Source organism: Crinia signifera, chromosome 3, assembly GCF_055691185.1.
Source record: "Crinia signifera chromosome 3, ASM5569118v1, whole genome shotgun sequence".
Lineage (NCBI taxonomy): Eukaryota > Metazoa > Chordata > Amphibia > Anura > Myobatrachidae > Crinia > Crinia signifera.
In genome coordinates, this window is record NC_139219.1 from 267,710,555 (window position 1) to 267,782,643 (window position 72,089).

At 41.6% G+C, this 72,089-nt stretch overlaps 1 long non-coding RNA gene across 1 annotated transcript; it reads left to right on the top strand.

The window, feature by feature from the left end:
• Positions 1–14,385: 14,385 nt before the first annotated feature.
• On the top strand, positions 14,386–50,379 carry LOC146062722 (uncharacterized). Its single transcript, XR_014471488.1, has 5 exons — positions 14,386–15,014; positions 15,571–15,631; positions 15,766–15,836; positions 27,740–27,880; positions 50,078–50,379. It is a non-coding gene; the product is annotated as an uncharacterized LOC146062722 (long non-coding RNA).
• The last annotated feature ends 21,710 nt before the right edge of the window (positions 50,380–72,089 follow it).

Here is a 72,089-nt window from a genome sequence, read left to right on the forward strand (position 1 = left end):
TGCAGTGCATCAGACATGACCCATAACTAAAGGAAGTATGATTACCAATTATAACCCTTATTCATTACTGAAGGAGCCTACAATCAGCAATTAGATGTAGGTGCAGGCACCCGAGTCCTCCCGAGCCGCCGTGAACATCCCCCAGCCTGCCGCCGACTTAACTGCTGAATGTGACAGGCCGGCAGCTAAAGCAGCAAGGATAGTGGTGGGGAAGCTCCCACGTACTAACGCTGGAGAAGAGATGAGGGGGGCTTCCAACTGTGGTGGGTTTTGCTGGGGGAGGACAAACCTGCCCTGGTAGGTCTCATAAGAAAAACGGGAGCCCAGATATTACATAAGTACCGGGCCTTCTTATCTGTTCACAATGTGGAAAAAGGTGATTTTTTTTCCTGCTTTGACACAGGATGCAGTGAATGCTGGGAAACTGAAAATAGTTAACCAAATGCCTTTAAATTTAACAGAAGTCATGAAGCAACGTCCAACCATTTATGACTTCTCTGTTAAATGAGTACAATAAGGACAAGGTTTTGAAACCCATGTGCCAAACTGAGTGTCAAAATATGGTATCATATATCATACATCAAGGCATGTTGCCTTGTAAGCATTTAGTAATAAAATGCATTTAGTATTGTACATGTGTATGCATGCATGAGGAATTTTACTAATTTAATTTAATTTAAAGTTCTGTGCAGATTATATTCATTTTGTATATTGACTTTGCTGTATTAAACATTTTTTTTTTAACATTAGTAGACCATTATAGTAAAAGACTGGAATGGAACTGAATTTCTTAAATTCTTGTTCAAAGCACACACACGCGCACACTTCTAGAATCAGGTTAATACTTGAAAGTTCTGTTGCCCTTTAATATTTTCAAAAACTCTTATAAACACTGTGTATGTGCCACAGTCTGTATGTATAATAGTTTATGTGGATATGTTTGTTGTAGATATAGTGTGCACTGAAAGATCACTCTTGAATTGAACTGCAGGAAATCAGCTCTATGTGGCTCCACACCAAAGAAGATTCTCTCTCCCCCTTTAGTCAGACAATTGAAGTTCCTAAAACCTTGCATGGGGCTTCATGAGTATGTAATCATGTGGATATTTGTTACACATTATTAGGAAAAATGTATTATTTTATTGAGGTAGTCTGGCAGCTTGGAAAATGAATCTACACATGCCTCTGGCCATCCTACTAATGCCTCTGGCAATGCGGAGGATGAATCAACTGTAGCCTACAAAAGAGCTGCACAGAGAGAATCTGGACTATTGACTGATGGGCCACCTACGTCAAAATTCAAAGCAAAAATTCCATCTCCTAATGTCCAGGCTTCCAATCTATTGGCAGGTCGCCCACTGAGACAAAACAAGGAGAGAACCTAAACATTGATGTCCATACAACTATACTTATTTATATCACTGTTGTTGCTTTTATAAAAAAAAAAACAGCAACAAAGCTACACTAAAGATCAAAGTGTGTCAGCATGGCAACCATCAGGTGATGATGAGACCTTCTTGTTTGCACAAGTATAATTGCAAATTACTGAATATTTCCTCAAGTTGAGCATTTCATATTGGAAACCATCTGAGTTCTTCTTTTCCTCCACCAAAATATTCACTGTACAAAACACAGTTCTACTACTCAAAACCATCCTCCTCATGGTCTCAATTTCACACTGGGTCAATAAAATTAACTGCTGATAAGTGACCAAGGTAGGGGGGAGCTAGGGGGTCATGCGACCCGGGCCCTGCATGCAGGGGGGGGGGAGCATCCTTGTAAAGTCTCGCTCATTATCAAATATCTGTCACAGCAGGCAGGGGGGGGGAGCTGCAGGCACCCGTCAGTTGTAAATATACCGAGTGCTGTGATCCCGAAGAAAGCCATAAAGCAGCAGCGGCACAGGCAGTGTCCATCGTTACCATGGCGAAAGCAGGGCAGAAGAGCAGAAGCTGCATAGAAGAGAGTGCTGCTGCCCCAGTGGCCCATCTAAATATGCTGCTGCTGTCATTCTGGAGTCTGATGGGCCATCAGGTATGCCTCCAGCTCCATCCTGTCCTCCTCTGGGTGACAAGCACTGCCTGCACAGAACCTCTGTGTGCCGTGGAGTGCCTGCACATTACACCCAGTGCCAAAATGGTCAGTAACGGGGCCCCAGCAAGCGGAAGGGGTGAATTTAACTGTAGTGCAACATGTATTTTCGATATTTTAGTTTTTTTTTTTGTGTGTGTGTGTGTTTAGGGGAGGGGGGCACCAAATTACTTGTTTGCCCCGGGCACCAGAAATCTTAGTTTCAGCCTGACCAAGGAGGTGATTCAGGTTGGTTTACAAAGCACATTTGTTGGATAATCCACTATGAAAAGCAATTCAAGACAAATCACTTTGCAGAATAGTCATTTAGTCCCAATTCCAAGATAAATTACTTAACCACACCATACATTTGTTACCACAAATGCAGGAATATTAGTAAAGCTGAACAAATGTATGTTTAGTAACCTCAGTTTTTTTCTGAAAACAGCAGGGAATACAATCAAGATTGCTACCTACTTGTGCTTTGAGATTATTGATTGAATTCAAATTAAGGAACTGCCTTCTTATGGTTCATGTCATGTTCTCTCCGGTTAAGTGCATGTAAACGGATATCAAAATAAAATTCAACAGAACTATATTCCAATTTCCTCAGTTTTAAAATGTTAGACTCGTGGATAAACAGCCACGGGGAGAGTTCAGCAATGTTATGTACAATAAACCCCTTACATCAAAAAATCATTACTGTAATATGCAACTTACAATATGCTCTTTTATTGTTTATATGCCTTTGCAAATGGGTACCATATGATTTAATGGACGTTTGACTGACGGTCACTATTCCGACACCCAGTGACTGACAATAAAAAATACTGACACTGTCATTATAATGACATTCATTACACTCACATGTTCAATTGACCGAAATGGTCAAAATACAGACATTTAACATGCCAACATGTGTTTCTATGTTTTTTTTGGGGGTGTGTATATCGGTGTAGGTTAACATAGACACTGTCTAAGTGTACCGCGCCACATCTCATAGCTCACTGTGCTCGCCATGCTTCGGGCACTGTGCCTCGCTGCGCTAGACACATTATTATATACCTCCTCCAGGTCCCTTGGGATGGTAAAGTATAAAAAAGTCATCGACATGTTAAATGTCTGTATTTTGACCATGTTGGTTAATTGAACCAGTTGGCATAAGGAGTGTCAGAATATTGATTGTGTTAGTATTTTGACTGTCTGTCAATGCGTATCGGTATAATGACTATTGGTCAAAAGTCCGTCGGTAAATTGACTGCATCCATTGCAAATATTGCGGCCTTTCAAAATCTTGGACTTTTTTGGTAAGCAAAATACTTTAATGACTTAATTGAGTTTGTATATTTCATATATTGTAGGATTATTCCAAAGCTGTTTCTCCACACAATGCTATAGGCATTATCAATAATCTGTTTCTCCAAATGATTGTTATCAGATGTATGATGCTGTATAGCCTGGTGATGGTCCAGTCAGACTGAAACATTGCGTATCTTTTTTCTGCCGATACGTGACAATAAAAGTTGGCCGTTCTTTATGCTTTCAAACAGGTGAGTGCCCCTTACATTTTCAGAATGAATGTAAATGGTAAAATTTACTGCAGCAATTTATCGTGGGCTAATTGATCTCTGGAGACAGTCCAATTAGCTAAGAAAGGGTACCCAATGCAAGCATTTAACTGTGTTTTTCAGGACCCACTAAGGTCCATCCAAGAATCCCCAATGTGTGTCCTGTTTTCCCAATTAGAGAAGCAAAAACACATAGATCCATGAACTTATTTTATTTACTTATTTATTCAGTTTGGGGGGGGTAAAACATGTTCTATTTGTATTGTTCAAAATAAGTTGCTGTAATGTACCTAAAATCTACTGCAGGCAAATGAATTCCCACCTATGTATGAAAATGTAAAATACATTGTTATGTCCAGTATCCAATATGTGTTCAAATGAAAAAGATATTGGGAGAATGTACTAAGATGGGAGCTCTATTTCACATGAGAATCTACTTCTTCTTTATTTAGCACCTTCTAGAAGATAATAGAAAAAATCTGATTAATTGCCCCTGGCAACATCCCATCTGAAATACAACTCCCATCTTAGTAAATTTCCCCCATTGTGTTTGAGCAATGTGTACCCTTATGCTTAATTATAGAATTAAAACGCAGCTTGACAATTTTACGTGCAATCACTAAAGTTACAGTAAATTAGTCTATTTTTACAAAAAGGTGAATTTCACATTTTCTACAAATGTAATTAAATATAAATACCCAGAAATCTATTTGTTTACTCCTTTGAAACTTCAACGGGAATATTCTTTACAAAAACAGTCTAACTGGAAATGGCCAATGAGTAATGCAAACAGACAGCTGCAAATTGATGTACAGTAATATAGTACTGATACTAATGAACTAAGAAATGCTAGCTGTAAGGTCAGCACACATGCAGTCAATGAAAAGCAGCTTGATAGTGCTGCTAATTGTCATCATTGTTGTCACTATTACATGTCTATTCATCTGCACTCTATTACCCGCAAGATATACTGTATACCTACAAGAGAATTTTCTATGTCTCCTTATGTTGATCTTACATGAATCCATCCATGCAGTGTTGTACTGCTATCGCATTGCCTAAACATTTAAGACCCGTTATTTCAAAATGGTATTTAAAACTGGTCTGAGCCACTAAACCCCTTTCACATTGCAGGTTGACGCTTTAAATAGCATTTAAGTACCATTCACATTCAACCTGTTTAGCCCCCAAAGAACACGTTTCAAGCCATAGAAATAGAGCCATTCACACTGCATAAAAAACGGCTCTGCTTTTTAACCGATTAGGAAATACCGGTATTTCTTAAACGGTTAAAGCACCCTGGAGCTTTCACACTGCAGCTCTAACCGTTTTAAAAGGCAAAAAAAGTCAATATACCATTTAAGAGCTGCAGTGTGAAAGGGGTATTAGACTTGTCTGCTTAGGAGGACACAAAATATAGGGGAGAGTAAGGTAAGATGATAGAGTTTGTAAGTTGACTAAACACAGTCAGGGCCGGTGCAAGGCACCAGAGCGCCCCAGGCAAGTCGGGGTTGGGGCGCCCCTGTGTCTGCCGCCCGGGTACCTGTCCTGCTGCGCTGTAAAGCTGGCGGCGGCGGCAGCGTGGGTCCCTGCAGTCAATAAGAAATAACGAGCGATATCCGCCGGGCTATGCAGAAGCACTTCTGTTTTGGAAACACTGGCCGCACGGCACACGCTGATTGGCTGAAACTCAGCCAATCAGCGTGCGGCCAGTGTTTCAAAAAACAGAAGCGCTTCCGCATAGCCCGGCGGATAGCGCTCATTATTTCTTATTGACTGCAGGGACCCCCCGCTGCCGCCGCCGCCAGCTTTTACTCACATATACGCCGCAGGACAGGTACCCGGGCGGCAAGGGGGGGGGCGAAATACCCCCCCTTCAGTGGCCGGCGCCGGCCCTGAACACGGTATCTAAGCACCTGTACACATTTTTTGCCTTGTGACTATAAATTCAGGAAATATATACTGTATCTTGGATGGAGAGAAGCACCTGCTAAAATAGTAAGTATTTTTTTTACAATAACCAGATTTTTGTTTGTCAAAGTATGTTACAGAATGTTATGCCAAAAGTACAAAGCAATAAGTTCCTAACTACCCTTTTTCAAACTCAGCCTTTAAAAATGACAGAAGCTGATTTGTATGAAAATTGTTTCAATGTTGAATGATAAACATTATTTTATTTGGTTGATTTTATCCTTTTTTAAGTTACCCATGAGAAATGGTCATTTTTTTCCCCCCAGATGGCTCAATTTATCCATTGATTCAGATTTATTTACCCCTAATATTGGGTAAGTTGAGCATTAACCATTTGAGTGCCAATATCTCTGTGAGAGATGTACAAAATATCAGCTAAAATTGCCAGTGTCGCTAACATTTGTCATTTATAAAAAAAAATGTTGTGTAAAAAAATTTGATCTTTTCTATATAAGGTAAACAATACAGGTCATGATGTTGAATAAACATGTTTGCTTGGCAATTTTCACACCTATTTTGACAAATTCCTTTGGCACTCAAAGGATTAAGACCACTTGTATTTAGAAGCCAAATTGTCACAGCCCTTTGTCATAGATGGTTCTCATAACTTCCATTGACTGAAATAAATGTAGACATTTGTTCTGTTCTGTAAAATTTTTCCTTTACTTGGAATCAACATTCTTTTTACTAAGATGGGATGTTTCTATGGACAACCAATCAGATGCTATTATCTTCTGGAAGATGCTAAATAATTAAGAAGTAGAATCTGATTGGTTGCCCATAGCAACATTCTATGTGAATAGAACACCCATTTTAGTAAATTTCCCATCATTGTTTATTCTCATGGGTAAAGTGCTTGGCGTTATTCAATTGCAGACCATCAATCAACGTATAAGCTTCCCCGAGGCTTGAATATAATGACTTGCCATAAATCAGGGGCATACTGTATGCTGTCAATGTGGAGTTAGATTTAACTCCACTGATGGGTGATGAATGCTATTTTTGGGTTAATTTTAGTGCTTAATTTGTGAGATGAGCAGGGTTAGGGGGGTGCAGGGAGGCAACGAGGAGACAGCAGAGAGCTCCGTCTGAATGAGGCACGTAAGCGTCTCATGCACGGGTGCACCCTTCCATTGGATAGTTGGGGCTGGCGGCTGGCAATTTTATCGCCAGCCCATGGCTGAATGAGAGAGGCTCTATCTGTACCTTTTAATATTATTTTTTACAATGTATTAACAAATGCTACAAACCGTTAGAATAAGCAGAGCCATCATAGGATTCTAAATCTAAATAAATTAATAGATAATAGCTATGTCATATAGCTAACAATGCAACAAAAGAAAAAAAACTTTAGATTATATAGTTGTAAATTTTGGAATACAGTGCACAAGGCATTTGAAGCTTTATATATACATATACAATATTAATAGTTGGTCAATAACTGGTGGCATTCAAATTTCAACAATCATAGAGGAAGGTGTGTAATTTGTTCAGTACAAGTAACATACAGAAACAACAAGTTGCAGAGTATTGCTTTCACAATGGGGTATGTCCCATTATAAGAAAAGCTGGTTCTACCATATGTTACTGTCCCTGGAGAAAATTATTAAAATGCCATAGCAGTGGAACACACATTGTGAGGTCCCCTTGCCATAAGGTAAAACCTGCCCCCAAAACTGGTCAGTCAAAGCTTGAAATTCCACAGTAAGAGGGGACCCCTCCCCCCTCAAAAAAGATGCCGTCCCATGAGGAACCTTTGACCTGGAGTGAGAACCAAGGGCTATCCCCCACATCCCTTGTTGGTTAATGGTGTAAAACAAGATTTTAACATTGTTATTTAAATTTAGTCTACACATCCATGCTAGCCTGCTTGGAACACCAGTACTTGTGAAAACTTTTTGTTTCAAATAATCAAACACACATACTTACAAAGTTCTGGATGGACTTGGTCCTTTTCTTTCCATGACTGAGTGCAGTCATCTTTAGAAAATAACAAACTTACCATTTTTTGCTATGGACAGTCACAAAATGACAGGTCACTCCCCAGGTACTTCACCTCCAATTTAAAATGCTATGAATTGTGTCTTTTAACAGCAGGGTTTTGGCCAAAAGGGCATGTTCATAACTCTATTCCCCTGCTTATGGGGCAAGGATGCCCACTTTATACTATCCTGGAAAGGGCTAAGAAAAAGTTATGATTTAAAGCTACCACAAACCATCTAGCCTAGACAGGTCTTTCAAAAAGCAGTGGAATCAAGAACAAGGGTTATCCCTGACATTTCCATTCCAGCTCGACTGTCAGCATACAAGTCTGGGTTAGTGTTACTATATCACAGAGAATACAAAGCTTTGGCTCTCCCTCCTTTAGTGCCAAAAGGCCCTAGACATGTCATGATGGGGCAGTACTCACACATAATAGAATCATTTTTTATTGGCATACATTTTGCTGCCATTGTATGACTCCATTTGCATAAATGGCTATTAATTTGGTTAAATTAATCTTTTAGTAAATTCATAAATGTTATATGCATTTTTTGGAGACAGCCAGGGTGCCTTACTTACAGATGTGGATGGATACTATTGTGTTTGTGTAGTTTGCAGTTCTCCATCTTGTGGTTGAGTTTGTGGTAGTGATTGAGCCACATTTACAAACATTATACTCGCTGCTGTAGTACAGTAGCTTCATGAATTACGAAGGTCAGATAGCAGATAATATACACATGTGGTGAACCGCTAAACATAAACACCAGTGTCATTTTTAATACTGCATTTAAAATATCTTGCACAATTTAATTGTTAATATGGCAAAGGATAAATATTTTCGCATGAATTAATTCATTGCACTAATACATTGTTAAGATGATAAGAACACATAATTACCTACTACTGTACATTAAACAAGCATGGCAGAACAACAAAAACACTGTTATATTAATTACAGTATATTAATACACCCACTGTGAATTGCGCTCATTCAAGGCTTTGGTCAGTGTGATTGCACAAATGATTAACAATTTGTATAAGTATAATGTAATTAAAAGTTTGAGCAGCACTTTAAGATGATTTGTAATAAAGTTGTAAATATGTTGTTTATTCACATGCTGTTCATTTGCATTTGTTAAAAATAATGTAAACCTGGTAAGGGGGATCCCATTAGTTCTATAAAAAATATTTCAGGAAAATGGACCAACGGAAGGCCACCGGCCCTCCAGATGTTGATGAACTACACATCCCGGCATGCCTTGCATCAGTTTCAGCATGGCCATATAGCAAAACTATTGCAAAGCATCCTGGGATGTGTAGTTCATCAACATCTGGAGGGCCGGTGTTGCCCTGCCCTAGGCCATGGGTCTTCAAACTGTGGCCCTCCAGATGTTGTGAAACTACAAATCCCAGCATGCCTTGCCACAGTTTTGCTATAAGGGAGTGTTAAAACTGTGTCAAGGCATGCTGGGATTTGTAGTTTCACAACTTCTGGAGGGCCACAGTTTGAAGACCCATGCCCTAGGCAAAGCAATGCACTGACTCATGGAAATTAGTTCAAGAAATCATAATTTATCCCTCCATATGATTCCATAAGACTCCAGCCATGGCCAGTGCAAGGTTTCTCAGCACCCTTGGCAAATCTTCTGTACCCCCCCTTCCCCCACACACACACACACACACTCCGTAGACATTTTTAATACCTCCATATCTGCAGTAACCCCTAACCCTTACCCTCTTCAAAGCACTCCCTTAATGACTCCTTTCACATAACCCTATCACCATTACCCCCTCACATCACTCAGCACCCTTACCCTCCTAACAACACTTGCTTGCTATTACCCTCCTCACAGCAGCCCCGTTACCCTAACCCTCCTTACAGCACTCCCTTGCCATTAACCCCTGCCACTTTCAGTCCTCACAGCGCCCCTTCAATTCGTACCCTCCTCACAGTATCCCCTCACCCTTCTAACAGTACCCCTCCCATTTACACTCCTCAGAGCACCATCTCTCACTTTTACCTTCCTTAGTGTACCAAGCTTAAAATTTTGAGCAAACTCTTTTAATGTTTCTACAGCAGCAAGCATTCTAATCCCAGCAATAGCTGACCTGGTGGCTTGCAGCATATGGTGTGGATTGCTGGTTGGCTGATGTACTGGGGCTGGCCTTGCTGGCGTCGCACCTGGATCACTCCCTGCTGCTTCAATATTTATGTGCCGCAGAGGCAGCTCTGTGTGTGTGGGCAGGTCGAGCCTTCTCTACTTCCGGCTCTCCTCAGTGCCATTGCAGGAGTAGATTCTCTACCCTGCTCTCTTCAGTGTGGCAGTAGGACAGCAGGAGCCCACTCCCCCTCAGGCTCTCCTCCGTGTGGCTGCGGGAGCTCACTCCTCCCCCCCCCCCCGCTCTTCTCAGCACGGCTGCAGGAACTCACTCCCCCTCCAGCTCTCCTCAGCGCAGCTGCAGGAGCTCACTCTGCCCCCGGCTCTCCTCAACATATCTGCGGGAGCTCACTCTCCCCCTCCCACTTTCCTCAGTGTGGCTGCCAGGGCCCATTCTCTTTCTGGCTCTACTCAGTGCGGCTGCCGGAGACCTCACTCCTGGCACACAGCCATGTTGCAGCACACAAGTATTTTTTTTTTCAATCAGTGCCGCCCTTCAAATGCTGGCGCCCATAGGCAGGTGCCTAAACCTGCCTTATGGTAGCTCCGGCCCTGACTCCAGCCATCCACCAATCAGCATTCTGACAGACATTCACTGTCTGTCTGCAAGCTAGAAGGTAGGTAGAGAATGCTGCCAGGCTGCTCTGATTCATAAGTTTATTAAGAACTTCCAGGGGGGTAGACTCCCACATGGCAGTTAGCCCCTGCTCAAAGGCCACTTTCAGCTGCCCAGAACGCCCATACATTAAGATATCCCGGCTTATGTGTGATGTGAGACTTCGGTAGTGTCCAACTCTGCCCACAAGACATCGGCTGTGTCATTAGCATATTTCTGTGATTCCACTGCTGGGGGGTGCAGCTTCTTGAACCTCTGAATAAGGCCCCATAAGATGAGTTGACTTCTTTTCTTTTATTTTTCATATTAATATCAATCTTAAATAAAATGATTTTCCACCCTTTCTTTCCAGCCAGATGTACTTACGCTATTAATAGATTTAGTAATCATACCACTGAAAAAAATATGCAGTAAAAGAACAATCAAGGAAATGTATGACCTTGATGGATGAGATGAAAAACTATAAAAAGACCTTCTAATGAAAGTGATTGGTACAGCAAAATATGCATCTTTAATAATTAACTGCTATCTTTTTTTCTAATACTATGCAGCTGTAGAAAAATCACATTTCAGTTTTATTTGTATGGTATGTATTTTATAAGCATTTCTATTGGTATAATAATGTGCTTGTCATAGAATATCTTTGATTCAATGCACAGTATATGCAGAAAATTTGTGTCAGCACAGCAGGGTTCAAACATAGTCAATTTGTTTATATTATTAATACGAACACTAGTAATGCCATATGTACGTAAAAAATAAAATAGGAGGAAACAAACCAAAAACTCATGTAGAGGATTAGTTAAAACTAATCAAACATAATAGAACATATCAATCAACAATCACCAGCAAGAAAATGAAATCATAACACCTCACAATAGGCTAGCTCAGCTTTTCTGATGGAACCCTCTCCCAGTCAGGATGCAATGAGTTTGAAAAATTCTTTGCAGATAAAGTATAATCAATCCGAGTTGGAATTTGGAAAGTGCCACCAAAAGATTAGCAATCTCTCAAGCCTTTCAATGTAAGCCACCTGCCTGTCAACCCATGATATTTATGATCCATTCCAGTCAGGATTTAGGAGAAGGCATAGTGCTGGTATGTGTGTTGAATGATCTTCTAATGGGAAGAGACTGAGGTAACTGTTCAATCTTACTCCTTCTGGATCTCTCTGCAGCATTTAAGCACCTGAAGAATTTCTGTGAACTGGATGTCACAGTCTTTAGCTGGTTCAACTAATTTCTCATCAGCGGGTCACAGAGAGGTTCCTTATCTATAGTATACTCATCATCACAATGATGCCATATGGTGTACTACAAAGTTCCATACTATTTTCCATGCTTTTTTTGCAGTATGCATACTTCCATGGGGATAAATAATCAGTTGTCATGGCCTGCTCTACCAGTGCTATGCAGATGATACACAACTGTACCCAGGGTTTAAGGTGGTCCAGGAGAGGGGGTGGAACTCATGTGAGTATCAAGAGGGGTGGGCTGCAGATGAAAGAGAACCACGGAGCCACCAGGGACTTAGGAAGGGGAATATTGGATGTGGCTGCATAATCAATTGACATGGGTGGTGTTTTTCTGTTGGAATTACTGTGTAGACCCAAAGTGGAGGTACAATTAGTTCAATATACCATTACAGATGGTAGAACTCAGTTCCACCTCGCCCCCCCTCCCCTCACTTTAACCATTAACTGTACCTGTCCTTGGTTCCAGGTACTGAGAACCCTATAACAACCATAAATGGTTGTCTATCTGAGCTCCAGGAGTCTCATTTGGCTGCAACTGAACCCTTTAAAACAGAGAGAATTCATAGGACAAGCCTTCAGCATAGCCTACCAAAATAACTTAATTCAGTGTTCAAAAATACACAAACCTGAACATTTGAATGACCATGTTGTTGTCCTAGATAGTGGCTTTACAATTAAACATCTGAGGACAATAGTCAGCATCAGCACTTTATCCCCTCAGAAGTTCTGCCTAAAGTCATACATGCATATGTATTATCACACCTAGATTACTGTATTTCCATCTGCCTTGGTCTCCTAGCAAAACAAGTGCATCACTTGCAGATGGTACAAAATGCAGCTGCAATGATATAAACCAACCAGCCCCATTTCAGCCACAAAATACCCAAACTGTACTCCTTTTACTGGTTACATGTAAGATGGCAAATTATTTTCAAAATTGTATTTCTAGCTTTCAATGCTTTTTTAGCTTCCAACCCTCTACCTCAGTGTTTCACAACCTTTTTTCTCTCCCATACCCCTTGATAAAACTTTTAATTTATGAGTATCCTGTCCTCTCAATTTGAAATATCCACAGTACTTATGAGAGTAGTGGAATTGAGTGGCATGCATTTCATTATGCATGTCCTTATACTAATACATATAGCGTAATAGTGTGTGGTCAGGAATCAGGTCTTTCTCTGTCTGGTCTCTAGCTGTGTACTGTCTCTGGGGCTCCCGCTAATGCTTGTAGGAGTACTGCCTCCACCATGTCAGTGCAAGGCAGATGATCCCTGAGGTCTGAGGGCAGTGCAGATAGTTCCTAGGGGATTGCTGGATGGTCAAAAGAACAAGAAGAAGCTAAAGGCACTGCAGACTGAACCAGAAGTGATCTGGTTCATCTCCACGGCAATGGGAGACTTCTTCCACATTCAGGAGATGACTTCTTCGCTAAGTGATGGACTAATAACAGTACTTAGAACTTCAATGTATTCATCTGGGGGTTGAAGATTTAGCTTTGTTGCACTAACTCTATGGAAATCTCTTCCCCACACAGTCCAAGAGGTCCTCACTCTAGAATCCTTCAAAAGTACTCAAGACTTTTCTGCTTACTCCCTAATATCCACTGTTAAGTTTGTTTTGTATTTTGTGCTGTAAAGGTAAATGTAAAGGACTTTGAGTCCTATTAGGAGATGTTGTGGTAGTAGTGGTGGTAATAGTAGTAGATCAGTATTAGTAGTAGTAGTAGTAGTAGTAGTAGTAGTATTAAGATTGTAAAGATCAAGTAGAAGTGTTAGTTACAATGATAAAAGTAACTTGTACTAACTAGAAATGTGCAGTTTGAATCTCCAGAAATCAGAATCCAGACAAATTTTGTGGATCCGAACGGAACGGAACCAAACCCTTGTCCGGATCTCGCAAAAAGATCTAATCTGAACCAACTCAGATAACCCCACAGAAATTCAAATATTAAATCCAAATTTCAAGCTTTGGATTGTGAAAATTACATGATTTTAGCTCATTATATACATTTTTTATAAATTTTTATAAATGATTATCAAATATATATATAAAATATTGCATTTTGCAGTGCCAAACTTTAGTACCAGGCAAAACCAGATAGAAACTCATTAGGGTAGTGCATGTACCCAGTGCATACATTTATTCTTAATTTTTAATGATTTTTATTATATATTGTTAATTTTCTCTTAATTAAAAATACTGCATGTGATAAATTTTACCCAAAAGGCATATGCATTATTTAATAAGTACTGATATGTTTAGCATATTTATTGTTTATTTTTTAATTTATTTTCTTAGGCTTTGAAGCTGACACCCTTCTTATACAGTTTATTCAATCTCTACTCTACATTGCATCATGTTATTGTCTTTCACTCATATTTAATTAGCTTTCCTCATACATGCCTCCTGCATACCAGCTTATTTTCTAGCATGCTCCCATCCCCACCTGTCTTTCCCTCAAATGTCCATGTTTGTCTCTCTTCCCACCATCATTATATTCTCAAACTCTCATCTGCCATCATCTTTTCTCTCAAATGCCCATTGCCCATCAGAATTTATTTAATGTGCCAATCTCCTCACCAGTTTTTTCACCTTCAAATTGTATATAGTCACCTTGGATGATAAGGGTTAGTACATCATAGAGTTATCCTTTTGCAGTCCAATTTTTTTTGCAATTCAAATAGTCTGGTTTAAATGTTTACATTTATTGTAATATTTTTTTTAATTCAAAAATGGTCTACATTGAATGTTGATTGATGTCAATGTTCTTATTTTAAAGTGGCTCACCATTGGATATTCTACTAGCCCTAGTGCTGTTGAGCCTGACTAGACTTTGGATTTGAAAGGGTTAAAAGGTTGAATCCGGCAATGAAATTGTTGTTTGTGCACATGCAAACAATCTCAGAAGATGGTGATAAATTGATGATGATTGTTTTAAATTGAAGCTTTATAAAGCTGTTATTGCGATTTTATATCTGTGCTATGTCAAGAACTTATAAATAGTGGGATAGTGTAATTGATCTTACATCTTTTAGGTCTGATTAGCACTTTTTGCTGGTGGGGGAGGTGTATTGGGAGGGGCAGTTAATTCAGGATGGACATATGTTTCTTTAGACTTATATATTCAGTATAGCTTGGGAAGTCAGGGATCTATTATATGAATGTCTATAAACAGTTAGCTTTAAATTAATAGCAGTGTTATACTGGCATTATACCAAAGGTAACCAGAAGGCAAACAACAAACCAACATTACTTCTGAAGGACTGCATTATAACCACAAAACTCAGGAACATCATGTGGCCTCAACTCACCTTTGCCATGAAACACCTGGACCAGGCCCACCACCCCTACGGCTGAGAACATCAGGACTGCCCCCAGCCCTATTCCTTATGGTGAGCATGAAGCTGTGAGGGGAAGCACCAGGGCCAGCCTATGTAGCAATACTTCCCCCCATACTTGAATGTGCTCCCTACTTTCTCATATCCACCTGTACTGCTCTCATAAGACCCGGTGATGATTCTATGAAAATTAACTAAAAATAATTCCCTTTCATCAGTCCCTTGCAAAGGTGGGTTCATGTCTTCCCCCCCCTCCTGCAGCATACATCTACCCCACCATGTGCTATTTCTTTAATGTGTACCGCCGCAGATTGTACACCCTGCCATTCAGTGCTACAGATGTCATTAGAGGTCAAAATGCCTCCTTAGTCTCCATTATTAACTATTTGAGCTTTGGGGGTTTCAATTGTTCAGAATATGTATTCATGCTATTCATAGACCCTGCATGTTGCGGTTTAGTTGCATAATAAGCAACATTTAGCAGACAAGTTTTTGAGCTCACTAAATATAATCCAGACAACTAGGGGGGTGGCACTATTGGGATGATATAGATGTCCTCAAGTATTATTCTTACTAGAGAATTGATTCAGTATGTGTGATTGTTGGACAGGATGCCAGAGGTCAGAAGAACGACAGTGGCATCTCGCTGAACGGAATTCCAAAGGAGCTGGGTTAGTATACTTACCCTCTCCCCATAATAGTCCCTCCCCAAATCTGGAACGCCAGCATCATACAGTAACAGTATCCCCTATGTGTTTTGTTGTGCTTATTATCCTCTACAATGTGGATTTTCCTATCTCAGCAGAAGTACTATCTACCCAGAAAGACTCTCCAAAATGCAGTTGAAAAAGTGCAGCTCTGCCAGAAAAACAGTTGGTAAGTTGGCAGTTATTTTTTAAATATAGTTTCACAAAAACACAAATAAAATATGGTGGAATGGAAGGTCCCAGTTATCTCCAGTCAAAGAATATGGCCACCAGCCAGCAGTGTTAAACTCCTTGTGTTGCTGTTTTAAATCTGTATTTTTCAATTAGAACCTTCATTTAAGTAAACTTTTTTTTTTAAAGTTGCTCTTTAATCCTTTGCATAGCTACAGTAAGAAAACACATATTATAAACTTCACTAAGAATGCGCACAGTATTATGCTGCTTACTTCAGAGTCTACAAACATCACCATCTGCTCTGAAAATCCTCATGCCTAAAGCTCGATAAACAATAAGAGATATATCTTCAGATCTGAGAAATCTGCAGATATATCTACAGACAGGGGCAGGGTGTTCTCCATTTACTCTGCCCTATCCATCAGGACTGGCATCACAAATGGGCGGGTGCATTTGCATGCACCCATCCACTGAGCTGTTGGATCGCCAACGCAGACAGAGGCAATATATCTTTAGATATATCAGGCATCGGTTGTGGTGCACTGCCGATACAATACATCTGTGAACAACACCCTTCACAGATATATTGCTTGTACACACTGGCCGATGGTGCATTGATATATTGGCCAATGTGTACTTCATGTTTTTGCCCATATGTACTTTTTTATGCAGTCCATTATGGTTATTTATCATTATATTATATATATTACAAGAAAATTAATTCTGCTACAAATACTTCTGAGCTATCAGCAATGTATGAGTTAACCAGAGTTTAATGCTACCAAGTTTTAATAATTTGAATGTCATTTACTTTTTGTAATTATGGTGGATAATTAAGTCTGTGTTAAAAAAAATAAAAAAACTTAATTATTCTGGAATTCTTTAAGATGAGTGCTGTTCACGTTTTATTTGGTTGCATTACTGTAAATTATTCACTCAGGTGGTATTGATGTTTCCTTTAGTGATTTAGAGTGTGTCACTAATGGGATTTAAAACCACTTAGAAATGTGAGTGGGAAGCTTTCTTGTGTCATTTTTGTGTGAGTTGGGCTTGTGTCCTGTTATCTATTGGTAACTCTTAATTACTTGGCCTATTCAAAACTCTTGTTTCTAAGTAGAACATTGTAAATAAAAGAGTGTTTTTTAGATTTCTAAATGAAGAAGCCACCTCATATGAATATTGAAATAGGCTTAAAATAGAGCCTAGGGATTTATCTTGAGTGAAGTGTCCACGATGCGTATCAAATTGAATAGGTTTTAGAATGTAACAGAGAATAACACTACTCTCAACTTTAAGCTGATTGTAGGTGGATTTACTTATCCCACCAGTTCCCCCTTTTCATTCAGTAGAATACCCTAGAGCTGAATAAGATTGATATTTTTTTTTTAATTAAACACTTTTCTATGTTAATTTTCTGTTTTATTTATGAAGTAGAAATGAAGAAAAATTGTGTTTAAAAGAATATATTTGAAGCCAGCAAAAAACCCTAACAAGCACCATAAGGTGCCAAGTAACAAAAAATAATAGAAAAGTGTACTTTAATTATATTTATATTGGTTGAAAAGCTTTGCATGCTATAAAGTAGTATTTTTTACTATTTATTTTGTTCATACATTTTAAAATGTTAAATTAAAACATCACAATATATATATGCATATATATCATATATATATATATATATATATATATATATATATATATATATATATATATATCACAATAAGCTTTAATAAGCTTAAGTTAAAAAAGCTTATATTTTAATATTTTTAAAGCAAAAAGATAAAATAACATTTTTCAAAATAAACAGAACATGGGAATTAAATTTATCATAGGTACTTATAATCTAAAAATGGCATTGATTTAATTATCATTTGATTTGATCTTTACAGCTGGTACAAACAATGCCCTTGCTGGTTTTCCTTACTGCTGCTGGAAGAGCACTTGGTGCGCTGACATTTGTTAGTGTCTCAATGCATTTTAAACAAATGATAGACAGTTATTAGTTCTCCACAAGAAAAAATACTTGTTTTTTACTTATATAAGCCATGGGAAAAATTACTTGGTATTTTCCTTTGGCGACTGCTCATAATATGAAAGAAAATTGATTAATCACACATTTAACTCAATGTAAGATCCTCTGCACTGTAATAAATTATGGCCATTAATCAATAACTACAAAGTAATTCCCAGAGTCTGGAGACATGCTGGTTTCTAATAGAAAACTTGCACCCAGGCCTTTCTGTCAGTGACCACTTCATCTGAGGTATTTTGCACCTGCCTCAATCCAATTAGATGACATAATTAATGAACCTCAGTGCATTTGTAATTTGTTATATAAAAGCAAAGAGTATTTTGGCATGTCTATTAAATTGCAAACTACAACACTTTCAAAAAATAATATTGAAAAGTTAAAGTTGAAAAGTCTCAACATCTTTTTGTCGATGCAATAAATTGTTAGAACTGCTCTGTAAAATAAGTAAAGGAAAATGTCTATTGTATACGTTTTATTGGGCAGCTGTGCAGGAAGTAACAGAAGCAGTAGTAAGTAGTTAGAGTGATTCCAAGGAAATGTAATGAAAGATTTCCTGGTTAAGCCTTATGTGTTACTGTATATTATAGTCCCCCTTGCACCTGTTATAATTTAAGCAATTGGAAGCTAGTGTTCAGGAAGTTAAGAGATAATCAGAATGCTGCTAATTCTGTCACTAGGAGACGCTATGAGCAGATTTTGTTTAGGGACTGAAAACAATTAGCCGAGGATTACAGGGCTAAAGAACCTTTCCTTGCTGTACCTGAAAAAAATTCTATGCCCATTTAATGCCTTCTTAGCTGTCATTGTGCTTGAACTTCAGTCCTGGTGATTAATGAAAAGCTGCAGGGCACAGCTAGAAGCTAAAGTCTCAATTATGAAAACGCAGTAACTAGTTTAATGTGCTGATGCTTTTATATTTAAACTGACAGCTGTGAAAAATTGCAATATTTCCAATCATGCTTTAATAATGTATTGTTAATTTATTGGCATGTCCAAAACTCTTTTGCTCCCATTGCTCTTTTTTACTTGAGGCTTGTGGCATTTTACATTTGTTGGGACGGGAAAGACTGGGAGAGGAACATTACTTACATTAGAGACTATTTTGCTAGCTAAGAGATTCAGGTATAAACTTGGACTGTGTACAAATTGTAAGCACATCAGATTCAGTGTTCTGTGCAGATTCTAGGCTTAAGCAATGTGGATAGGGATTAATCACACTTCAAAATTCATTCGTTTTTGACCATTTCAGACACAACAAACCTGTTTGCAAACTTTCTTAAGACTAAAATGTGAATTCAAAAATGTTTTTGTACCCCTACCATTGTAACATGGGTTCCGTCCCGTTTGTTACAGGTGGGCCAGGGGCACGCAAGGGGTGGGCACAGGGATATGCCCAGTGTTTCATGCGCATGCCCACAAAAACGGTGGGTGCACCCATGAAAATGCTGGGTGTACCACTGAGAATGCAGGCGGATCAATGCCTGCTCTGGGTGGGCGACTGACATCACAGGATGTCAGGACCCACCCCGAATTTGGCCACCTCCGGCCATAATAAAAGTCAGTTGTGACTGACTTTTATTATCGAGTGGAAGAGAAATCGTTTGATGGTGAGCGACCATCGAATCATTTCTCTTCCGTATGGCCGTATGCGAAAACATCCAATTGCATGCTAACGAGTGGACTCTGGGTGGTGGAAAGTTCCAATTTCTTAATTAGTCCCTGAGGCGGTGATGGTGTGTGTGTGTGTGTGTGTGTGTGTGTATTTGTGTGTGTTCCAAAAGTCCCAACAATTTTTCCTAAAAATAATTATTTTAGGAAAAATCTGAGAAATGTGAGAAAAGATGCAGTTATTTCCACTGTTTGGCACATTTTTGGACCTCTAATGGAATAGTAAAAACTTGCAGCTGCAGGAACTCAAGCAGCAGGTTTTTTTTTTCTTTCTAACTTTCCATCCTCAATTTAATTCCTTAATTTATTCTCCCCCTATTTCAATGCACTTTTACTATCCTACCCATATAAGGCTAGTGGTGGTTTAATGGTGTTGAAAACATGGTTGTGCTAAATGCTATGTCATATCAACAAAACATTAGCATTGTTTAAGTGACATATTCTACATGAATACCTTTGTCAACAATATACATACTTTTATGGATACAGTCTATATATTTTCCAGTGTCAACATCCAGTAGCATTATGGCCCTTATTTTGGTTCACTCTCAGAGGCAAATTCCTTCTCAAATGGACAATACCATGTGCACTGCAGGTGGGGCAGATATAACTTGTGCAGAGAGAATTAGATTTGGGTGGGGTTTTTCTTCAAAGTGAGATCTATATTGCAGTGTAGAAATAAAGCAGTCAGTATTTTCCCTGCGCAGAAACAAAATAACTCTCCCAAATCTAATTCTCTATGCACATGTTATATCTGCCCCCCACCCCCCCTGTAGTCCACATGGTTTTGTCCATTTGAGAAGGAATTTGCCTTTGAGAGTGAACCAGAATAAGGCCCTATGTCCAATGTCACAAGCCATATCTCTAAAACTGACTGCTGTGTACTCAAATGGTCACCACAATCACCAGATCTTAATTCAACAAAGCACCTATGGGATGTGGTGTACCAAGAGATTGGCAGCATGGACAAGATGCCAACATATCTACAGTATGATACTGTCACGATACCATGGTCTTGAATCACTAAAGGTGTTTCTTGAAACCATGCCATGTGGAATGTACAGTAGGCTTTTTTGAGGGTAAAGAAAGGAGGGTCCAAATAAGTAGCAGAAATGTGTACCTAAAGAGGCCACTGAGTGTGTACAGCTACATAAAATCTAATACAGATTCTAAAGACCAGCAATAGTCAATAAGTACATTTTGGAGAGTCCAAACCAAACCAACTATTGAAACATTGTAGGTATATTCCACCTCCACACAGAAGTAGTTGCTTTCCCAGCATAAAATGGAGTCACGTGGTCCTTACATCTGGTGGTCTATTCCCCAATGTCAAAAAATCCAGTGATCAGTTAATTAAAGACACAGATTGGCAGACATCAATATGTGGCAACAGTGGAGGCTTTACAGGTGGGGCTGCAGTGAGGTTAAACATTGAAATAGGGTATCCAAACCAACTGCAAGTGAGTCATTACTGGCCATGGCTGTTGGTATGGTGCAATTATGAACTGCGTTGCAGCTCCACTTCTGGAACCACCACTGATTGACATTCCTTCAAGGAATCTGGGTACAACTGCATGTTAAATATTCCTGAGATATTAACCCAAATAATTTATTTGTCAGAATTGGCAAAACAAGGATTTCCAATATGTCATATTTGCATGACCTCTCAAACCAGGCATCAGGAAAATTCCCCCGTTCACCCCTTCTGCATTAGTCCCTTAATATAAAATCTGAGTAAACAATAGTCCCATGCAGTGGTGGCTCCAGACAAACTGAATCACTGGCAGTGGGTGTGTCTCCCCTATTTAAATTTTGGACTGTACTGCTGCCCTCCCCCTGGAGCCTCCACTGGTCACATGTAATAACATTAAAAGACCACTTTCCACACAGCTTGTTATACAGTATATCATATTTAGATTTCACTGCATGAGATCTTTCAACATTTCACCCCATTGTCACAGTAAAACAAGGAGCTAATAATTTGATCCCCGACAAAACATACCTATGAACAGTGGTGTCAGTAGATGGGTGCTGCAGTGTAACATTCTCCTGCAGCACCCAGCACCTGTCTCAGGCCAGTCTTCTTTTTGGCTGCACGTGCCTCCGACGCCCAAGGCAGACATATAGTGCGCACCAGGTGTCACCATACCCAATGACACCTCTGCATACAAAGTACAGATGTAGCCATGATCATCATGGCTCTGACATGGCGCCGGGGTGTGACTCGCATTCTGCAATGCTCACGCATATCATTAACTTTGCATTATCTGCCGGGCTAGCATTCTATCAATCTCATAATTATTATTAAATGGGCATTGGTCATTCATTACTTTTTGTGATTATAAATTGTTTCTCCACAACTAGACAGTTACTTTATAGCGTCAAGGTTACACTCTTTACATTGTATTGAATCTTACTCCATTCATGCTTATTTAAACTAACGTTTTTCAATGTACTGTACATGCTGTATTATGCATGTACAGGAGTGTATCCAGAGTAAGGTAACTGTATTAAAACCATATATATATATATATATATATATATATATATATATATATATATATATATATATATATATATAGGGTGGTCACACAGCGGCACTCAGAAGTCTTGCAAAGGTGAATAAAAATCCTTTATTGCGCCCAACGGCGTTTCGGGGATCTCTCCCCCGTCTTCAGGGGCTTAGTGGCTACTAAGCCCCTGAAGACGGGGGAGAGATCCCCGAAACGCCGTTGGGCGCAATAAAGGATTTTTATTCACCTTTGCAAGACTTCTGAGTGCCGCTGTGTGACCACCCCATATCCAGCCTGTGTTACAGGCAAACTGAGGGCACCGCAAGCAAGGTATATTAAGCAGCTCAAGGAGTGCCGGACCATTTGAAAAGTATATATAAATATACTATATATATATATATATATATATATATATATATATATAGGAAAGAATGAAAGGCTGGCACTCGTAGGTCTTTAGGTCTTTTAAAAGCTTGAATTGGCAAACAGTGGAAAACAACCAACGTTTCGGGGCGACGCCCCTTTGTCAAGGTGTATATATATACAAACACAGGGGGCCCAGCACTCCCTACAACAAACTGACTCACCTTAACATTCAAATAATCAATTAAATAAATAATGGGGTTTTAGTTCATGAATTGATCAATGCATTTAAGCTTGCAGCCCATCGTCAAGGGACCCCATTTCACTGCAAGTCCTACACTAACAACTGGTTTTCATGGGTTCAACTGTTTGCACATCAATTCATGAACTAAAACCCCATTATTTATTTAATTGATTATTTGAATGTTTAGGTGAGTCAGCTTGTTGTAGGGAGTGCTGGGCCCCCTGTGTTTGTATTTACTAGAGTGTGTGGTCACAGGCCACTGTACCCCATCCTGGGAAGCTGTTTGCACCCCAGTCTTAGGAATGGCGAGTGTGTTGGTGCTTCTGTATCTATATATATATATATATATATATATATATATATATATATATATATATGTATATATATATATATAGATGAAGGAAAAAAGACTGGCACTCGTAGGTCTTTTAAAGTTTGTATTAAGCAACACACCTTGACAAAGGGGCGCAGCCCCGAAACGTTGGTTGTTCCACTGTTTGCTTAATACAAACTTTAAAAGACCTACGAGTGCCAGTCTTTTTTCCTTCATCTACACTGTTCACCGAGACAGGCACCGGGTCAGCTGTCTATACAGAGTGAGTGCCGGACCGTACTACAAGTATATATATATATATATATATATATATATATATATATATATAGAGTCCTGGGGGTGCGGCGGCACTCAGAATAGAAATAAGACGCGTAGGCAGAGGTTTACCAACGGTTTCGGAGCCTTAGCTCCTTTATCAAGGTGTCATAGAGAACTATGACTATGTTCTCTATGACACCTTGATAAAGGAGCTAAGGCTCCGAAACCGTTGGTAAACCTCTGCCTACGCATCTTATTTCTATTCTGAGTGCCGCCGCACCCCCAGGACTCTATATTAGACAGGTTGCTACTGTCTCCACGGAGGGCACCAGCTTATTGGAATTTACCTCATTTTCTTCTACACTTTGGAGTGCCGCCACAGGATTGCATATATATATATATATATATATATATATATATCCAGGTGGGTCCGCACTCACATTCCAATGTATCAGGGTGCACAACAAAGGGCATCAGCAAGTAATGACCAATTATAACTCCAAATTGCTAAATAAAAAGCGAAGGCAGCTCAGTCAGCAGTTTTATTCAGTATCCATACATATAAGTCGACGTTTCGACCCTCATGGGGCCTTTGTCAAGACAGAACAGTGCATACCCATAGGAACACCAGACAAGTATATATAAATATACAAAATATTAAGGTTTAGTGACATTTTTATTTTTAATTTACAGTTTATATAAAACCTCTTAAATGTTTGTCCATGTATTGTATGTGATAATATAATATAGTACATATTACACATAAACCTATATTTTTTTTACTCATAGTTCACTTACTCACTCCGTTTAAAAGTGTTCCTAACTATGCTTTTTAAATATCATCCTATAACTTTATTTTTACACATGTGCAGTCAAAATGTATTCAAATAAAACATGATTTAATAACGCAATTTCTTCCTTTGTCCTTATTCATGCTATAGTTTATTGTTTTGCTGAATTAACAAATAAAGCATAGAGGATGAAACTAGATTGCATATTTACTCATCCGCTAATCTCCAAACTATTTGTGATGAAAATTAATTTGGCCTCTTGGCAGACTAGAAAGAAATTCTAATTACTGAGTCCTACTAAATTAAGACAATGCATCATTTTTTATATGGTTAAGAAAGACTATTTTCTCATTTTATTCATAATCTAATGGGACTAGGAAATGATATGAACTAAGACAGAACTGTATTTCATCAGAGATATAGATCATATATTGTTTGTTCTACTTTATATTATAAGAAAATAACACCTCAGTGTTCTACAGTAAATACGACTAAAATGTAACTGTGCCTTGAATGCTGATTGAAAAAAAAAATAGTTCTAGACTGTGGGAAATCTCCCACACTAAATTGCTCAGAACACATCTCTTGCTCAAATCTTCCTGTGTGTATGCCCCATTACGATGATAAGTGATGTTTCAATAATGAAATTAAAAGCTGCAAATGTCAAAAGTTATATATATATGTATACACACCACACACACACACACACACACACACACAACATGGGGATGTGGTCATTATACCAATGGTCATAATACCAGAATCCCCCTAGGGCAGTGGTTCCCAAACTGTGTGCCGTGGCTCCCTGGGTGCCTCGGGACACTTGCAGAGGTGCCACGGGTTGGTGGTCCAGGACCAATAAAAATTATTTATCATCAATTAATTATGGACAAAACTAGTGCTGGTGGCTGCCAATCATAAAATATGTGTACAATCAGAAGCAAATCCTGCCCTTTACCATATTACGAAACCTAAGAAGCACATACAACACAATCTATGTAATTTTATATTTTTTTTGGGGGGGGGGCTAGGGTTGCCGTGGGAATATTCTGTTACTCTAGGGTGCTGAGATTCGAAAAAGATAGGGAACCCCTGCCCTAGGGTTTGTTTTAGGGTTAGAGTTAGACACTATGGGGAGGCTGTTGCAGGGAATGGTTAGTGTTAGGCTGCTGAAGGAGTGGTTAGGCATTAAAGCAGGCATTTCCAAACTATGGCCCTCCAGCTGTTGTGAAACCAAGTCCCATCATGCCGTGCCACAGTTTTGCTATTAGGGAATGCTAAAACTATGGCAAGGCATGCTGGGATGTAGAGTTTTACAACAGCTGGATGGCCACAGCATTAAAGGAATGCCTTAATAGAATGATTATGGCTAAGCTGTGGGGAGGCTGCATTTTAGGCTATGGGAGGGGATGGTTAGGCTAAGGCTGTTGAAAGTGTGGTTTGTAACCAGGGGCGGATTGGCCCACCGGGAAACCGGGCCGTTTCCCGGTGGGCCGGCACATTTTACATCAAAAGTGGCCGCCCACCTACACTATATGGGCCGCGGCCCGCCGAACTGCTATCTCCGGGCGGGCTGGCCGCGGCCGCAGCACTATTCCCTAATTGAAGATGGCCGCGGCCAGCCTCGGCTGCTCCCAGAGTTAAAATGGCCGCGGGAGCGCTGGTGCGCATGCGCGAGCGCCCACAGCCGCTCCCGCGGTCTGACAGAAGTTTGGCAGCGCTGCCTGCCTTCCCATGTGATGCTCCCCAGCAGCAGCAACAGCGCGCTGGGCTGGGGAGCCGGAACGGAGGAGCCGGGAGCAGCAGTGACAGCAGCAGACAGTCAGCAGCACAAAGTCTGACTGAGGGCAGCCACAAGAGCCGGGTAAAGTGCAAAAATTAATAATACAGCCTGCTGCATTATATATATATATATATATATATATATATATATATGTATATATATATATATATATAGATCTATATATATATATATACATATATGTGTGTATATATATGTATATGTGTGTATATATATATATATATATATATATATATATATATATATATATAGATATAGATATATATATACATATATGTGTGTGTATATATATATATATATATATATACATATATATATGTATATGTGTGTGTGTGTGTGTATATATATGTGTGTGTACATATATGTGTGTGTGTGTGTACATTATATATATATATGTATGTGTGTGTGTGTGTGTGTGTGTGGGGAATGTGGGCATATTCAGTATGTGTGCCTGGGGGGTGTTCGTATACAGTGTGTGTGCGGGGGGAATGTGTGCGTATACAGTGTGTGTGCGGGGGGATGTGTGCGTATACAGTGTGTGTGCGGAGGGGATGTGTGCGTATACAGTGTGTGTGCGGGGGGGATGTGTGCATATACAGTGTGTGTGTGGGGGGGATGTGCGCGTATACAGTGTGTGTGCGGAGGGGATGTGTGCGTATACAGTGTGTGTGCGGAGGGGATGTGTGCGTATACAGTGTGTGCGGAGGGGATGTGTGCGTATACAGTGTGTGTGCGGGGGGATGTGTGCGTATACAGTGTGTGTGCGGGGGGATGTGTGCGTATACAGTGTGTGTGCGGAGGGGATGTGTGCGTATACAGTGTGTGTGCGGGGGGGGATGTGTGCATATACAGTGTGTGTGTGGGGGGGATGTGCGCGTATACAGTGTGTGTGCGGAGGGGATGTGTGCGTATACAGTGTGTGTGCGGGGGGGATGTGTGCGTATACAGTGTGTGTGCGGGGGGGATGTGTGCGTATACAGTGTGTGCGCGGGGGGGATGTGTGCGTATACAGTGTGTGCCTGGGGGGTGTTCGTATACAGTGTGTGCGCGGGGGGATGTGTGCGTATACAGTGTGTGCGCGGGGGGATGTGTGCGTATACAGTGTGTGTGCGGGGGGATGTGTGCGTATACAGTGTGTGCCTGGGGTGTGTTCGTAAACAGTGTGTGCGTGGGGGGATGTGTGCTCATACAGTGTGTGTGCGGGGGGATGTGTGCGTATACAGTGTGTGCCTGGGGGGTGTTCGTATACAGTGTGTGCGCGGGGGGATGTGTGCGTATACAGTGTGTGCGCGGGGGGATGTGTGCGTATACAGTGTGTGTGCGGGGGGATGTGTGCGTATACAGTGTGTGCCTGGGGGGTGTTCGTAAACAGTGTGTGCGTGGGGGGATGTGTGCGTATACAGTGTGTGCGCGGGGGGATGTGTGCGTATACAGTGTGTGTATGGGTGTTCATCTACAGTATATATATGTGTGTGTATATACTTAGTATGTGTGTGTGGGGGATGTGTGCATTTACAGTATGTGTGTTAGGGGATGTGTGTGTATACAGTATGTGTGTGAGGGGATGTGTGTGTATACAGTATGTGTGTGGGGGATGTGTGCGTATACAGTGTGGTGTTCATATACAGTATATATGTGTGTGTGGGGGATGTGTGCATTTACAGTATGTGTGTGGGAGGGATGTGTGCGTATACAGTGTGTGTGTGGTGTTCATACACAGTATATGTGTGGGAGGGATGTGTGCATAAACATATATTTGTGGGGGGATGTGCGTATATAGTATGTGTGTGTGTGTGTCGGATAGGGGGTGTTGGTGTATATACAGTATGTCTGTGTGTGGGGAACGTTAAGCAGAAGTGCGCAGCTCACTATTTTTGCTGTGCTGTGTCTCCAGGCTTCCTTGACTTCCACCGCCGTGTCCATGTCTGCCGTGCTGTTCACCAGGGATGTTACTGGATATCCGGGACAGATTAGCGCATCTGCTGTAAGGGACTCCCTGCCACATGATGAAACTCAAGCAGGTGCAAAGGGCAAGGTTAGTACACTACACTACACTACACTACATCGCCCCTGACAGCCCAAACCATATACCCCACAGCCTGACCCTAACCATACACCCCAGCCAGGCAGCCTAATCCTAACCATACCACCCCCATAGCCTAACCATAACGCCCCACACACACAGCCTTGCTCTACCCATACACGCATACTCCCCTCCCTGCATCCTCTGTCACTCTGCGTTCCCCCCTCACATTCTGCGTCCTATGCCACCCTGCGCCCCCCCTCCCATGGGCCTATTCTACAGCCTGAGGAGCTGGGAACATAGCCAGCAGCTCAGAGAGCCACTAGCCATGCCCCCCCCCACCGCGGCGAAAATGGGGCGTGACCTAGTTGAAACAGGCCACACCCCCATATTGCTAGGCCACACCCCCCAAAAAATTGCGCGCGCCTTCGGCGCGCAACAGGCCCCCCCCCCCCGCGTTAGGGCTGCTTTACAATATTTCCCGGGCTGCTTTTAATTCCCAATCCGCCCCTGTTTGTAACTATGGGGAACATTATGGTTAGGCTGTGGGAGAGGACATTCAGCTGCTAAAGGGTGTAGTTACGCCTCAGCTTCTGAAGCAGATGGTTAGAGTTAGTTTGTGGGAGGGGTGAGTTAGGGCTAGGTTTATGATAACATTTCTGACCTGGATCCATTGACATTGTGACTATCAGGATTCCGTTGGCAAGATTTTGGCCATTAGGATCCTGCCCACAGGTATTTTGTACCCAACTCCTATAATAAAGGAAACTACTGTATGCAAACCTTTAAATGTGTTATTTTCTGTGCTGTCAGATTGAACCATGATAGATCTTTAGTATGTTATTATGGAAGGTGTAGAACAAATGTGGCACCTACTTGAATGTTAAATCACATACTACAAACAAGATAGCGCTTTCTCTTGCATTCACTATAGTTGGGCCATAAGAAAAAAGTGATTGCTACAACTTTGTTTCTTGGTTCAGACCTAATAAACATACTGTGCATGTGTGCTTACGTTATTAATGTGGACTGCCAAGGACATACTAAGTGAATGAAATAAAGGGGGTTACACCATGTATATAGGCTTCATGCAGAGACCTGTTATAGGCCACAGTGGTAGATAGGGGTGGGACCAAGCATTGGGGTATCGCATTGGCTCACTCACAAAATGATACTCAATGAATTATGTGCACACAGATGGGGGTTCTTCATTCAATTTCCCTGCATACCATCACTGAGACTAGGAAATAGTTGTTTATAGTAGGGTGGTGGAGCCAGGGCTGCCACTAGGAATTTCGGGGGCCCGGGACTGATTTCCAGTCCGGGCCCCCTCCCCCAATCTCCCCTCCCGTCCCTTCACTTACCGCCCGACTCCTGCTTCTGGTCCTGAAGCACAGGCTTCTTCAGTGCAGGATGCTGGTGGCCAATTACAATGCAGCACCGGCTGGTGAGCCAATCAGAGGTTGTGTAACAGCAGCCGCTCTGATTGACTAATGGTACAAAAGTTCTGATTGGCTCAAAAGCTGGTGCAGCATTTTTATTGACCGCCTGCGTCCTGCATTGCAGAAGCAGGCAGCACAGCGGAGGCAGTGTGTGTGCGTGTGGGGTTTGCGGTGGGTAAAATGAGCTGCTTGGGCCCTTCCAGAGGCCGGGGCCTGGGACAACTGTACCCACAGCACCCCCCTGTTGGTGGCCCTAGGTGGAGCTGTAGAATTCCTTATCAGATTAGGCGCTGAAAGCATATTAATTAATAGTAATTGGACTACCGTGATAGCATTTGGGAAGTACTGTGCTACAGTGCTTAATTGAAGTACCGCTTCCAACCAAGACCATACCTATGTGGGGTTTGCATGTTCTATCAATGTTTGTGTGGGTTCCTCTGGGTACACTGGTTTTTGTGGTCTAGAATGAATTTATATTCCACCCTTTTACACTAGATTGGAAATTGCTACACAGGGAAAGGGTGAATAAGGGAATGGATGTACCTTTGTCTAGGTTACCACAATTACAATACAAGTGTATTTTTTTTGCAATAATTTTTATTGAATTTTAGTAGTATGCACAATTAAGTATATATATATATATATATATATATATATATATATATATACAAACAAGCAAAATAAACATACAATTACAATCAAATAAAGGCTCTCAACTCATTGTTGTACACAGTTAGTAATGCATACAAAAAATAAACATATACAAAATAAAAATACACAGTGTAGCATCGAGGTGCATAATAAAGCCATCTAGACCACACCGCCAGATATTTATGTCCCGCTTTCCTGGCCAGGTACATGAATTTCTCATACAGACCTTGGCTAAGGTACAAAGATCAATCACATATCGCTTGCTCAGTGTGTCCAAAGTCCCCTCATACGAAGCAGCCAGTAGACACACCACAGAGGACAAAATATCTCTCAGGATACCAGTACTTGTTACAATGTCAATAATTCCTGACCGAAATTTCACTATGTGGGGACACGGCCACAGTAGGTGCGAAAAAGAACCGTCTTGAGCACCACACTTGGGGCAACATGGGTTAGAAATACTACCCATATGAAACATTTTGTCAGGTGTGTGATATACCCAGTGGATAATAAAGAACTGAATCTGCTGGAATCTAACAGTCAAAGTAGAAATGCATGTACTAGCTAGGGCTAATTCCCACTGACCCCTAAGCTGGGCTGACAACTGGATGTTGGAGTAAAGATTAGAAACTAAATGGGTACATGTGGTACCCACAACTAGGCCCTTCACTGGAGAGTCAGAAATTATCGGGGGAGCATCTCGAACCTTAGCATCCAGAGCATGACGCAGTTGGAAAACAAAACAAAAGAAAAAGGAGTTTGGTACAGAGAAATCAGAGCGGAGGTCTTGGAACAACTTGAGAGTACTATATGTATACAAGTCTCCTAGTGTGACTGGTGGGTGCTTTCCTACTTAACATGACCCATGCGGGGTAAGAAATCTCTTGTGAGAATGGCCATGTCAATCCTCAAAAAGGAGGAATGGTTTTGGGAGAAACAAGAATATTGTTTCATTGTCGGGTATTTTACTTTCCAGGCATTGACTAGGTTAATCTCCAAGAGTAATTCCACGAAGATGGAAGCTCGTGTTTGTGTGTGTTGGCTCAAGATAGAGGTCCTGTCCAGGTGCAGGTTGAGAACACTATTGAAATCACCTGAACATATTGTGGGGGTAGCAGGATGCGAGGCCATAAAACACACCAGTTTCTTGAGCACCTTGTGAGCATAGGGTGGCAGGATATAAATTGCAGCTAGAATAACAGAAATAGAATTCAGTTTGCATTTCTGGAATATACATCTGTACCCTGTCCAAAGAAAATGGCACAGATTTACATATCAGAATAGAAATGCCTCTGGAGGCTGTAGTATATGTGAAGTGATATGCCCAGCCTACCCATGGCAGACAGCAGCAGTCAGCGATGGGCTCATCTGCACAGGGATACAGGGGAGCCGCAGCTCACGCGAAATCTGCAGGAGGATGGCGAGAGGTCATGCCGTGAGTCCTGGTCCGGCTCCGTCCACCAAGGCTCAAATATGGTCACTTGCGCAGCCAAACACTGTGGACAACATACCGGAGAGTGCACCCCACTAATACAGAGCAAGAGGGAGGCTATCCGGTCTCCGGGAGGAGGTCTGTAGGATGAATAGCAGGATATAATGGTGCTGCTCTGCACTATTTGTGCTACTCCATTGTCTCCCTAACCATGCCCCTACAAGAGGAAGGAAGGAAGGAAGGAAGGAGGGAAGGAAGGAAGGAGGGAAGGAAGGAAGGAAGGAAGGAGGGAAGGAGGGAGGGAAGGAAGGAAGGAAGGAGGGAAGGAGGGAAGGAAGGAAGGAAGGAAGGAAGGAAGGAAGGAAGGAAGGAAGGAAGGAAGGAAGGAAGGAAGGAAGGAAGGAGGGAAGGAAGGATGGAGGGAGGGAGGGAAGGAAGGAAGGAGGGAGGGCAAGAAATAGGCACAGAGAGCACTGTAGCTATATAATGTGTGCATGTATGTATATATATATATATATATATATATATATATGTATATATATATATATATATATATATATATATATATATATATATATATATAAACCGCATGGCCGTGTGAAGAGTTTTTTATTGAGAGTGCCGCCCGTTCCACAATGTATATTAAGGACCCTCTGTTATGCCACTCTGGGAAGGCATCTACATTTATATTGGATTGAGGAGTTCCACTTGACCGTATGTATATATATATATATATATATATATATATATATATATATATAAGATATAGAGAAATGGGCACTCACCAAGGTCTTAAATTCAGCAGAAAAATTTATTCATGAAATGAAAATACATCCGACGTGACGTGACGTTTCGATCAAAGGATCGTCATCAGGAAAATGTCAACATAAATAACAAGTATCATACCCAACCAACAGGCAACCTGGTATCCATCCATGGAGGAGATACAACTGTACAGCCTCACCGGGCCAGTTTAAATACCATCTCACAGGAAGTGATCACTGCACTTCCTGGTGCAACATCAAAATTGGTACCATAATGCGTTTGAGGCATATACATAAGGTTCAGGCAGTTAATTAACTTCGCTAATGAACATAGGCATAATGAATAGTACCATACTAAAACAACTGGTGACATAAAACAATAGAAGCGCTGTTTAGCGCTAAACGCTCCAGTCCCGCTGGACCGGAAGTAGAATCTGCGTTCCACCCGCCCGTATCGCGGGGAACTTCCGCGTGTCACAGTTCTCAACGTCAGCTGCGCTAGACCGGAAATAGGACTAGCGTGTGTCATACATAGCGCACAGCACTGTAGTATACAAACAGTTTTAGTTGTCATGACAGCGCGGCTTGGGATTAAAGAGCATCGGACATCGGGGGACAAAGAACATTTAAGATGTTGTGGTATTAATAAACCAGCCCGGGTGGCCTCACTAATACTGGCAAACTATAAAGAAAAAATTATAAGGAAAAAAATTTTTATATACAAAAAATATCGAAAAAGAAAAAATATAATATAAATAGATACACATCAAAATGAAATATCCATGTGTCACCACTTGTTGACACACGAAACAGCACAACCAAATGACACTAAAGAAATGTATATACAAAAGATATGCAATTGTATGCTATTTTTGTTATTTTATATTTTATACTGTTTAGATAATTTTATATTTTTATAGAAAAAATTATTATTAAGAAATTTATAAACAAAATAACCCAAGGGGGGTGCATACCACTTCAAAGAGTATCATCTCACAATATTGCAGATGTGAGACAAGCATATCATAAACACCAGGTGTAGTGACATCAAAAATTATATAAATAAATATATACATATATATACAAAAATTAAAACATAAACAGTACATAAAAAATATACATAAAGAATGACCTGGAGACACCAAATCCAACTTCAAAAAAACAAAAATCCAAACCAAGGCAACTGGAAACATAACCATAAAAATGAAAAAACGGGAAAAGGGTATCAGAGGTTATTTAACGCAAAAAGATGGACAGTGGATTTGCCTCATTTAGGCCTTTAGGGGCAATCGTGCCCAATTCAAAGATCCATTTAGCTTCACGTTTCTTAAGCATGGTGTCCCTATCGCCACCTCTCACTGGTTTTGGGATGTGATCTATCAACATGCATCGAAGGCTTGCCACACTGTGGCCCATTTTTGCAAAATGTTTAGCGACAGGTTTGTCCGAGGTTTTTGCGACAATTGCCGCCCTGATCGTGGTCCTATGATTCGCCATCCTCTCTCGGAAGTCACGCTTAGTCAGGCCCACATAGTATAGCCCGCATGGGCAAATTAGGATATAGATTACATAATCCAATCTGCAGTGAAGTCGATGTCTGATTGTAATCTTTTTCCCACTGTGCGGGTGGGCAAAAGCTGGTCCTGTCAACATTGACCTGCAGGTAGTGCAATCACTGCACCTAAAGCAACCGTTTTTAGGACGAGAAAACCAGGTGCCTGTGTCTGTTTTTGGTTGGCAGAGGGGTCTCATAAGCAGATCCTTGAGGTTGCTCCCTCGTCTGTACGCACACATAGGAGGTATTTTGCTAACCCCAGAGAACGCCGGGTCAGTGGCAATAATTGGCCAGTATTTAGCGAGTTTCTGCTTCCTAGTGTGTGCCCCTGTATCAAATGTATTGGCATAAATCATTCTTGGTTTCTTATCAGCTGTAGGAGGCACTAGCTGCTCTGTTGAATTTTTGGACCTTGCCTTGGTGAGGCATCTGGAGAGGGTGGAATCTGAGTAGCCACGTTGTTTAAATCTGGAGTACATCTCTCCTAATTGTTCTTCCATTGTCTCAATAGCTGTATTGTTCCTTAGAACCCTTAAAAATTGAGACACCGGTAGGTTCTCTTTTAAATGTGGAGGATGGTGGCTGGTTGCGTGAAGCAGAGAGTTTCTGTCGGTGTCCTTGCGATAGAGTCTGGACCCCAAGCCACACCCATCCTTAAAGAGGGTAACATCAAGAAAATTAATTTCACAACAACTCAAAGAAAAGGTGAAGCGGATCGGTGTCTCCAGGCCATTCAAACAAAAAAGCATATCCCTCAGGTCACTCTCACTCCCTAGCCAAATCAAAAAAACATCGTCTATGAATCGACGGTAGTAGAATATCTTAGTCCCATATATGGGGAAGATATGTCGCTGTTCGTAGCACGCCATGTATAAGTTGGCATATGCCGGTGCCAAGTTCGACCCCATGGCGGTGCCAGTCTTTTGTACAAAGTACTTATCCTTGTATAGGAAATAGTTTTTGGTCAAAACCAGTGTGGTTAGTTCCACCAGAAACTCAGTGGGGGGACCTCCACGAAGTTCATCTTGCAGTGTGAACCTAATCACTTCCAAGCCCTCCCCGTGAGGGATCACAGTGTACAAGGATGCGACGTCCATTGTCACTAAGATGGCCTCAGGGGGTATTGCTGGAATGCTCTTAATGCTCTGTAATAAGTCACCAGTATCACGTAAGTAACTAGACGTTTTCGTAACATAAGGTTGTAGGTAGTGATCCACATACTTTGCCAAAGGCTGCAGGACGGATCCCCGGGCCGAGATAATTGGTCGGCCAGGGGGATCCGTCATGCCCTTGTGGATTTTAGGCATCGTATAGATTATTGGACAAATTGGGTAATCCACCCTCAGAAAGCCACACACATGTTCGTCAATCCACCCTGCAGATAAAGCTAGATCTAAAACGCGTTTTAGATCTAGCTTTATCTGCAGGGTGGATTGACGAACATGTGTGTGGCTTTCTGAGGGTGGATTACCCAATTTGTCCAATAATCTATACGATGCCTAAAATCCACAAGGGCATGACGGATCCCCCTGGCCGACCAATTATCTCGGCCCGGGGATCCGTCCTGCAGCCTTTGGCAAAGTATGTGGATCACTACCTACAACCTTATGTTACGAAAACGTCTAGTTACTTACGTGATACTGGTGACTTATTACAGAGCATTAAGAGCATTCCAGCAATACCCCCTGAGGCCATCTTAGTGACAATGGACGTCGCATCCTTGTACACTGTGATCCCTCACGGGGAGGGCTTGGAAGTGATTAGGTTCACACTGCAAGATGAACTTCGTGGAGGTCCCCCCACTGAGTTTCTGGTGGAACTAACCACACTGGTTTTGACCAAAAACTATTTCCTATACAAGGATAAGTACTTTGTACAAAAGACTGGCACCGCCATGGGGTCGAACTTGGCACCGGCATATGCCAACTTATACATGGCGTGCTACGAACAGCGACATATCTTCCCCATATATGGGACTAAGATATTCTACTACCGTCGATTCATAGACGATGTTTTTTTGATTTGGCTAGGGAGTGAGAGTGACCTGAGGGATATGCTTTTTTGTTTGAATGGCCTGGAGACACCGATCCGCTTCACCTTTTCTTTGAGTTGTTGTGAAATTAATTTTCTTGATGTTACCCTCTTTAAGGATGGGTGTGGCTTGGGGTCCAGACTCTATCGCAAGGACACCGACAGAAACTCTCTGCTTCACGCAACCAGCCACCATCCTCCACATTTAAAAGAGAACCTACCGGTGTCTCAATTTTTAAGGGTTCTAAGGAACAATACAGCTATTGAGACAATGGAAGAACAATTAGGAGAGATGTACTCCAGATTTAAACAACGTGGCTACTCAGATTCCACCCTCTCCAGATGCCTCACCAAGGCAAGGTCCAAAAATTCAACAGAGCAGCTAGTGCCTCCTACAGCTGATAAGAAACCAAGAATGATTTATGCCAATACATTTGATACAGGGGCACACACTAGGAAGCAGAAACTCGCTAAATACTGGCCAATTATTGCCACTGACCCGGCGTTCTCTGGGGTTAGCAAAATACCTCCTATGTGTGCGTACAGACGAGGGAGCAACCTCAAGGATCTGCTTATGAGACCCCTCTGCCAACCAAAAACAGACACAGGCACCTGGTTTTCTCGTCCTAAAAACGGTTGCTTTAGGTGCAGTGATTGCACTACCTGCAGGTCAATGTTGACAGGACCAGCTTTTGCCCACCCGCACAGTGGGAAAAAGATTACAATCAGACATCGACTTCACTGCAGATTGGATTATGTAATCTATATCCTAATTTGCCCATGCGGGCTATACTATGTGGGCCTGACTAAGCGTGACTTCCGAGAGAGGATGGCGAATCATAGGACCACGATCAGGGCGGCAATTGTCGCAAAAACCTCGGACAAACCTGTCGCTAAACATTTTGCAAAAATGGGCCACAGTGTGGCAAGCCTTCGATGCATGTTGATAGATCACATCCCAAAACCAGTGAGAGGTGGCGATAGGGACACCATGCTTAAGAAACGTGAAGCTAAATGGATCTTTGAATTGGGCACGATTGCCCCTAAAGGCCTAAATGAGGCAAATCCACTGTCCATCTTTTTGCGTTAAATAACCTCTGATACCCTTTTCCCGTTTTTTCATTTTTATGGTTATGTTTCCAGTTGCCTTGGTTTGGATTTTTGTTTTTTTGAAGTTGGATTTGGTGTCTCCAGGTCATTCTTTATGTATATTTTTTATGTACTGTTTATGTTTTAATTTTTGTATATATATGTATATATTTATTTATATAATTTTTGATGTCACTACACCTGGTGTTTATGATATGCTTGTCTCACATCTGCAATATTGTGAGATGATACTCTTTGAAGTGGTATGCACCCCCCTTGGGGTATTTTGTTTATAAATTTCTTAATAATAATTTTTTCTATAAAAATATAAAATTATCTAAACAGTATAAAATATAAAATAACAAAAATAGCATACAATTGCATATCTTTTGTATATACATTTCTTTAGTGTCATTTGGTTGTGCTGTTTCGTGTGTCAACAAGTGGTGACACATGGATATTTCATTTTGATGTGTATCTATTTATATTATATTTTTTCTTTTTCGATATTTTTTGTATATAAAAATTTTTTTCCTTATAATTTTTTCTTTATAGTTTGCCAGTATTAGTGAGGCCACCCGGGCTGGTTTATTAATACCACAACATCTTAAATGTTCTTTGTCCCCCGATGTCCGATGCTCTTTAATCCCAAGCCGCGCTGTCATGACAACTAAAACTGTTTGTATACTACAGTGCTGTGCGCTATGTATGACACACGCTAGTCCTATTTCCGGTCTAGCGCAGCTGACGTTGAGAACTGTGACACGCGGAAGTTCCCCGCGATACGGGCGGGTGGAACGCAGATTCTACTTCCGGTCCAGCGGGACTGGAGCGTTTAGCGCTAAACAGCGCTTCTATTGTTTTATGTCACCAGTTGTTTTAGTATGGTACTATTCATTATGCCTATGTTCATTAGCGAAGTTAATTAACTGCCTGAACCTTATGTATATGCCTCAAACGCATTATGGTACCAATTTTGATGTTGCACCAGGAAGTGCAGTGATCACTTCCTGTGAGATGGTATTTAAACTGGCCCGGTGAGGCTGTACAGTTGTATCTCCTCCATGGATGGATACCAGGTTGCCTGTTGGTTGGGTATGATACTTGTTATTTATGTTGACATTTTCCTGATGACGATCCTTTGATCGAAACGTCACGTCACGTCGGATGTATTTTCATTTCATGAATAAATTTTTCTGCTGAATTTAAGACCTTGGTGAGTGCCCATTTCTCTATATCTTATATCCCTGTGATGTTCATTCATCTGTTGGAGCACCCCCTATGATAACAATCTACCTTGAGTGCGGACTCTCCTACATATATATATATATATATATATATATATATATATATATATAGTTTATGATCAGTTGTTGGTATCATTTTCATTTCTATTTTGTAGTATTACGGTTTTAGTAATGGAAATTTAAGATCTTCTTTGTATCAATTAACTCTCACTCAGGAATGTTTTGCTTTAAATTTGATTTATTGCTGAACATATTACTATAATATCATTACGAAATAGAATTATTCGTTCCTTTTATTAAAGCATTACTCCAAGTTTAAAACATAGTAGAAATATCCTACCACAATTGAAGTGATTTGTGTAGCCAAATTTCAAAGATTAGATTAATTCTTCGGCAGTAACCATAACACTGGAACATGCGTCAGTTATGTAAGCATATTTCCCGAGTAAGAGCTTGATAAATATTGAATTAACATGTTATTGCTTCAAAACTCGCGAATGACTGCATTGTCGAATAAAGTATATGAAAATTCTAATTACTTCCTCTCAGCAAATTAAGCCAATATATCATTATTTTCTGCCATTAAAAGGAGAGAGTAAGTCCTCATTTTACTCATAAATGGAATACTTGTTTCTAATTGAGAGGAACAGAAACTGTTTTGCATGCGATTAGAAGACCTGCATTTCTGGTCTCTTCCTTGCCAGATTGCTATGTGTTGCCATCATAAATCTGCGAGGATGGCTTGCAAAAATCCCTATTTGCATTTGTAAGCTTTAATATTAATAGGAGTGTATCAGTAAAGTGAGTAAAGTATGAAAGTGGCTGAAACAATAGTTTATAAAAGAAGATTAGTGGTCTTAATATGCACGGGAGAGCAAAAGAGAAATCTTATTACTGTATGGAGAAATTACCTCATAAAGAAGCGAATACAACAGGCTAGGGAGTCATTTTTAATAAGGTTTTTATGATGCACAAGTGTAGGCAAGTTAATGAACTTACTGTATCTTTCTAGTTATATTCAGATTATAACAATGATTTTCGCTTCCAATCTTATGCATTGGAAAGTAAAATACACTTAATCACTTATAATAAAAATGATTTCATTAGTTTAATAAATCATTTAAAGCTGTACATGTTTTATGACAATCGCAGTGATTAAAAACATATCAGGTGATTTTGTATTTCTATGAGATTTGGGGGTGGAAAATATCTGATGTGTTCTAGGAATTAACAGATTAAGGGAAATGAATGTGTTTGTGCATAGTTTACACATTATTTCTTGGTGCTTTATTGTTCTTTATTGGAAGGCTACTACTGTCGTTTTGTGTTTTATTTGTTTTCTTGGGAGCAATGTTTATTTTCTTTTTATTAAGTGCCCATTTATACTAGTAGAACAATACAAATCTTTCTGAAACAAAATAATTATGTTTAATTCCGTAGTGGCAGATGATAGTGTATCTCTTTCCACATATGATTTTTTTTATATAAAGTAATAATATTTACAGTAGCTGTGATAACTAGAAAAGTAAAATGTGGTTTATTACGAAACAATCAACATATATAGGATACATTTACTAAGTTACAATATGCAAGCAGCTTTGGTGAGAAGAGATCAACTGTTGGCGCAATTATAAAAAAAATGGAAGAAACACTAATTCACTGACAATCTTCCTCAACCTGCAAGATCTCACCTCGTAGGATATCAATGATCTTGAGAACGGTGAGGAATCAGCTCAGAACTACATAGGGGGACCTGGTCAATGACCTCAAGAGAGCTGGGTCCACAGTCACAAAGATTACCATTAGTAACACACTACGTCGTCATGGATTCAAATCCTGCAGTGCCCGAAAGGTCCCCCTGCTTAAGCTAGCACATGTCCAGACCCGTCTTAAGTTTGCCAGTGACCATCTGGATAATCCAGAGGAGGATTGGTAAAATGTCATGTGGTCATAACCAGGGGTGTAACAAGAACGATGTAGGCCCCATAGCAAAATCTTGGAAGGGCCCCCCACCCATTGTCGCTACAATGTCTGTTGGGGGGGGGAGTCACAAGAATGTGAGAGAGTAATAGACAGAGGGTGTTGGAGAGAGAGAAAGGGGGAGAGAGGGCTTCATAGAAAAAATAGGGAGAGAGAGAGAAAGGGGGATCAAGAGAGAAAGGTAGGGGGCGAGTAGGAGTGAGAGATTGTCAGGGAGAGCATGCCAGTGAGAGGCAGGGAGCCAATGAGAGATGGGGAGTGAGGCAGCAAAAGGGAGAGAGCTATAGATAGAGGGAGTCTGGAAGAGAGATAAAGAAAGACAGAAAGACAGTGCCATGAAGAGTTGGGGAGTGAGAGTGTTGAGGTGTACCTTTTAATCACCCCCCATCCAGTACAGGTGCTGCTATGTACATATTACAGGTGCTGATGCACAGTTCAGGTGCTGCTGCACATATTTATTACCCCCATCTACCCAGTACAGGTGCTGCTATGTACCTTCCCCACCCCCTCCCAGTAAAAGGTGCCGCTGTGTACCTTCCCTGCCCCCTATCCAGTAAAGGTGCCACTGTGTACCTTCCCCACCCCACTCCCAGTAAAGGTGCTGCTGTGTACCTTCCCCATCCCCTCCCAGTAAAGGTGCCGCTGTGTATCTTCCTCACCACCCACCCAGTAAAGGTGCTGATGTGTACCTTCCCCTTCCCCATCCCCTTCCCAGTAAAGGTCCTGCTGTGTTCCTTCATCATCCCCTTCTGATGAAGTTGCCGCTGTGTACCTTCCCCTCTCCCCCCCACCCAGGATGAGGATACCTCTGGCAGCACTAGGTCACAGCTCCTCCTAGTCTTCACCCTACTGGTCTATGTACCATAAGGCCAGGTCACCACTGCACACTGCCCGAATCCCCGCAGTACACTGCCGGATCTTCTTACTGCTGCATCGAGCACACTACACTCTGTAATCAGCGTTGGTGGAGCATGACAGCTCACCATCAGGTGCTTTTGTATTGCGTGCCGGGAAAGGTCACTAGAGAATGTGACCTTGACCCCTGAAGAGAAGGGGAGGAGATAGGCAGCTGCAGGAATAGCTGGAGCATGGATCACCTCTGCTGCACTGTTACTGGAGCACGAGACAGCAGAATGCCAGCCTTCCATTGCCTGCGGCATAATTTAAAAAAAAAATTAAAAGATTGCAGGGATTGCTAGCTTGGCCTCGGGCCCCCAAGCCTCCAGGTTCCATAGCAACTGCATCCCCTGCACCCTCCATTGTTATACCAGGGGTCAGAACTTTTTGGTATAAACTCCACCAGCCATGTTTGGAGGGAGAAGAATGATGAGTGGCATCCCAAAAACACCATACCCACTGTGAAGCATGGGAGTACAAACATCAGGGCTGCCCCTAGAAATTGTGGGACTCGAGATTGATTTCTAGTCAGAGGGGGCCTCCACTAACTCTGTACTCACAAATTGTATACTGACAAGCATTATTATTATTATTATTATTATTATTATTATTATTATTATTTTATTTATAGAGCGCCACAAGTGTTTTGCAGCACCTACAATGCAACAGTACAGGGAGATCTTAGCATTACATTGAATAAATAACAAAGATAGAGTACAGGTAAAGAGCGCCACAGTTCAATACACATTACAGCTTAAATCTAAGTAGTGAGGACTTGATCAATGTACTACTAGAGGATTGTGGCCAATGATGGAGATGAGTATGTGGACAAAGATGTTTACTGAGTGTTTGAGTATGGGAGAGCTGTGGGTGAAATGTGAAGAGAAGAGGGCTTTGACAACAGGAGGGAAGAGGGCCCTGCTCTGAGGAGCTTACAATCTAGTAGGAATGGGAGACAGACTGATTACATGAGGTGCAATCAGGTAGGAGGTGGCTTGATAGCAAGGTGTAAGCAGGCACAGGGTTAGAGAAGCAGCCTCAGGACTAGTTTATGCAGTGGAAGGGTACGCTTTGATGAATAGGTGAGTTTTCAGTTCCAGTTTGAAGCTCTGCAAGGTTGAGGAGAGTCTAATGGAGCGAGGGAATGCTTTCCACTGAAGGGGTGGCCTCTTCCAAATCCAAAGGCCTCTTCTCTATCCTCATCCAGCTTGATCTGTCGGCTGCCTTTGACACTGTTGACCACGCTCTCCTGCTCAACACCCTCTGCTGTTTTGGCATCACACCCTGTACATTACCTTGTAATTTGTTTTTATGCTTGCTATGTACGGCGCTGTGAACACTTTGTGGCACCTTATAAATAAACAAACTACTACTACTAGGGGTTCAGCACAGGCAAAGTCCTGAACTCAGACAGTTGGGATCGAGCAAGGCCAGTGAAGAGAACATTGCAGTAGTCGAGCCGTGAGATGACCAATGAGTGGATGATACGCTTAGTTGCACTCTGTGAGAGAAAAGGCCTGATGCGAGCAATGTTGCGTAACTGGAACCAACAAGAGTGGGACAGAGCTTGGATGTGGGGTGCAAAAGAGAGGGAGGAGTCAAGAGTGACACCCAGGCAGCGGAGTTGGAGAACGGGGGAGATGATGGAGTTGTTAACAGTGATATAGATATTAGTAGGGGGTGTGGCTCGGGGTGGCAGAAAGATAATGAGTTCAGTTTTGTCCATGGTGAGCTTCAGAGAGCGCTCAGACATCCAGGAGGAGATAGCAGAGAGGCAGTTGCAAACCTGAGAGAGAACAGTGGGGGACAGATCAATAGAGTAGAGGAGAGGTAGATTTGTGTTTCATCAGCAAATAGGTGGTACTGGAGGCCAAAGGAGTTAATGAGTGCACCCAGAGAAGAGATGTACAGGGAAAACAGAAGGGAGCCAAGGATGGAGCCCTGAGGGACACCAACAGGAAGGATGGAAGGTGGTGAGGTGTTGCCAGAGGAAGAGACTGAGTAGGAACGGTTGGTGATGTAAGAGGAAAACCAGTTGAAGACTGTGCCAGAGAGGCCAATGTTTTGGAGTGTATAGAGAAGGAGAGGGTGATACACAGTGTCAAAGGCAGCAGAGAGGTCCAAGAGGATAAGCAGAGAGAAGTGGCCCCTGGATTTGGCTGAGAGAAGGTCATTGGTGACTTTCCCCAGGGCAGTCTCAGTGGAGTATAGTGGGCAAAAGCCAGATTGAAGGGAATCAAGGATGGAGTGGTCAGAGAGGTAGCTGGTGAAACGCCTGTAAACCAGCCGTTCAAGTAGTTTAGAGGCGAATGGGAGAAGAGAAATAGGGCTTAGATACTGTTTTTGCGTTATATGCATGTACTTCTGAACATGCACCCATATGTTTTTATTTAATTTAGTTTACATTTGTATTTTTAATTTTTATGTAATTACATTTTATGTATAACATGACTTTTGGTATTATTAGAATAATTCAGGGGGCGTAGCCTATGCTTGCGGCTCTCACGTGAGGCCACGCCCCCATTTTGCCGCTATGGGGGCATGACCCAGAGGCTCTGTGAGCCTCTAGCCATGCCCCCAGCCCCCTGGCTGTGGGAATAGACGCTGTGCGCATGCGCACAGCGTTTATTCCCCCGCTGCTTAGCAGCCGACAGGGGGGACTCCCAACAGCCCCCCCTCACTGCGGGACACTGCCGGCCGCGGGAGGGACAGCGGGACAGGCCCTGATAATCGGGACTGTCACGCTGAAATCGGGACTGTTGGGAGGTATGTTATTCTGGTTGGTTTGCAAAAGCAAACTCTTTTAATAGACAAACCATGTGCACTGCTGATGTAACATGTGCAGAGAGATTTAGATTTGGGTGAGTAATTTTGTTTCTGTGCAGAGTAAATTCTGGCTGCTTTATTTTTGCACTACAGTTTAGATTTCAGTTTGAACACACCCCACCCAAATGTAATGCTCTGTTACATCTGCCCCATCTGCAGTGCATATGGTTTTGACCATTAAATAAGGAGTTTGCTTTTATAAACCAACCTGAATCACCGCCACTGTTCCTATCTAGCTGGCGGTAGAGTACTATACCTAATCTTCCACATGGGAGTCTATCTCTCTCTTTATAAGCGCCACTCATGAGAATATAGGTCTGCATCCCAGAGCATTTTAGGTCTGCTGGCTTTTGACAATCCTGTTCAAAGCATGCATTAAATTGATCAATGTATTAGTAACCAGCAGAGGGTACAAATAAGCTCGTGGACAATCTTCTTTAAGGACCACGAACAAACATTTATCATGAATTTATTTGCCATTCAACAAAATAACCACCAAGCTCTCTGGCCGAAGTAGGAGCAACGAACAGAGTTGCTTTAGGAGTAGCTGTCTCCTTTATTCCTAAAAGTACACTATTCAAATCTCTTTCCTGATGTTGATGAGTGCTTAGACGACTGCCTTTGGGGGTCTTTCCTCTTCCTAACCCACAGCACACTGTTGTAATTACATTACTTACAGTGCTGATGCAGGCAGGACAGAAATGTCAGCATGCAGCAAATAAGGAGCGTGAGGTTGCTGAGCTACAATGCTGATTGGTCGCTGCCTATGGGAAAATACATTTCATATCAGAATTTATGCTGGAGCCTAATCACTGAAGGTTTGCTGTTCACTATAATAGCCGTGACATGGTCTATAGCTTACCAAAATAATCTGCAGCACTGATCACAAAAAAATGGAATCTATGTTATTATAGTCCCTGGCATTGCTTTTGCATTGAATAGTGGTCATCAGTATGGGCAGTGCGTAAGAATGGAGTCAGCACATCAGAACGGGCTCAATTGTATACTCATTACAAAAAGTGTCCTGTATTGCGCAGTATATTTGTCTATAATATTTACATGGCCACTATGTTATTATTGTGTAAAGCCATTGCGATGAATTATTGTTGGATAATTTTGGGGGTTATTCTGATTCACTCCTTCTGGCACATTCCTTCTTAGGATGGACAAAACCATGTGCACTGCAGGGGGGCAGATGTAAAATGTGCAGAGAGAATTAGATTTGGGTGAGTTATTTTGTTTCTGTGCAGGGAAAATACTGACTGCTTTATTTTTACACTGCAATATAGATCTCACTTTGAAGTAAAACCCCTCCCAAATCTAACTCTTTCTGCACAAGTAACATCTACCCCACCTGCAATGCACATGGTTTTGTCCATCTAAGAAGGAATTTGCCAGAAGGAGTGAATATCATTGTGCTATGCTGTATGGGGCCCCACAGTTAATGTAATATTTTAGTTTTTTATTATATATATATATATATATCTAGTGACAGCCTAGGAATTGAATAATTGTTCCTAGAATTTTTATTTTCAGTGTTCATTTTCATCATAAAGTCTTTTTTTATGTAATGTCCCACTGTTAACCCTTTGAGTGCCAAGTGAATTTGTCAAAATAGATGTGAAAATTGCCAAGCAAACATTTTTATTCATCATTATGACCTGTAATGTTTACCTGATATAGGATATCTAATCTTTTTTATACAACATTTTATTCAAATGTATATAACAAATGTGAGCAACGCTGGCATTTTTGGTGGATATTTTGATCATGTCTCACAGAGATGTTGGCACTCAAAGGGTTACTACTAAACACTTTCATTTTACTGGGGGATGGAGCCTCTCACGATAGCACTATTTATTAGACTAGGACACAGGCTTCAGTGCAGCAGTTTGCTGGGTGAATCAAGGCTCTTTTGAATGACCTGGCATCTGCAGGTGGCAGGGTGGTTAATGGGACCAGACAGCAACCGGAGCAGTGCGCTACTGGGAAATAAATCTCATGAGACTTCAAAGGGGTCAGAGAAGCATGTGGTGATTGGAGGAGCCCATAACAGGTTCCTTTGACCTATGGAGATCAACAGCAGTGCCTCGGGGGAGTGATTTATCTTGAGGCTGTTCCTGCTCTGTTAGGTGACTGTGACTTGTTGTGAGAACAGTGCACAGGGATGGTATGGGAGCTTTCTCTTCTGCCAATAGGTCAGGTATATCTTTTGTGGGGGGGGGGGGGGGGGGCTGGGGAAACTAATATATATATATATATATATATATATTTTTTTTTTATAATGTGGAGGCCAGTGTGTTTTATTTTTTTTGCTTATGTTGGGGCACGTGTTTTATTTTTTCCGTGTGGTTATTGTGGGGTTTTTTTGTGGGGTTTCAATGTATGTGGTATTTGGGGGACCAGTGAGTGTGTTCTTTGGCAAATTTAAGCATGCCCAGTCTGCTAAGATTCATAAGAAGTATCTTCATTTGGACATGAATTTAAATCAGAAACAGGCCTATGTCCCCCAGTTCATATTGCACTTCCATTTCATTTTGTGCAACATTAAAGTGCCCTAATTCTTATTACAGTATGTAACATTAAAGTGCCCTCTGCATTACAATGAACAGATCAAATTATGTCACATTACAGTGGCCTCCAGTTCATATTGTGCCACAATGCAGTGGCCTCCAGTTCAATTTATGCCACATCACAGTGCCCCGTTACCATTGTAATACAAATTACACATTTCTCTCACTGAAAATGTAATGTCACACAGTTCAGTCTGGGCAATGGAAATGACTAAACTGCTTGTCAGGAAAGATCTGGGAAATCAATATGCAACTTTATAACCTGGGTACATGCTCCCTTAAGCCTCTGGGCCCCATAGCAATGGCACCACCTGCACTCACTATAGTTACACCCATGACCATTATTATCCAAGACTTTGTATTTCAGCTATTTGTTTCTTCTATGCTCTACAAATATTTATCATCTATATGAAGAGGCGTTAATAAACCTCCAAATTTTCACCACAAGGCCTCTAGACAAATAACTGCTTCAGGTCCCAAATCCAGAGAGATCACAAACAATTATTGGGCATTCTAGTCTTTTATGTCATCATGGCAGTCTACCTGTATACTTTGCATAAGAAGCTTACCCCATCAAATGGTCATTGCGCCATTGAAACAGACTTTCTTCAAACTCATTATTATGTAAGTGTTGTCGCATATAGTTTTCCCTCTTTGGTGCTATCCATTTGAGACTATGCTATCAAGTCCATTTGCCTCATAAACATAGGATGATTTCTCTTCACTACAAAAGACGACCCCTAGATTAGGAGTAGGTAAATGTTTCATTTTACAATATAAAAACATTTTTCAGTTTCCTACCACCATTACGCCATATACAAACATTTAAAAAGTAGATGGGTACCAAAATTGTTAATAACTTTTCTGTCCTTTTTTTCTCAAAGCTAGCTTGCTCAGGTTAGGTTGATAAGGCATCCAAATTTCAATATAAATATGAGAATTTGATCTACAAGCTAAGATTGATACAACCAGTTACAGGGGCATGTACTATTACATGCCCGCAGTTTTCACCCTGTGAAGTTATTTGGATTTAGATGCAAATAGCACTTAAGTTTGCATGCCAGGAAATGCTGAATCATAGCCCAATGATGTAGCAAGAAGCAAGTTAGAAACATAAACCTATGTTTCAGTATTATTGGAGACTAGGGCTGGGATGTAATGGTTGTCAATTTTAGTGTCATGGAAAAAGTCGCACAAAGTTTTTCCTGGAACTCAGCCAATGTAATGGCATGCATTTTTTAACGCTCCGAATGCAAATCAATTTATAAACCAGGAGGCTTCAGACCAACTGAAGTGCGTCCTCTAGTATTTGAAGGCTGGGATGTATTGGGAGCCAAGTTAGAAAGTCTATCACAAAAAAGCTCTACAAAGACAGACATGAAGGGGGGAAGTTCAATGTTTAGGTCAAGGCGGTCGAGCTTGCTCGACCACCGTGACCCTGTCCCATTCTCAGTCAGCTTGACCGAGAACATGCCGGCGGGATTCAATGTCCCGCCTGCCGGGAAGCGAGAAGGGGGCGTGGCCCATGTGCATAGCTACAGTTTTATTTGCAGCCGTGCACGTATTGAGAAATCCATTCCCCTGTGCCAGCAATGTATAAGCTACTGCCATAATAAAATTATCGTTACCACCTTTGTGTTGAGAGATTCCCGGACAGAGGCCTGCTCCTTGCCCTGCCTTATCATGGTTTTTTTAAACCTTTGCTAAAAATCTATTCTTGATTTTGCACACTGTAATGTCCCTTACACGTTATGCCACACATCGTAATGCCCATTACATGTTATGCCACACATCATAAAGCCCATTACACACTATACCATACATCATGATGCATAGTACACATTATGCCACACACCGCAATGCCCAGTACACTTTATGCCACACACACCATGATGCACATTACACCACTTACCATAATGCCCATTACACATAATGCCACACACTGTGATGCCCATTAAATATTATGCAACACACTATGATGCCCATTACATATTATACCACACACTGAAATGGCTATTACATATTATGCCAAATTAGTGCCGCTTACCTACATGTTACTTGATAGGGGTTTCATGCTCGATGCCAGCGGCTTCATTCTCGACGCCAGTGGCTTCATTCTCGATGCTAGGGCCTTCATGCTCGATGCCAGGGCCTTCATGCTCAGTGCCACGGGGGAATGAAGTGCTCATTGCCATGGTGGAGTTTAAGAATTGTGAGAGCCTCAGCCAGGCATCCGAACCGAAAGCATTGCTCAGCCAGGAGCGAAATAGCAGCAGACCTGCTTGTTGGGCCAGCTATCTCTCCTGGCGGTGAGCACACACACAGCGCACCTCAAGACCCATACACATGGGGCGATTTCAGCCAAAATTGCCAGGGATATGGTCACTGAGGTGCCATATTCCCATGCATACAGGACGATGGTCGCCGAGTGCATGCTCCTGAGATTAGCGGCTTCCCTAGCAGAGTCTCTTGTTTTCATCAATGTCCATCGCTGGTCCCTGTTGAAAATGGGACACTCAGCAATTTAGTTGCTCAGTGATATATATAGCTAAGTGACAAATCGCTCCGTCTGTACAGAGTGCACTCTCAGCAAGCACTATGTCAACGGCCACAGAGAGTGAGTAAATAGTGATGGCACCGCTTCCGGACTTTGCCTGTTCCCAGACATTCTATAGTCCGGGAAGGACACCTGTCCGAACTCCAGACACCGTGCTTAATTACCAGACTGGATTGGTGGCCAGTGGTGGCGGTATCGTATACATGGCTGGCCTGCACAAGCCATGTACACATTACCGCCATAATAAAATATGCATTGGGGGCCAGTGGAGGCGGTAAAGTATACATGGCTGGTATATGCTTATGCCGCCATAAAAATATACATTGGTGTCCAGTTCTGCCAGTGATATATACATTGCTGGCATGTGCCAGCATCTCGTGCGCATGCGTCCCCTTTCGCAGATACAGATGGCGGGTGGCGGGGGATAGCGGCTGGCGTCGCCATCGCCATCCCCTGCAAAGAAGAGACCCACGCCATCTGTAGTAGTACAAACCCAAGCTTCTAGGTGCCACGTTCACAATCTCTCCTTATATGGAAACAGACACGTCCATTGGGTGGAGCATGACAATGGGGCATCCTGCAGAATTCTACTACCAACTATAATCTCCCTGAAACTAGTTTTCAAAGGTAGGCAAGTATGATTCAAACTTGCCATCCGATGTGATGTCAGACCCCCTAACCACAGGTATCAAAAAGTAATACCCACCCACTACCAGAGAGGGCTCAGAACTAAACATCAGTGTCGACAATGGAGGGCCTAAGTCCCAGAACACAACAGTATCTAAACTGAACGTCCTGTAATATTTGACAATTCTATCATGGACTCTGGACACTGCTTGTAAGATTTAAATGGAAACATTTTGTGTGAAATAAATGTAATTGGTCATCACCCGACATCTTCTTCTGGTATGTGATTCATTTAATTAACAGAAACTGTAATAAATTTCTAGGACAGTATGTCTTTGTGTCACTTCCAATTTAATTTTGTTACTGAACATTTATAGAAGCTAGAGATATATTACTGTATGTGCATATACTGATGACAAGATACATAAGTAGAAAAACATAGACTACAAAAGGATGTCTTTGGAATGGTGAAAGGTTAGTGATGATTGCATTACTGTAAGTAGAGGTTTTAATAAGAGTTTTCTTTGCTTCATTCCAGGTGCAATAGAAATCCTGAGCAATACTGTTAGCTGCAGGTACTAAAGAACAATCTGGGGTGTCAGGAAGGACAGGATGGAAACCAAGGCCGGTGCAAAACTTTTGCAACACCCCCCCCCCTTATATGTACATACATAAACTGCCTCCCTCATACATACATACATACATACATAGCTTCTCTCATTAATTCATACATACATACATACATAGGTGCTGTAGGTGGCACTCCAGGACTCACTTGATATAAAATGCAAAAATCTGGTGCCTTCCAGGGAGGGAAGCTGGTCCCACGTAGTGTAGAGGTATGGGGGGTGGCGGCACTCAGCAAGAATGACACATGAGACGGTTTAAGTGTACCGACGTTTCAAAGCCCGCAGGCTTTTTTATCAAGGTTCTCACCTTTAGCACCTTGATAAAAAAGCCTGCGGGCTTTGAAACGTCGGTACACTTAAACCGTCTCATGTGTCATTCTTGCTGAGTGCCGCCACCCCCCATACCTCTACATACATACATACATACATACATACATACACACTGCCTCTCTAATACATACATACATACATACATACATACATAGGGGGTTATTCAGGTTGATTCGCAAGGCTGTGAATTCGCAGCCTTGCGAGTCCACCAAACTCCGCCCGGTGAACGACATCCCCCCTGCCGCCCCCTCAAAGTGCGGCTTCGCCCAAACAGCTGCGAATGGATGTTTTGCATAAAAATCCATTCGCATGGCTCGGGTAACCGCCCACATCTTTCGATGGTCACCGACCATCGAGTGAAGTTTAGCATGCACGCATATATATGACTTTTCAGTTGCGTCCGGTGATGTCAGCCACCCGCCCCCACACCCGCGTCGCTGCCTCATTTCCATGAGAACGCCAGCGTTCTCATGGGAACGCCTATGGAACTCTGGGCGTTCCCATATGGTAATGGGGCAGCCCAGCGCCCCCCACCCATCTCCGCCCCCCCCCCCCCCACACGCCGGCATGGGTGCGTGCACCCGGCGACCCGAAAGGTCGCCGTGGGTGGACGCACCATACGCCTGCACATGCGCAGATACCCGCCTGCGCATGCACAGACGCACAACATCGGTACTGCGTGCAAATGCGTAATGGGGTAGCCCGTCGCCCCCCACCCATCTCCGCCCCCCCCACGCCGGCATGGGTGCGTGCACCCGGCGACCCGAAAGGTCACCGTGGGTGCACGCACCATACGCCTGCACATGCACAGATACCTGTTTGCGCATGCGCAGACGCACAACATCGGTACTGCATGCGAATGCACACAGTACCGAATGGATCTGAATCAGGCCCCATGCGAATGCACACAGTACCGAATGGATCTGAATCAGGCCCATACACACATAGCTTCTCTCATACATACATACATACACTGCCTCTCTCATTCATACATACATATACTGCCTCCTTCATACATACATAGCTTCTCTCATGCATGCATGCATACATACATACATACATACATACATGCACTGCCTCTTTCATTCATACATACATACCTTGACTTGTACATATGTACATACGCTGCCTAGTCATTCATTCATGCATACATACACACACACACACTCCCTCTCTCATGCATACACTGCTTCTCTCATACATACACTGCCTTTCATATGTACATACATACACATACACTGCCTCCCACATACCTGTACATACATACAGCCATACACTGCCTCTCGCATATGTAGATACTTTGGGTAGGATGCACTGAAGTGAAAATGCGATAAAACCCCCATCATTAGTGTATTTTCCGCATTTCAAATGCACTAGAGTTTGCATGCCGGGGTACCGCTACAGGGGGTATTGCCAGAAAAAGCTGATGATACCTATAGAAGCCTACAGGCATCTTGATACAACATTGCTGAAAGCAATGTCTGGCTTTGAATGCAGGATATTTATCCCTCCTGTGTTACAAGGATTGACTGACAGCAAGGAGGGTAATCCAAAATACATGGCATGCATACAGAAGACCTCAGTGAGAACTAACCAAATGGAAAACCAGGAACAAGGCACAAAAGGGTTACTGAAGATCTCTGCTGCAGGATGAACTCACACAGGTGCTGCAATCAGTCAGCAATGCTCAGAGCTACACAGGACTGATTGGCAGCATGGAGCAGAGCAACGCAAAGCTGAACTAAACAGAAAAATATCATGCACCAAGTAAGATGGAATACCCAGGTTTGAGACAGTGCCTTACATCAATCCAGAAAAAAACAAGGCACCAGGAGGAGGAGCAGCATGGCCAGATCTCCAAATAGCTCAGTCTGTGACCATACCTCCCAATATGACCCTCTCCAGGAGGGACACAATGATCTTTTCCTGTACTTCTCTCTTAATTTAGGATTGCCATCACCTGTTTTGCACTTGTTAAGTGATAAGACAGGCATTTCACCACAGGTGACAGTAATAATTAATTAAGATGGAAGTCCAGGAATAGAGCATTCTGTCCCTCCCGGAATGGGTCATGTTGGGAGGTATGCTGTGACTGCCACCCTTGAGCAGATCTAGACTTTTTATTTAGGAAGGGTGTTCTAACAATTAATATAGACACCTGCACTTCATATTACTCATTCTCTCTAGAGTACTTCTTATCGGGCATATACAAGGGCTATTTTAAGCCCCATTTCGAAGCAATCTGACTAGATCTCTAAGAAATAAAGCCCAGATATCTCCATGTGTATGCCCCATAAGGATGGTGATGTGCAGTCCAACGCCTGCAGAGATAGACAGCGCTTAAATACCTTGCTCAGCACGGAGGTGGCATTGGCCTGTGTGTATGTGGCTTTAGTCTATACTTTTATAATAAATTAAAACATACAAGTGTATATGATTACATGTATTAAAATACACAGGTCATCATGCTGGGGATTTAAGTATAATATTATATCTACAAAATAGACCCTATATTTTGCAGATTTACCCCATTAACTGTGGCTGCAAGGATAGATTTATTCCTCTCTCAAATGATTTAACATCTGTAGAATATCTTACCTTATAGTATTTTCATGCAGCAATACTACAGCAACTGTTTCATCTCTTCTCATTCCCCATTATCTTTTACTTTAATGTTGTAGACTAATGTTTCTATTTATGAGAAGGAAATAATAGGTTATAATATGAGTGGGATTTGTTAAGCCAATTTAATACACTGCATTGGATGCATATGAAGACAACATAGAATGACAAGTTAAATTAATCTATTTAATTCTCCCTTTGTTAGGGTAGGTGCTTCCATGAGAATGTGCTGTTGTCTTCATCGATGTTGTAATGAAATTGCGTACAAAGGCTATCAACTATCCAAACAGATGTTTCCATACTAAATAAATTATTATTACATTTATCCCACTGTGTTATGCTCTTAATAGTTGATGAGTTGATCTATAAACCAAAACAATCATTTAATTTCTCAATTTTTTAAGGATTTATTTCTGTCTTGTTAATAAATATATTATTTCAATTTATTCCCTATATTCTTATCTCAGTTTAGTTCAGTTTTGCTCCCTCCAGGGATGCTGGAAGCTTAAATAATCCTAAACCAATGAATGTTTCTACAACTTGTCAAAATTCTTCGCTCTGGAGATGACGAGAAGACATTCAATCAAGTCCAACGGGTATTTCATATCAAAATGCTATCAGAGTTTAGCTCTTGGGGTATAAATATGCAATTCAATGCTGACGTTTATAGGGGTTCCTATGTTAGGGTTGTTAGAATTTGTTTCGTATCAACTCCTTTCCCTATTACAAATGATACACAAAAAAAGGTGTCCTCTTTCTTCCTTAATGTACATTGTAGCAGTTAAACCATTTGTAGCTATAATTAGGAAACATCATTTCCAGGTATTTCTGTTGGATAATCTTCTCATAAGCTATGCAATCAGTCCTTCTTGTCATGTTAGATAGATGTAGCAATGTTTTTTTTAAATATATTATTATTATTATTATTTGATGTATGTATGTATGTATGTATGTATGTATGTATGTATGTATGGTGCCATAACAACGCTCTTAAAAATTACATAAACAAATGAGCAAGACAAGAAAACAATGGCATACAGTACAAGACAATGTAAAACAAGTACACGGTATATAAACATACATATGTACAGTAAACCAGGGCATAGTACACTTAGATGGTCATCAGGTTGGCATTGTAAGGAGTATGGAGTAGCAAATGGTCTAATAGAGGGGGAGCACATGAGAGGGAGGGCCCTGCTCATGAGAGCTTATATTCTGAAGGAGAGGGGCAGATGGGTAGAAGTGAAGATGTAACAGAAGATGGCTACGATTAGAGATGGGGTCAAATTGAGCATGTAACACAGGGCTAGGCTGAGAGATGGCTTGAACTGATGAAGGAGTGGGTCATGAAAGCTCATTTAAAGTTGTGTATAGTGGAAGAGTATTCCAAAGGTAGGGTGCACCACAGCTAAAACCTTGAAGGCAGGAATTGGATGAAGAATCAGATGGAAGGAGATGTTTTTATGGAGTGAAGAGGGCAGGTAGGAGTTTAAAGGAAGATAATGTCAGATACATAAATGAGAAAGGAATGGGTGAGGGCTTTGTGAGTGAGTGTGAGAACCTTGAATTGGATTCACAATTGGAAGGGAAGCTAGTGAAGGGCTTGCAGGACAGGCAAGGTGGACACAGTATGTTTGAAGAGGAAGATGAGCAAGACAACAGGATTGAGTATATACTTACTGTAAGTGGAAAGAGGCATTTGTCTGGTAGGCCATATAGCAGACATAGCCCAATGTGGAGATGAGCAGTGAGGGTTGAGGGTCTTAGTAGCATCCAGGGTGAGAAAGACTCTGGAAATATCTTTGAGATGTAAACAGCAGGACTTGGAGAGGTACAGATCTTTTGTTTGAAAGACAGGGGGAAATTAATGATAACTATAGATAACAAAATTGTGGGAGGTGAGGTTATGAGGGTGGGTGTGAAGATGATTAGCTCAGTCTTCAACATGCTAAGCGTAAGAAAAAGAGACATATATATAATCTCAAAAAAGGTAGACGAGAAAGCTGTAAATACAAATGAGGAGACAGGGATAGACACTAACTGTTAGGGGAAGTGTGAGGGAGTCAGAGAAGGAAGAGACAGGATAAAACAGAGAAGAAGTAGTCAGAGAAGTAGGAGGGCAGTATCATGTAGACCAAAGGAGTGAAGGATTTTCAGGAGAAGAGGATAATAAAAAACAGCAGATAGGTCATGGGTTAGTTACCCTTGGATTTGGCAGCATGGAGGTGATTGCAGATGTTTGTGAGGGTAGTGGAGAGGACGGAAGCCACAAAGAATTGAGTCATGCAGGGAGTATGAGGAAATAAAATCAGTAGTGTGATTGTAGACAATATGCTCCAGGAGTTTGGAGGCAAAAGGGAGGTGAAAAGATTGGTCAGTGTTTTATCAAGGGTCAGTATAGGTGGAATTATCCTATAAAATAATTACTGATAAAACTGAATCTTAACCCTTTTGATATTCCAAGGGAGACCATACAGTATCTCACCTTAAGTTATAAGTAATAAAATCATTGGAAGTCTGAGTCTTTTTTCTATCTTAGAATTCATGTTCCAAATATGGCAACAGATATCACCAAGTGCCAACTTTAATGCCATTATAGTGCGTATACTGTAGCTGAACTGCGACCATCCTTGCAGGCAAAGAACTGCACATGTGCAGTACAAAGACGCACCATTTGTTCTACAAGGTCTCACCATCGATCAAATGGGCAACCGTATGGATGTTTTGCGGAATGTTTGGGCCAGTATCTCCATTAGAATATGTAGATTTGTTTGCTTCTTTGTTGTATCTGTGGCATCCTGATTGCAAGACCCATGGGTCACTCAGCTGGGTGATGGCATCACCTGTGATCACATGCTGTGTCCTAGGATGCAGCTCATGTAGGAGGCGTGACATCTCGTGTTACATTAACATGTTAGTACTATCACTGCTGCTTCCATGTAAGCAGCATTAATATCAACTCCAACCACATCCGAATCAAGCCCCACATGAGCATGAGACTCAGACACATGCACGTTACAATAAAAATCGGCAAACATTCACTTTGAGTCCACCACACTGAACCAGGACCATTGTCTCGTTTTCATGTACTTTTATTGATACATCAAACAATGGAGAACTATCATAATCAGAAGCAGTCATTCTGTTAAGCATAGGACAAGTCTTCTAGAAAACACGTCTCTTTAAGTAGCAGTTCAGAGAATGGTGCCTTGGTAAGCGCTCACAATAGCATTATAAAATGTTCCTACATCGCATTGAATGAAACATTATTCCTGTTACTTCACAATGCAGAAATATTACAATAATTATACTGAAGTCTAACATTCTCCTCTGTCCGTTCTGGTCAATTTCTGCAGTAAATCAAACTGAGTTATATGTAGCTGAACTTTCATTTCAGCAATTAGCAATTTTTCTGCATTATAATTTAAAGCAATGTGGTTGATTTGGGCAAGTCATTGAATGAATCATTATGCCATACAGAAGCTTTTAAGATAGCCAAAGTGATTTTAAAGAGGTTGTTCTGGAAGGTCTAACTAGGAGGGTAAAAATGTCTAAATTAAAAGAACGCTAGTCTGCAATCATGGCTGTAAAATAAAGGTGCTCAGTGAGAAGTCCTATTACAATCAGAAAGGGAGAGAAGTATATCTCCATCCTGTGAACAGAAGCAGAGGAAAATGATGAATACCTTAGGTAACTCATTCCGTGCAAAATCAATCTTTCACTGTCAGTGTTAAATGAACTCATTTGTTCTGAAATCTGCTTAGTCAGTTTGAAAGGATATGCAATTCAACCATATTAGCAAATCCTTTAATCTTGACTAGTCTACTGAGTAAGAAACCTGGAAATGTGTTAATATGACTGGACATATCTAGCAGGATAAGAATTGATTCTTTTAATTACTGTCCAATCAAGTTATGCGTCCTTCTGTTGCTGAACTATTGACCTGTTGATACATTAAGAAGTCTCAGGATCGCCTTGTATACGCTACAACATACGCAATTATTTAAAATCATAATCATTTCAGCACATCCTGATTGCATGTAATTAGTCTGCATAAACAATTACAAAGTACAAAAAAGCTTATTTTTGTATTCATTTTCTTTATCCGAGATGTAGATATACTAGGTAGTATTTATACTTTGCGACAAATAGGATGACCAGCAAATATGGTTATAGCTGTGATGTCATGAATCAACACAATTCACTCGTTCAAAAGAGTTCTTTGTGGAAATATAAAATTTGTCTGCACAATTTGGAGATAGTAATAGTGATCCATAAATATAATTTGAAGGCAAGTTTGATTTGTTTGTGCGCAAGTTGGCACGCATCCATACACAGAGCGAACATTCGCACGCAGTCATGCGTACCGATGCCCACATCTCATGCGAGCGTGACACTTTGCAACACTACACAAAGGGGAGTGCACTCCAGCCAACCACACACTTGTGTGTACCTAGGGACATTCACGTGAATGCAGGTTCTTGCACTGTGTTCTTTTTTGACCAGATCTGTAAGCATACACACACAAACTCACCCCATTTAAACCTGCTCAACAATATAATTCATTACATCGATTGTCTCACAACAATTGTCTGTATTGAAAGGAATTTAATAAATTAGTGGACATTGTCAATTACCAATTAAACTTTGCTTAGTTTCCATACTTTTTTTTTTTTTAAATCACACAACTACCTCAAATTTTGTTTCCTACAATTGTCCTGGCTTTTCTTTTCACATACACGTGTGGCTTTCATGTATCTATTGGCCCTTATTCAGATCTGATCGCAGTACAAATTTGTTCTCAAAATGGGCAAAACCATGTTTGGGCAGATGTAACATGTGCATAGAGAGTTAAATTTGGGTAAGGTGTGTTGAAACTGAAATCTAAATTGCAGTGTAAAAATAATGCAGCCAGTATTTACCCTGCACAGAAACAAAATAACTCACCCAAATCTAACTCTCTCTGTACATTACACCTGCCCTACCTGCATTGCACATGGTTTTGCCCATTTTGAGATCAAATTTGTACTGCAATCAGATCTGAATAAGGGCCTATGTGTGTTTGCTGCTAAATATGTTTGGATTTGAATGTATTATATCATGTTAGAATTAATATACGTCATTAAATGCTCCCACAATACTTCTAATGTGCATAATCATTGCTGACCTTCATGTTATTTTTTTGTATGTCATGAATTGTGTAAGTTCTCATTGTATTAGATAATATATTCACCATTAAACTTGTAATTAGGTAAGGCAACAGGTATCCTTACCATTGTGTAGATGTGCTTAGGCAATTGATTAATGACACAAACATGTATGGTATATGGCTCAGTAGTGTGGGCAGGTGTATGTGTTTTAGCAGTTGAGAGGATTGATTTGTGGTGCATGCGCTGGGCCGTTTAGTTGCAGCCAGGGGATACCTAGGGAAGCACTCTGAATTGCAAATAATTTTCCAGCCCAATACTGCAAGTTTATGCGTAGCTTTTCAAAACTACCACCCACCAATTTTGCTCGACTCCTCGTTATACGCCCATTTTCGCAGTGCTGCAAGGCTGCGCCCAGAGAGACGCCCACACCATGCCTTGATTTCGGATCTGCCGTGTTGGTGTTTTTATGTACGCAATGATGTGAGATTGAAGGTATGAACAATTTGGCACATGTGCATTGTGTTCATGACGCATGCACAGTATGCGATAATACGCGCCCTTTGGGAATTTGCAGCCATGTTTGTCAACCAGAATAACCTCCATAATTATTCTCACAATGCTGGATCACAGCTCACTACTGCCTTGTTCTGGGCCTGTTCCTGAACATGTGGCATCACACAGGTGGGTGGGGCCACCAGCAGGATAAAGCAGAGAGCTTTCTTGACACTCCAGTAGTTCTACACTATACTAGGGATGGCCATCAACACTTTTGCCATCTATGGTTGCCATCGCTGGTGATAGTACAAATGACCATCGATGGTAGTATACCTGTACAGGCATTACACTAAAATAAAATCGGTACTTGTTTCCTAGCACGGCCACAATCGGGAGTAATCGTGTACCTTAACTTAAGGTACACGATTACCCCCGATGGACCCGATTTTCTTTGAAATCAGGTCCTTTGGCCGGCTAGGATAAAATATCGGGGGCATCGCGTCGGTCGGGACCGTTAACAATGGTCCCGACGCGACCGACGAGATGCCCGCGATTTCCCCATAGGCTTCAATGTTAAAAAATATTTTAACATTGAAATCGTGTCGGGAAAGGTAAAATATCGGGGGCATCGCGTCGGTCGGGACCATTAACAATGGTCACGACGCGATGCCCCCGATTTTTCCATCGGGTTCAATGTTAAAATATTTTTTTGACATTGAAATAGTGAACAAATGTGAAATGGGCCAATATGACCCATTTCACATTATAGATGTCCCCGTCGTCACCCCACGATAGACGCCAACCCGAAGCGTGGCGAGCGCAGCGAGCCCGCGAGGGGCGGCGGTGCGCGTCCTCCGACCTTTTCATTCCCCTACTATCCACGTCGGCGTGGAGTTGAGAATAGAATAGTGTGGCGAGCGCAGCGAGCCACCGAGCCCGAAGCGTGGCGAGCGCAGCGAGCCCCGCGAGGGGACGCGGATACCTTTACAGTTATACGCGTCCCTTCGCGGGCTTCACAGGTGTCCGTGGCGACGCGGACACCTGTGAAGTCCGCGAAGGGACGCGTTTACCTGTGAAGGTATCCGCGTCCGCTCGCCACGCTTCGGGCTCGGTGGCTCGCTGCGCTCGCCACACTATTCTATTCTCAACTCCACGCCGACGTGGATAGTAGGGGAATGAAAAGGTCGGAGGACGCGCACCGCCGCCCCTCGCGGGCTCGCTGCGCTCGCCACGCTTCGGGTTGGCGTCTATCGTGGGGTGCGGTGTACGCCGTTAAATTTGGGGGGTTGGGAATATTTTTACATTGAATACAATGTAAAATCGGGTCCCAGGGACCCGATTTACATTTCATTAAAAAAAAAAATCGGGTCCAAAATCGGTCGGTCGCATCGATCGCATCGCATGCGACCAAATCGCATGCGATGCGATCGACCCGATTTTTCCGACACGACCACCCCGATGTAAATCGGTGTGGCCGTGCTAGGAAACAAGTACCTAAAATCTAAATTTTCTTTTACTTTTCTACTGCATAGGGTTGCACAGTGGTAATATAGCTGTCACCATTGGTTTCTCAGTAATTACCCATTGCTAAGCAGCAGCCCAAACAGAGAGGGCACCAACATTACAGATAAGCTGAATGTGACCAGCAGAGTAAGCTGCAAAACTAAAAAAATTAGATGCCAGTTTAAAAAGGTGAGCTGCCAGTATAGTAGAGAAAACTACTCACAAATAGTAACTCCTGCACTAAAGTGAGAAATGCCATTTATGGATGAGACCTGCCAATAATAGACAGCAAATGGGGAAGCTGGTAGAATGAGATGGTGCTATTACCATCAGAGAGGAACCTTACAGGTTTTCAGAAAGACTCCAGATCTGGTCCAGTTGTCCACATCTGGTCTAGAACTAGTTTAGGTGTAAGTATAATATATGGGAGTAGGGTGTGCAGCGTGGACTCCCCCGACCAGAGGCCCATTTGCACCCCACATCGTGCACCCATTATAGAATCACCTATAACTGATAGACTACTACCGTAATTCTCTACACAAATTTATTACTATAGGCCTACAACACACCATAATCTTTTCAATAGTTATAAGCATTATAATTTGGGCTACATGTAGCATTGCTTTACTTAATACTATTTGCTTTTATGTCATTTTTATAACTCATATTTAGACCAATTGCTTAGTGTCCAGAACTAGAGATTTTACATTACAAATGTATAGAATGTTAGCCAGTCTAGGGGATGTCCCTGTGAATATCTATAATTTAATATTGTCCACATTCAGTCCACCTCTTGGTTTCAGGCTATTGTGAGTGGGTTCTCTATAACTGTATTGATAGGAGTCAAATGTTTGTTTTGTTATAATGAACTGATATCATTTGTTGTCAATGTTACTGTATGCCAATGATTAATAAGAACTGGGCAATGGACATACACATTGTGCACAGGAGAAATGTAATTAAATCAGTGATTTGTGACTAGCAATGTCCAGTTCTCATTCCAGGACCTCTTGTTAATCACTTTACAATTATGTGCTCAACAGGCAGCAGTAAGCCACTGAGAGTTTGAGAGTGAGCATGGTGTCAGACGGACACTTTTAATGCTTGCAGTATCCAAGCTGTGACGGGGTAAATCAACATCTTCAAAATGCAATATCTCCCTTGGAACAGGAGAAGGACGTTCCCTCTCTCTCTGGTGTGCCAGCATGACAGCAATTACACTGTAGTAATGTATTTAACGTGCCTGTCTTACACCACTTTCATAGGAGAGAGAGAGGCTAGTGGCCAAAAGTACAACAGTATACTGCACTACTACAGTATATAGAATAACAGATTGTTTCTGTGTTATATAATGTATATATATATATATATATATATATATATATATAAAGTCCAATTATAGAGCCCCTCTCACTTCATTCATCTGAAGCATCAAATGCTGGTTTGCTTGTGACTCAGGGCAGTCAACAGACTTCTTTGAAGAGGTATCTTTTTAATATCTACATACCAATCAGGACATATTTTAGGCATATTTTATCCCCCTAAGGGCCTTTGTCGATACAACATTGTTGGTCAGCCCAATCAAACAAATCCTGTGCAAGTATCGGAGTGCGTACAAAATTAGAGTGCTGGGGGTGTGTGTGTGTGTGCCTATGGGCATTCACAGGGCAGTGTCTGGTGTGCTAGGGGGGGGGGGGTGCATATCGGCATTCACAGGGCAGTATCTGGTGAACTTGCAAGGCTGCGAATTTGAAGCCTTGCAAATAATCCAAAATAACCCCCATATTGTAGTACTGAGTCGTGTATGGAATGGTTGCATGACCAGGCACTAGTGATAAAGTTTACATCTACAGAAAGAAAAACATGGGGTGGGCAGGCCTTCTGCATGCAGATGCATGGATGAACAGCATACTGTACATGGATGGATTCTTACATTACTGCAAGGTATTAGGTAGGCTGCAGTGCCCATGCAGAGAAGTACTGTAACTGATGCATCCATCTTAGAATGATCCCAAAGAGCTACAGGACTTCAAAATAGGACTTGGTATCTAGTAGATGCTTTAAGAGCATTTGAGACATCAATGAGCCCAGGTACAGTTCTTATGGGCCATGGTGAAATCCACGATGCATTGCTACTCTACCTCTACAAAAAAATAAAATCAATGTAAAGTTCTATGCTCCAAGGCTGGATTTAAAGCTAGACAACATAAGTGCCAACCTACAGCTCAGTAGGTCCCAGAAGGGGGAAAATGAGGGGGCCTGCCGCCTTCGGCACTATAATGAGTCAGACTGAATAATTATAGTATGCTACCACTGTACTATAGGCTGAAGCCGAAAGGGAAGCTGTCTGGATGGATGTAAGGGGCCTTCCCTTTACCTTCAATTTCACTTCACATTACCTCCCTACTCTCTTCTCTTACTACTCTCATCTATCACTAAGTCCTGGGTGCTTCCTTCCTTGAGTCTGACAGATAAGTATCCTGTGGGGCCAATGTGCTAAATTATTATCCTGGGGGAGGGGCAGTGTCCTATACTATTATCCAGGGTGGGGCTGGTTATTGTTCTTACAGTGTGACATAGTATTGATGTTCTTGTGTTGTTACTGCGGTGTGACTTGCATAACCCCTTACCGACGCAGCCTGTTTTTGCCTTCCTGACAGAGGCCTTTTTTTCAAATCTGACATGTATCACTTAAGTGGGGATAACTTTTTTTTGCTTTTACTTATCCCAGTGATTTTGAGATTGTTTTCTCGTGACACATTGTACTTTAAATTAGTGGTAAATTTTGGTCGATATAGGTTTTTTTTTTGTGAAAAATACCAAAATGTCGTAAAAAAATTGAACATTTTGCAATTTGCAAAATGTTAAATTTTCTGCTTGTGAGACAAATAATCATACCACTCAAAATAGTTAATAACTAACATAGACCATATCTAAACTTTATTATTACATCATTATTTCAACCTCCTTTAATTTTTTTGGACACTAGGGGGCAGCAGAGTTAAAATTTTGACAGATAACACAGTAAACGCTGCTTTTGGCTGTTCACGTTTGAACAGCCAATCGCAGCGATCGCCGATGGCGGGGGGCATCGCTGCCCCCCCTGGGCAATGAGGGAAGATGTCTGCTGTCAGGGACAGCAGACATCGTCCCTCTGTCACCGCGTCTATAGACGCGGTGACAGTTTAAAGTCATGACGTACATTTACGTCATGTGTCGGGAAGTACATCCCGACCATGACGTAAATGTACGTCAAATGTCGGGAAGGGGTTAATATGTAAAAAATACAAATATTGTAAGGTGCATGAATCAGGAAGGAAAATAGTGCTAAGAATTGTTTATGAGAGGGAGGCCCCAAACTGATAGCTCTGCTATGTGATTCACCTAGCCGACACCCCCATACCATCCCAACATGCTATAAAATGTTCTCTTTAGAAGGTTTCAACTAATGCATATATGCTGTACTGCTACAATACCATACAAAACCCTGCCAAAGGCTGATTGGCCAAATGGTGCACTCATTTTCTGTAAGCTGAAAATATATTTTTGCATTTCTTTAAGGAGAGATGCATCGCTGTAAGACTTTAAACCTGGAAATACAGAATGCTTACAATGGCTTAAAAAATCCATAGAAAATGTAGCAAAGTTTAAAACATTTTCCAAATCTAGTACACGTGGGATAAAGTCTAGCTGTTGCCATGATGTGAGTTGCCAGTGTTTATTGGAAATATGCAGCCAGGCTTAAAGTTCCATACTGACGGGAAACAAGTTACTCACCAGCTTGCCTTGTCAGTGAGAGTTAAACCAGTCACTGATCCTAATTCTGACACTGTTGTTGGAGCATACCAATTTTTAATCGCTACATGACTTGTCAAGTTGAATATGCACTGCTTGGATAAATTAGGAAGCGTCTTAATAACTAGACGCCAGAGAACACTTGTTTCCAATTAATTTATATTGCAATTTTTAGAACTACTATACTGATGCAAATTACTTCTCCAGAAATGTTTTATTACACAACTGCAGATTTTACAATAGATGATCTTTTCTCAACCTTTCTTTGTAGATAAAAACTGCTGAATGCTGTGTAAACCATCTTTATGGGGTGAAATTTATAGGCTTATAATTTCCTATATAATTGCAAGGACTCCCAGCAGGCCATTATTGTAATTATTATCCATTCTTCCATAGATATCCAACCTCTTTTGACTGGGGGCAAAACTTGACTATATTATATCCATGATTGGTCCAAAACACTTGCCTTTTTGTTTTTATGAAGTCCATCTTTTTTCCCCATGTCATGTAATACATGAGGGCAGTGGTGAGGATTACAGTGAGATAAAGTTTTTTTAAAAAAGAGTCCTTTTAGCATTGGGGTTATTTTGCATAAAATCACAAGATCCTAATATTGAATCAGGAATTATTGGTGTGGTGTTCAGTAATTGGAGTTAATCCTGAGTTCCCAATGTACCTGGCAAAGTGACACACTCTTTATTTCTGGTCCACAACATTATAGAAGTGTCATGTCCATTGATACAGCAATGTTTATGTACCAGGTACTTGTCCCACATTGTCATAAACTATAATTAAAGGTTGTTCTTGTTTTGTTCATTGTATATGTACTTTGTTAGGTGCTGCGGAACCCTTGTGGTGCCATACAAATAAAGAATAATAATAGTAATAATAATAATAATAATAATAATAATAATACTACATAAAGAAGCCCAGAGCCAGGAACTTGGATCAAAAGATAAGACTGCGGTAATTTTCGGAGAGCTTTTTCTGATGTTGAGAGGCCATAGTGCTCCGAGTAGCAAAACGTGTAAATGGTTGAACAAGGCATTACACCTGCCGTGACTTACCGAGTGCCCACTTATGTTAGAATATGTTTAAATAGATAGGTTTTTAAATGATCTAATTCTAGGATATCTCATGGATCTCAGATCAAAAAACCCATCTATGTTTATATCTTCAGAGATGTCAGCTCCTCAGACACAGACATATCCACAGAAGCTAAGAGGTCTATGTTACAGGCTGTGTTTGAAAAATGACACTAAGAAACTGGTTGCCTGGTAGGTACTTTGATAATTGTGTAGTTTCACGGCGCCAGCACGGCGCCGTGCTACTTCCGGGTTCTACGCTCGCCACAAACTATGTTAAAAAAAGTAACTTAACTCCATGCCAACATGGATAGTTCATACCTCCACTATCCATGTTGGCATGGAGTTGATTTTATATAGCGTGGTGAGCGTAGCGATCCACCGAGCCCGCAGTGTGGGCGAGCGAAGCGAGCCCCGCAAGGGGACTCAGGCGCACGATGCAATACTGGCGCCGTGAAACTACACAAGTACCGGTACTTTATGTCCATCAAAGGCTTAGTACATAAAGGAAAAAAAAGGAAGATTCCCTGCCAATATTGGACAGCAGTCACCAAAGAATTCCCTGTTGTCAACTGCATTTATAGCCATTAATGCAACTGTGGCTTTAAATGAAAGACACATATTCTACCCAAGTAAGCTACAGTACGTGAACAAGTACAATACCAGCCAAATATAGATGATTTTGAATACCCTTATCTTCTCTGACAAACTTCAAATGTGTATCTAGATCTCAACATTTACCTTATAGTGCACCACTTATTCCTTGGACATATGGCATGCAGATATGCAGTATGCATACACCATAGCAAATCAATGTATAATCAATGCTGCACTATGGCAACCGCCGAATGATGATGACGCTTATTGTGATTACGTCATCTCTAGAGCGGCAGGGGTCTGAGTGTTCTGTGTGACGCGCGTTTCCATAGCTACCGACGGGTATTGATGATGTCATCGCTGGGCGCATCTACCCCGGATGGATGGCGTGGGGGTTGGTGATTTCACTGGTGTTGGTGTGATAAAGGTATGTCGTTTTTGTGTTTGTATTATCCTGATGACGATGGGGTGAAATACATCGAAAACGTTTGAACCCTAATTGCATTGTTTTCTTATACATCTGTGTGCCACCCGTTTTGTGTATATATATATATATATATATATATATATATATATATATATATGCATCTGAAAAAGATTTCCAAACTGATTATTGCAATAGATAGAATTGACCTTTTTGTGCACTCACAATAAAGGAAGATTCATAAGAACAATCTATTTCTATTTATCACAGTCAATGCGTCATTATCAAGAAAATATTTATATTTTTGTGGTGAATTGTGGCCTATTTTTGTAATAACATTCACCTGCGTATGGCGTGGGAAATCACTCAACAACATAATGCTTCCATATGTCATAGCAAAGAATGTTTATGGGATATAAATGTGCTTAGTGTCTGACATTATCAAAGGCATTGCAATGTCCAGAAGTGAGAGAAAGGGAGCATATTACCCACTAATAGAATGAACTGCCAACCAACACTTGACATTTATAAGTTACCTGAAGTTTAGATGGATTACACCTTTCTGCTGGTTAGAAGGTTTAAGAATGACTTAATCTTCATTTGCCCCAAGCATGTTGAAAAATGACCCTGAAAAGCAGCCTCCTGTGGCTGATTTTAACTCAGCCAAGGTTTTTTTTTATCACCCTTGAAAGAGAAATTATTCATTTTTTTCTTCTGTTTTAGGCTTTCAGATTCCTTGTAAATGTTATTATGATATGGAACACATACTGTAACATAAAAAAGCCTCAAAATGTGCACTAAAGAGCTTTTAATATGATAAAATAAAGTCTAATGCTTGTAATAAAACATGCAGATCACATCAAGCTTGTAACAGGTTTAAATGCTAGATTTAGAGATAGCAGAAATATTATATTTCATATATCAACTTTTATAAACGATTATGATTTTTAATGCATCTACATTTTTTATCTGCCCTACTGGTGGTAACCAATTTGTGTCTTTATTACACAGAGCATCTTCAGTTAGGTAGAAAGAAAATCTCCACATTAACGTAACTCATTTCAACAATGTACATTTCACATTTCATCTTGTTGTGTTGGCTGATTTAATGTGATAGGAAAACTTTTATTCCTCTATTTGTGGAATGGTAAAAATAAGTTTTTAAATAGTTTGCCATAGTTTCTACTCAAGTCACTGTTTAATTTCTAGGGATATCATATTCTAATCAGGTGTGGATCAGTTGGTCACCAGCAAGTAGTTAGACAGTCATTAGGTCCACACCATTAGGTTGAAATTCATTTAGGTTGATATTAGTCTAGGTCGACATGGGTTAGGTCAACAGGGTCATAAGATTAACAGTGTAATTAGGTCAACATGGGTTAGGTCAACAGTCAAAAGGTCGACATGGGGTTTTTCTTTTCTTTTTTTTTACCCGGATGTCGACACAGTCGACATGGACACAGGTTAAAGTGCACCGTGTCCCCTCTCGCCATGATCTGGGCTCAGTGCCTCGCAGCGCTCAGCACATTATTTTATTCTCCCACCACGCCCTAGTGAATGGTAGGGCATGAAATACTGCATGCTGGCACATGTCGGCTCAAAAGACAGTGAAAAACCCCATGTCGAACTTTTGACTGTCGACGTAACCCAAGTCGACTTAATTACCCTGTTGACCTAACGACCCTGTCAACCTAACCCATGTCAATGTAGACTCATGTCGACCTTCCTGCATGTTGATCTAGACACATGTCGATCTAAATGCCTGTCGACCTAATGGGGTAGACCTAATGGCTGTCTAACAACTTGCTGGTGACCCAATAACCGTATCCCATCCTAATCAATTCAGGTGCTGTAATTGGATGTTTTCAGAAAAATCCTCTGTGTATAATCATTACAGTTTACAAAATATTTATGAAATTCAGGTGATAATTAAAAATGAAACCCTGAATTTAAATTAGATCATGTACAATAAAATGTATGTACTGTATATTCAAACTGTACTCTGTTTATATGGCTCCAGAAATAAATGTTTAATTTAAACATCACGGCTATCTACTGAGAAATTAAGATGAAACAAGGCAGGGAAGTTTCTACAGTAGATTCTGAAATGTCCTGTTGCTCATTCCCACAACAAAGCCTACATTTTTGGTTGCTTCCTCCATTAAAACCTTCAACATCATACAGTATGGCCAGCTACAATCTACCTAGATAGCTAAGTCTTGCATAGTGGCAGTCACTCCCTCATACCAGCTACAAAGGGTCACAAGCCTACCACTAACTATCCTACCAGTGTCTTGACATTGTCAAGGGCATTCATGACCACCAGGTCTACACCTTCACCTCTCGCAGCCATTATGAGTCTCCCACCTAGCAGAGGCGTAGGGAGGGCGGAGCCACCGGAGCTCATGCTCCGGGCGCCGATTGGTCGATTGGCGCCGCCGGCCCGCCCCCCCTCCGCAAATGATTACTGCATAAGGAATCAAGGAAAGTACTAAAGGTAGAGGCGGGCAGTGTGCGCGGCGGCTGCCCTGCCCATCGCCTGCCTCCTGCCTCCTTCTCTGCTCGCCCGGCGGTCCCTGCCGCCAAGCGCACTGTCCCGGCGGCTGACTAACTCTGTCCTGTGTAAATTGCTGCTGCTGCTGCTCGGACCGGCTTCCGGGCAGCGCAGTGCAGCAGCACGCCAGACTACTCCTCCCTCCGCTGGCGGGCTTCATCCTAAGCCTTCCCGACACCCACCTCCCATGTGTCCCTGCCTAGTCAGTGTGCTGACTGCTGAGCCATAACGCAGTACAGCGCATTCGGCTCCTACTACCCGCAGTCCACACTTCTCCCGGGGCCCGCTGACTATGTGTATATGCGAGCCTCTTCCGGGGGGCTAGGAGAGTGTCTGCGTGAGTCCCTTTAAACGCCTCCGAGCTTCTGAGCTCTTGCAGCACACTAAATCCGGCTACAGGAACAGTACAGCACTTGCAATCAAGCTGCCACAATACATTTGTAAGTGTTATCTTTTATTTGTATGTGTTTGTGTGAACAGTATATGCATTTATGTATGTGTTCAATGTATCATGTGTGGAAACCAGAGGCGTAGGGAGGGCGGAGCCACCGGAGCTCATGCTCCGGGCGCCGATTGGTCGATTGGCGCCGCCGGCCCGCCCCCCCCTCCGCAAATGATTACTGCATAAGGAATCAAGGAAAGTACTAAAGGTAGAGGCGGGCAGTGTGCGCGGCGGCTGCCCTGCCCATCGCCTGCCTCCTGCCTCCTTCTCTGCTCGCCCGGCGGTCCCTGCCGCCAAGCGCACTGTCCCGGCGGCTGACTAACTCTGTCCTGTGTAAATTGCTGCTGCTGCTGCTCGGACCGGCTTCCGGGCAGCGCAGCAGCACGCCAGACTACTCCTCCCTCCGCTGGCGGGCTTCATCCTGAGCCTTCCCGACACCCACCTCCCATGTGTCCCTGCCTAGTCAGTGTGCTGACTGCTGAGCCATAACGCAGTACAGCGCATTCGGCTCCAACTACCCGCAGTCCACACTTCTCCCGGGGCCCGCTGACTATGTGTATATGCGAGCCTCTTCCGGGGGCTAGGAGAGTGTCTGCGTGAGTCCCTTTAAACGCTTCTGAGCTCTTGCAGCACACTAAATCCGGCTACAGGAACAGTACAGCACTTGCAATCAAGCTGCCACAATACATTTGTAAGTGTTATCTTTTATTTGTATGTGTTTGTGTGAACAGTATATGCATTTATGTATGTGTTCAATGTATCATGTGTGGAAACCACCCCCAAAACCCACCCCATGATCCCAGAGTTAGCCCCTTCTCTACCTCCCACTATGTATTCTTCTATCACCTCTCCTTCCTTAAGGTAGTTCCCACTTTCCTCATCTGCACAGCAGATTCCGTTACAGTGTCTTATATAGCGCAGCAGATTCCGTAACAGCGTCTTATATAGCGCAGCAGATTCCGTAACAGCGTCTTATATAGCGCAGCAGATTCCGTTACAGCGTCTTATATAGCGCAGCAGATTCCGTTACAGCGTCTTATATAGCGCAGCAGATTCCGTTACAGTGTCTTATATAGCGCAGCAGATTCCGTTACAAGTGTCTTATATAGCGCAGCAGATTCCGTTAGTGTCTTATATAGCGCAGCAGATTCCGTTACAGTGTCTTATATAGCGCAGCAGATTCCGTTACAGTGTCTTATATAGTGTCTTATTTTTTAAGTTTTTTCTTTTCAAATGTAACATGCCAACACATGTTAGCCACGCCCCCAATTTATTACCTGGGGGGGGGATATGCCCTTGCTCCGGGCACCATGGCACCTAGCTACACCGCTGCCTCCTAGTGCATATACAGGTCTATTTAGAGATCTAGCTCTCTGCTTCCAATGACACACCCTTCAGCACCAGAAACTCACCAAGTAGCTATTTTAAAAATGATTTACCATAATATCTGTTCACATACCTGGTTTTAGCTTTGAAGACTCACACAAAGTTTGGTAACTCCAGCAGCTTTCATGCTATTACATTTAGCCCAACATCTTCTCCAGCTAAAGAGATGCAGTGCTTGTTCTTCAACAACCATATACACCATCAGAGCACTCTGCGGCCTATAAAGTTTCAACACTCCCCTCCCCTAATCACTGCCATTAAGATGGCTGCCTCATCCTCCATTTACTAAATTTCTATACTTTCATGTTCCCATTATACTTACTGTCCCACTAACTAATTTTCCACTTATTACCTCTCCCTTAGGACATAAGCTCTCAGTGGAAGGCTCATCTGACTTCTCACATCTGTCCACCGTTTTCCTCAGGTGTGTGGTATGCTGAATTATTCTGTCTGCTACTGTATGTGATTTGGTTGAAATTGTGTAAACTACATTTTTTTTTTAAATATTTATTATTTTATTGACATCACTTTGCAATAAAAACATACAGCACTTATGACAAACAGTAAGAGAAAGAACATCAGATGACAATGATCAATATCGATAGTACAATATCTGTTTATGCAACATCGCAGTATGTTCCATCTGTATTGTAGCACTAATAAAATAAAATAAAAATAAATAAAGGGTCACCTGTGTTCCAACGTACATATAATGGTGTGAGGGGATGAGAGGGCCCCGATCCAGCAAGAGTTCCCCAATCGGGCTCAGCCTCCAGGACAAGGTGATTTACATAATTGGATGGTCACCTAGTAGCATTCTTGTCTCTTAGTATTCTTTATTTTGAAGGGAGAATTTAATTCTGCCTTGAAAATCACTAGAGTGTGCCAATATACTGTAACTTTCCCTTGTTAGTAGTTAAACGAGTTTTATGTAAAGTGGTTTCTGTCCAGTCCATAAAAAAATACATGTTGCAGTTTGCTTTTAAACAAGGTTAGAGTGGGAGGGTTGGGAGCTATCCATGATTGTAAGACAGCTTTGCGGGCTGCCGCACTTATTGCCATAAATTATTCTTTGGGAATCTGGAATGATCCCCAAAATTGCAGATTCAAATAGTAAAAGGTAAATAGTTGATTAGGTTCCCAAAAGCAATGTATTAAATCCACATGTGAGACATGGCAATTGGGACAATCATTAGAATCTGTAATACTGTACCTGTCAAGAATTGTCGTTTGGGCTCGAAATACGCTCGATGATGTTAAGTATCATTTCTTGATCTTGTGCTGCTGGCAAATATTTACAAGATTTAGTTAACAATTTTAATAGACTTTCACAAGTTATTGTTGGAAAACTTGATAACCATTGTGTCATACCGGATTTTATGGTGGGTTGGTCTATTTGGGAGTTGAAGATCCTATAGTGTACAGATATGGCCTTTTTAGAGATCAGTTAGGATCTCTGCACCCCATCCAAAGTATTTGATAGACCAGAATCCAATAGATTTTTAATTCCCTCACTTACATAGTGTTGCATCTGAAGA